Genomic DNA, 60,948 nt, shown 5'->3' with positions numbered 1-60,948 from the left:
GCAGGAAACTAGCGGAAGTCGCGGAGCCAATGTTGAAAAGTCGCCCAATTTTTTTCTTAACCATTGGTTTCTATGGGACCGGAAATTGTCAAAAGTCGCGGGGAAAATCTTCAAAAGTCTCCCAATTGGGCTACCAAATCGCGGGTTTGGCAACCCTGGCTGCACACTGGTAAATAGGTATGGGTCCTTAGGCGAAGCATCTAATCATAAGTCCAATGTGCTGAGGAAAATTGCAATAGAAATCCCCAATGGTTAAAGAAATGGGAAAGAAATATTGAGGATATTAGAAAACAATCACACTAAGTTATCATTTGAAATCCTCAAACATCAGGTCCTCAATTCTTGTGACTTGAGAGTCTCTTTCATATAAGGAAGGATTAACTAGTCTTCAAGTACCGCTTAAGTGACTACAAGGTCAAAGCCATGATGCATGAATAAAAACAATATACTGTCTAGAAGAACAAATCAATAGCCCATAAATGGGTTGTCTGGCTTCTCAAGTGGCTATTGTTTGCTTGCTCTCCACCGACCGACCCAAAATAGGCCAAAATCACGGTCAGTCATTCAAAAAAAATTATTTTTTTATAGTTTTTTGTTAATAATTTTAATGGTTTTTTCTTACTTTTTCTGTGTCTAAAATTCATTTCAAAGCTAAATTTGGTCAACAACATTTTTCTTAAGAAGAAAATCATTACTGTATACTCATTATAAATTTATAACTGTCCATTCATGCATCAATATTTCCAAAGCCATTCTAATTGAATCAATTACTTGGTGTTTCTTCCGTATTGAAGGACTGAAGTATTGATGTTTCTTTCCACATGCCAATGTTCATTGCCTAAAGGCATATGATATACAGTAGTGAGTCATTAAAAGAAATTATTAAAAAAAAATTCCGACGGACCAACCCACCCCAAAAATCCCACTGGAGGGCAAGCAAACAATTTTTTTTTTTTTTGCCTAATCGGGCTCTTCAACTTGTGCACCAGCATTGCTGAATTCTAACCTTGCCAATAATGCTATCCAAACCTGAATCACAATTTTGGGATTTCTCAAAAAAATATTGCAGATTTTACTTTACTTAATGATTGCGGTCTCCCTCAACATATTGAGGACATGATTGGACGCTTTACCTAACTGATTACCTTCAGTATTCTTTCTTCAGAGTTCAGCCTATATTACGCTTGGCGACAGAAGGAATAAACATAGAGACAAGTGTTTAGTACACCTGCCCTTTTACAAATTTACACTTTTCTAAAATTCCTGATATCTTTCCATCACCTGATGGTACTTCATAAAAAAACAAGGACCCATAAATGTCAGGTCTGGTTAAAAATATCTTCTTGATATCTTCTATGTGACCATCCACCACAAACCCAGTGTAAAGTCGCCAGTGCTTATTCAGAGATATGGACCAATAAGCATTACAGAAATGAATAGAAAACAAAGGAATTTGAAGAGCAAAATTGATTTTTGAGTACCTATTTCCCAAGCAGTTAACACACAGTGATATATCATTTTAAAACTTGTTTAATGGAGCTTTCAACAGGTTTATAACCTAAGATACTCAAAAGTGCAACTTTACACTGGATTGTCGCGGCTGGTCACATATTCCTAAATATATAAAACCCTGAAATGCAGTGAATTGAATTTAAACTCTTGTCATAGGTTTTCTTTCTCTATACAATCCATACCTACCTTATTTCAATTTACTACCTTTGTTTTTCAGGATACCTAGTAATTTTTTAAACACCCCAGTCGATTCCGACAGACTCTCATCTACATGAGGCGTAATTCCAGAAGCAAAATTTGTCAACCTTGGCACTCCGGATTTATTGGGTGTGGCATCCCCTGACATATCCTTATATAGCTCCGGCGGATTGTGAAGCTTGAATGTCTTTGGTCCATCATTGTCAGTTCTATTCTCTGTTGAATCATCACATGTATTATCATCACCACCTGGGGATTCTGGTGATTCTAAGATTTCTCCTGATTCAACACCAGGTGGTCTCAACTCGTCTGTCCTACTATCTTGTGATGAATCCTCAATATTTTGTGTTGCAACCTCTCCCTCCTCGATACTATCAGCATCAGCGATTATTTCGCTACCACCATCAGTGGCCATACTTGATTCACCCGCATCCATCAGTGCCTCCATGAGTTGCTTCTGTTGCAGCACAAGATCCTCTACAGTTGGTGAGGCTGATCGAGATGACTCCTGGCTTGCGTTGGCCGATATGCCCAATGGATCTGTGGATCCAGGACTAGGCATGGGTGTGATATCAGAGTCTCTGGATGGTGACTGACTAGGGTCAGGAGTGGCAGGTGGGGTGGATAATGGCAAGGGTGGTAGGGGGGATGCAGCACCTGGAGTAGGGGGTAAGGGGGGTTTAAAGGTACCTGGTGTGTCACCAGCAAACCAGCCACGACTTGATGATGATGTGTTGAGATCATCTGAGGAATGAAAGAAATAAGGTATGTAACGGCGTCTGAGTCAATGTGCATGTGAAAAAAAAAACATTAAAAGGTTCTATTTTGTTCTTGACCATTTTTTTCGCTTCTTTTTTATCACTAAATCATACAGAAACTAACTACTGAACAAATATGATACCAAAAACTGAATATCAAGTAAGTTGTATTGAAAAATATGTTATCCACGTACACAAAAAATTGTCTATATGGGATTAATTTTCCAATTTAGACAATTGTGCCTAAGGAGTACATACATTATTGATATGCGGCATAACGAACACAAATATTTTTCCCTTGATGTGTCATGATGGAGGGCAGATAATGTACCTCCATCATTTTTTAGCAAGATCCCTAAATCAAACAATAATTTGCATCTTTAAACTTGAGCATTGCAAAGGTTTGCGCATGCAGCGGTAATTGCGCATTTTTATCACAACAAAGTGTGCCATGTGCATAGCAAAATAATCCACAGGTATATTAATTAAGTCACCTCAGCTATGAGCGACACACAAACCGTCGGCAGAGTGCAACACTATCGTAAGTGCACTAGAATACAATAGCTGCCTTTTGTAAAACACCTATTGTTTGCAGCACAATCCCTCATCATGCTCATTATATAAAGTGTTGATGTTCTGGCCACTAATCTAACCCCAAGATATCACCTTTACATATAGTTGGTTGTTTTTCTAGTGTTATTGGTTAAAAGTAAGTACATTAATTGAAATGCTGCAAATGGCAGCTATTGCATTCTGCTGCACATATGATGTTGTTGCACTCTGCCGATGAGTCAGTACTCACTGATTCTACCTCACATATAGAAGCACTACTCATCTCATTCAAACAAAATCATTTCAACTTCCCATAATTTTTTTTCCTAGATAAAAGAGAGTATTTACACCAAATTGCACACTGTACTTGGGGCCGTCCATAATTTTCGCCATTTTCACTTACGTACAAAGCGTACGTAACTTTTTTACCCCCCTCCCTCCCCGAGTTACGTACAAATAAAATGGCGAAGGATTTCCATGAGTAGACCTACTGCTTATAGCAAAATTGAGATGTTGGGTTGAGGTAGGGGTTAGAGTTTTGGTTAAAGGTTCGATTAGGGTTAGGGTTAGTGTTCCAGGAGGACAGTTGGTTCTGGATTAATGCTTTTACAGATGCGTTGAGAAATGCTGAAAAACATCCCCTTTAAACCATATTTTCCTGAATACGAGATCAAACAATTAATTAAAATATAGTTTAAAATACAGCCCGAATCTAAACTAAATGACTAATGCACCCCAAAATCTGCTGAACATCCCAATAGGCCTACTCTCTTTTCAAGAACCCCCCGGGATCGCATCATACCAGGGGGACATCCCTTCGCATGTCTGGCGTATGTTCTTGCAATGGGTTTCATGTCTTTTGTCGCATCACTGGCAATCCACACTTGGGCCTTTGGTGCCATTGATCCCAGCGCAGATAGAAAATCATTGTTTGCATGTCATATAGAAATTGTTATTTAAACGAATTGAACAATTTTAGGTTAAGTTATGAATAAAATATAAAACACCATAATTTTTCACTTTCATTTTTTATTGCTCAAACAAATCGCCATTTTTCTTACGTACACATACCCAGGATTTCTACCCCCTCCCTCCCTCTTACGTACGCTTTGTACGTAAGTGAAAATGGCGAAAATTATGGACGGCCCCTTACCGGCACCACTAGTCTCCATTTCCATATCCACTTCCTCTCTCTCGGATTTATGTTTCTTCGTCTCTTTATCATTCATAAAGCTTCCTCGTCTTTTCTGTCCCCTCTCCTGTTTGTCCTTCCCGGGTGGCGTCATGTAAACTTCTAGAAGCTCTTTGCGGTGATGCTGCTGCATTGGAGGTGCCCCTAATTGTTGCCATTCCTTGTAGACAAATTAAAAGGACATACAGGGATTTTGAATAGACATTTCAGAAGGCAAGGTTGAGAAAAAGTGAGTTTGGCATGTCACATGGATCATATTGGTATTAAGTACCTTCCAAGAACCTCTGCTGGGATTCCAATTGTAATTCTACCTTTTTAGGTGATGCAAAAAAACCCCGTTCTACAGGTCCGACCGACCTAAATGCAATGACCCAAAATTTGCATTTTGGAGAATATTTTTTTAAATTGTGCCTAAAATCATGTAAAATCAGCCGTTTTGAAGACAACATTGATTCATTTTGGCTACACATTTTTAGAAAATGTTTGCAAAAAATCTTTTCAGTTAAATTTTGGGTAATTTTAGCCTCCAGACTGACCCAACTTGAAAGGTTCATCCACCGAAGAACAGGGTTTTTTATTTTAGTCGCCTGTTAGACTTACAGCTATAAAATTTTAGACTGTTCTTTTATTTAGCAAGTTCTATTCCTTAATGCTTAAAGGAGAATGGTCAAATGTCCTCACGAAATCCACACTGATCATCTTTCAGCTCTAATATTTATGTCAATGAGAAATATGGGCTTACCAAAATATGATACCAAAATCTCAATTTTGATGGAGAAAAAGTAGGGATGTGGTACAAATTAAGTTTGTTCGGACCATCCTACTTTATGATATAATGTGTATTGTCCATACTTTCTGAGGCATGTTATATGACTTACATCTTTGACATGTTCAGGCAGTGGTACATTAAAGCCAGGATATTCAACTAGTTTCTTGACATCATACTTTGGTCTACCGTCCTCCTGCTGACCTTCACCCTCTTCATCTATCTCACCTTCCTCTGGAAAAATAATAAACAATCACAGATTAATATGTATAATCAATATATTTAGTGTAAGAAATTCATCAACAACAGCAGATTTCTTTTTCTACAAATTTTTATGAGTGCACATCCTTTTCCTCTGTCCTAAAGGGAAAAAACTAGTGGAGAATTCTTTCAACTCTGGTGCCAAATTGCCAGAGTTAAAACACATATATACAAACATACCCCTCATATAATACAAGGTGCTTGCCCAGGGAGCTTTGAGTCTCATAAAAGACCCAACAAGCGGTGGTATATTTCAGGATATCTATTGTATGGTTATTTGTCAGAGCATTTAATTATACATTTTTCCAAGGATGCAGGGGTCTGATCATTGATAAAGTTGTGTATTTTGAACTTAAAGGAACTCTCCGGCAATCACAACATTATGTCTTATATGTTAGAAAAATAAAAAGTATGAATGACATGGTTTTCAGAACTGCATATGACTATAATTTACCTTGTCTTTTCATGTTATAAACCTTCATGCCTGATGATTCCACTTCAGCATCTCTCATCCAGCCTGGAGGATAGCCATGTACTCTCATCATATAGATGTATGGCGGTACCTGGTCATCTCCAATTCCAATGGCTTCACGCAGTTCATTACTACACATAGAAAATCATGAATTTAAACATCAATCGTCTGAATTTAAACACTTACTCTTGTATTACTGACATATTACACCTGGTTCTTCCTTTAAAGATAACAAATTGTTTTGTCTGGTACAAGAAAATCACTACTATTCCATTCAAAAGTGGAATGGTCTCTATCTTTATTTAGGTGGCATTCAGAAATTTCACACAATAGTTCATAATTATTACTGTATTACATACAGCTAGTCAGCATCATCGGTTGACTGCAGAGCAGGCGACCACAAGTTTGTTCCGACTGCAGTGATCTTGAGCCATCGTAACAACTACATGTAGACTAATTCCAATCACCGGTCTAAACTGTGCATGTACTATGTTATGCTTTGTAGTGACGAATGATTAACTTACAGTCCATATCGTGGCACGCACTTCTGAAAATATTCAATGCGAATTTGGTTGTGCGCTATAAGCGCGACTGACCAGAGTCGCCCGTATATCCGCGTCACTGTACCGCGCTGTTGTAACAAGATCGCGCTCTGAAGTTCTAAATACAAACAAACTCAGTCAAAAGGTCAATTTGGACACGACTGCGCATGCTCTATGCCACAGGAATCCTGTTGCAAAATCTGTCACTTTTTTTCCACATAACGTTCTGGATTGATGAATGAGGGCAGCAGTCTAGGTAACAATTAGTACCATAGGCTAATATACTTGGCTCGCTGAAAACACCTTGACAATTCAAGGAGCCCTGCTGTGGAACATACCAAGCCCATTTCTCAAACAATCCCCACCAAATAGTTATCTTCACACACCAACTCTATGGATCTTTTGTTTTCTGTATCATACCTTTGAATAGGAAAACATTAAAAGTCTTATACATACATACCTGATGGCACCAGGAACAAATTTACTAAAGTTCTTCTTATCCCCACCAGAGCTTTTGCCATCTTGGAGATAGCGCTTTTGTTGCGGGGTAGATGATGATTGAAACAGTTGTTTGTTGGCATTGATCCGTTGGAAGTCTCTTTGCTAAAGAAAAAAAATGAAAGAAGATTCAACTTTATTGAACATTGGAATGGACATTATAATGGCTGCAAAACAAACTATTCCACATAATAAAATATCCATTTTAAAGGTCCATTCAATGATTTGCTCATTCGGAAAATTGTTAATACTCATCAAAATTCAGTTTTGTGCACCTTTGTTAGTAGCACTGATGTAATTACATAGCCTGCTAGTGGTTAAGCTGAAGGCCATACATTAAAAACAAAATTATGTGGACCATTATCTTTAAACTCGTTTTTCTCAGAATGAACAAAATGGAGTTACGTCTTTGTGTCACTGACCCATCGATAATATTATGTTTTTCAAAATTTTTCCACATTCTTGCGGAATGACTGAAAATCCCATAACAAGACAGATGTGAGCAAATTTTTAATATTGTCACAACAGTAACGCCTAAAATTTGTTTGATTGGTGTAACATGAAACAAGACGGTTCTCGAACCACGAGTCTCGCCTGCTTTTGCGACCGCCTGCTTTTGCGATTACTTTTGGTAGAGGTAAATGAATTTGGCGGTTATCGGCTGGCTGATGGTGACTGTACCTACCAAGTGTCATGCCCATGCAACAGTTTTTACTAATTTGACCTCAGATGACCCCTGGTGGCCTTAAAATGACCTTCAGAAAATTTGGCTTTAAATGTTGACTGCATGCACCAAGTTTCATGCCCATACGACAGTTTTTACTGATTTGACCTCAGATGACCCCTAGTGACCCCGAAATGACCTTCCAAAAATGTGGCTTTAAATGTTGACTGTACCCACCAAGTTTCATGCCCATACAACAGTTTTTACTAATTTGACCTCAGATGACCCTGGTGACCTCGAAATGACCTTCCAAAAATTTGGCTTTAAATGTTGACTGCACCCACCAAGTTTCATGCCCATCCGACTCTTTTTACTAATTTGACCTCAGATGACCCCTGGTGACCTCGAAATGACCTTCCACAAATTTGGCTTTAAATGTTGACTGTCCCTACCAAGTTTCATGCCCATACGACTGTTTTTACTAATCTGACCTCAAATGACCCCTGGTGACCTCGAAATGACCTTCCAAAAATTTGGCTTTAAATGTTGACTGTACCCACCAAGTTTCATGCCCATCCGACAGTTTTTACTAATTTGACCTCAGATGACCTCTGGTGACCTCGAAATGACCTTCCAAAAATTTGGCTTTATGTTGACTGCACCTACCAAGTTTCATAGCCATACGACAGTTTTTACTAATTTGACCTCAGATGACCCCTAGATGACCTCAGTGACCTTGACTCACTAACCAATACAAACTGGTTCTGTCTCGGGTCAACATGCACCCACCCACCAAGTTTGAGGAACGTGTGACTCCTAGTCTCCGAGAAAATAGGCGGAAAGCAAACTTTAACCAAATTTGTCACATACACACGCCCCACACATACATACGGAAAAGTGATTATATAGTCTCCTGCCTTATCAGGTGAGACAAAAAAAAATAGGGTAGGTAGGGATTAAAAAAACAATTTTTTTAAAAGTATATTCATGGACATTCTTTGTGATAAAAATTGAGACACTTACCAGTGTGCATTCTCGTAGTGAATGGTCTTCACTATCACAGTTCCAACATTTGCTTTTGGGTCTGAAATAAAACAGTGCACCGATTAGGAATCGAGTGTGGTTTTGAGGAAAGTTAAAAAAAAAAAGCATGATGTTAATCAATATCAATTGGTGCATGAGGTCCGTGTTCAATCCCTGGCAGTTGCAACTTGCTTTTAATTTAATTTGTAACATCTTTAAATTCAATTCAACTGCTTAAATGAACCAGGGGAGTACTCCATCCTTCCCCAGGGACTGCCTTTTGAGGAGAGTGAGAGCAATTGCTCTCTACTAGTAGCAGTCAAGTTAGCTCAATCGATAAGGCGTTCGACTATGGTGCGAGAGATTGCGGGTTCGAACCCTGGCGGTGACTAGTACGCTCTCGTGGTAAAAATTGAGTTAGCTTGAAATTCCCCTGGACAAGGAACTTACTGCTAATTTGTCTCGTTGTAACCTGTACGAAACTCGGGGAGCTGATCCTGGTTGCGAAGGTTATTTGTGGAATGTCTAGGGTGTGCGCTCTTGAAGCAGCAAAGTCCCTGATTTGTTGTTTAACCCTAACCGCCTAAGGGCTTTTTGGCGACGGGAAGGGAAAGAAGAAAAGAATAAAGAGAGAAAAGAAAGAAGTTGTTTGCTCTGGGTGGGATTTGAACCCGAGACCCCTCGCATGCCAAGCACTCGGTCGGCGACACCTTGCCACAGGTCTTGGGCTTCGCTGGCCAGCGAAACCGAGCCTATATAACACTTAGGGCGATTGCGTCATCACACCACGTGGGATGCACACACGAACAGCGCATATATCAAGTAGTATTTTGTAGTATACAGGAGGGTTAGGGTTATAAGGAAGCTATACTGAGTTTTGATAGTGGTAACCTAACCCTAACCGCCTAAGGGCTTTTTGGCAACGGGAAGGGAAAGAAGGAAAGAATAAAGAGAGAAAAGAAAGAAAGAAGTTGTTTGCTCTGGATGGGATTCGAACCCGAGACCCCTCGCATGCCAAGCACTCGGTCGGCGACACCTTGCCACAGGTCTTGGGCTTCGCTGGCCAGCGAAACTGTGCCTATATATCACTTAGGGCGATTGCGTCATCACACCACGTGGGATGCACACACGAACAGCGCATATATCAAGTAGTATATTGTAGTATACAGGAGGGTTAGGGTTAATGGTTTATGGAATGATGTGGGGCCGTAGTGGTCAGCGACAACCTGTAAAGTGTGCTGAGGCTTGTGGATCAACGTCTAGGCGTTGTGCCTGTGCATAGCGCACTATAAATCACTGCGCTTTTTTTTTAACTGCTCTCCTTAAGGTTGGTCTGAACCCTGGAATTATGGAAACTTTCGGGCCTCATAACTTCTAAATTGTTGGTCTAAAGTATATAAAAGTATACATATTTAGAATGGTAAAGACTTGATAAGTTCATCTGTGAGGTCAAATTTGGGCCAAAGTGGCACTTTTGGCCCAAAATCTAAAAATAACGGTTTTGGCCACTTCTTTTTGTGCACCGTAACAAAAAAAAATTCTTGAGCCAAAATTTTTTTATTAATTTTTAAAAACTAGATCAAAATATCTAGGACACGTTTTTTCATTTTTTTTTATTTTTACTTACTTTGAGAAATTTGTGACAAAAATGGTAAAAAAATGCTGATTTTTCAAAAAATCATAAAAAGCCCAATTTTGGCACAAATTTCAAATATTGTTGGTGAAATTGGTCAAAATTCAAAAAAATGAAAAAACTGGTCCTAGATATTTTGATATAGTTTTTAAAAATTAATAAAAATAAAATTTTGGCCCAAAATTTTTTTTTGTTACGGTGCACAAAAAAGAAGTGGCCCAAAAACCGTTATTTTGGGGATTTTGGGCCAAAAGTGCCATTTTGGCACAAATGTGCTTTGCCTTCTAAATATGTATACTGTTATATACTTTAGACCAACAATTTAGAAGTTACGAGGCCCGAAAGTTTCCATAATTCCAGGGTTCAGACCAACCTTAAATCCTTGAAGGCTCCAGAAGAGCTATACAATGTTCTCCTGTAAATTCCAAAAGATAGTTTGTGCTTCCGACGGGACATTAAACTGTTGGTCACGAGTACAGAAAGCTATTCTTGTACATGTATCTCACTATCAGTTTTGAACTAGATGGACAGCGGTTCTCGGATGTCGCGGTTTTCGACGCAAAGCGTCGACCGTGATGCCTCCACCAAAGGGAGTGATGTTGCACGTACTCACAAGTTGATACAAAGCTGGGTGACCCGGATGACCCCAAAATGACCTTCTAAATATTTGGCTCTAAATGTTGACTGTACCCACTAAGTTTCATGTACGTATGACAGTTTTTACTAATTTGACCTCAGATGACCCCTGGGTGACCCCAAAATGACCTCCCAAAAATTTGGCTCTAAATGTGACTGTACTCACCAAGTTTCATGCCCATATGATAGTTTTTACTCATTTGACCTCAGATGACCCCTGGGTGACCCCAAAATGACCTCCAAAAAATTTGTCTCTAAATGTGACTGTACTCACCAAGTTTCATGCCTATATGATAGTTCAAACTAATTTGACCTCAGATGACCCCTGGTGACCCCAAAATGACCTTCCAAAAATTTGGCTTTAAATGTTGACTGTACCCAATACGTTGTATGCCCATTCAATAGTTTTTACTAATTTGACCTCAGATGACCCCTGGGTGACCCCAAAATGATGTCCCAAAATTTGGCTCTAAATGTTGACTGTACTCACTAAGTTTCATGCCCATATGACAGTTTTATTTAATTTGACCTCAAATGACCTCTGGTGACCCCAAAATGACCTCCCAAAAATTTGGCTCTAAATGTTGACTGTACCCACCAAGTTTCATGCCCATTAGATAGTTTTTACTAATTTGACCTCAGATGACCCCTGGTGACCCCAAAATGACCTTCCACCAATTAGGCTCTCAATGTTGACTGTACCCACCAAGTTTCATTCCCATACGACAGTTTTTACTAACTTGACCTCAGATGACCCCTGGGTGACCCCAAAATGACCTTCTGAAAATTCGGCTCTAAATGTGGACTATACCTACCAAGTTTCATGGCCATATGACAGTTTTTGCTCATTTGACCTCAAATGACCCCTGCATGACCTCAGGTGACCTTGACCCACTAACCAATACAAACTTGTTCTGCCTGGGGTCAAGATGCACCCACCCACCAAGTTTGAGGAACATGCAACCCCTAGTCTCTGAGAAAAGAGGTAAATAAGGAAAATGAGCCCCTTGACCTCAAATGACCTTTTACCTCAGTATATGACCTTGAACCTCACCAAAAAAAAAGTAGCCAGAGTTTTTGACCATGACCCACCTATCCTGAAAATCTGAAGTCAATCCGCCCATCCATGCCCGAGATATGGCATCCGGACGGAAGCATCCGGACGGAAGGACGGATGGACGGAAGGACGGACATTGCAAAAACAGTATGCCTCGCGGTGGAGGCATAAAAAGAGTAGGATGCTATAATTGAAGGCAGAATTAAAAAAAGACTAGTTTGCGTATGACATCCTGACAACCAGACCATAAATTCTGTACTGCGCAGGTCAGCAACAAGTCACACCGCGCCTTTGCCCTGACATCAGACGCAAACTAGTCTTTTTAATTCGGTCTTCAATTATAACCCCTGACTGATGTCCCATTCATTCTGGACTTCAAAATTCACAGTGTGTTGGTCTTCACAAAATCAAGTTTGCACTATATAATGAAAGGAAGGAGGAAAGAAGGAAAGCAAGTGCAAATACATGTCATACTCCAACCTTAGGTACGCTGAGCAAAGATGGACTTTTAACACCAGCTGACAGACAATGACAGGTTGTATTTCTGCAAGATTACACAGACTGGCTGGTAGAAATTTAGGCATGGCACTACATGTACCTGCTCAATAAACTCCGGTAAATGTATGCCAGGCATGCAGGTCCTGTTGGGTCGTAACTTTTATTGGTCACCAATCTCGATTGACTGGTCAGTGCAAGCATAAACCCCTGAATTGATGAGTACTTGGGCCAAAAAAAAAATTGTTGTGTTGCCCTCCCAAGCCTAAAATCTGGTAGTACAACCAGCCAGATTTTTTTTTTTTACCAACTCAACCATTTGATACCTACTATTTCACAGTCACATGAGTGAAGAGAGGCATATGCTTATTAATATTGGCTGTATTTTCTACCCAATGTTGATGAATATTTTATTGAAGTAAATATTAATATTAATTGCCCTTCACAATTAATTCTTAGTTTACTATTTAAAGATTTTAAAATAGGCATGAGGTAACTTAATTATTAGTTATTTATTACTTATTATTTTCTTCATTTTGAAACAAGTGGTCACAGCCCAATATCAACATCCTGCATGGTACATTTTGGCACTGCAGATCATATTGCAATTGTGGTTGATTTTATACATTGATAATTAATAAGGCCACATAAAATTAATTATTCGTTTCGCGTCCACCGCCCGCCTTGGTTTTGGGGCCCGCATGGATTTATTTTTATTTTTTATTTTTTTCCAAAAGTACAATAAAATGCTGAAAAATACGAAAACAAACATAAATCAAAGTGCCGTGCAGTCCGCATGCATAGAATTAAACATTTAGCACTAAGTGATGACTGGTTCAGGCTGAGAATTAAAAATATATTTAGATGTAGGCCCTATCAATGATTTGCAGTAGGCCTATTAATCATTTTGTAGTATACCGATAAATGTATCGAGCAAAAGAAGCGGAAAGTAAGGCCGCCGGCCGTATTCTTTTTGGGACAAAACTCGGCAGCTATGTGCATGATTATTGCTGTGTTGTGTTCGTAGTTCGTTCATAGAAAGACTTTTAAAAGGAGAAGGGGTGTGTAGTGATAGATAGCTTTTTTATAGTCTGTGCAATGCAATGTACAAAAAATGTTCGATCTACCTATTTCTTTTTTGCCTAAATGATTGATGTACTCATTTTTTTTCATGGGCTAGTAATTATTTGGGGGGTGCAGCTGGGTGTCTAAAATTGGCTATTATCCGAAAAAGACATGGTTCAACTTGAAGGTGAAAAAAAAAAAAAAAACTCCCTCCGCCTCACTTTTCAAAAAACCAGGTGGACGCTAAACTAATTTATTTTTTATGTGGCCTAATGTGTGTTATTTGTTTGTTCAGGATTCATGATCAAAGTAAGAAAGTAGCAAATTAATGTAACAAAAATGTCATTTAACAGAGAAAATGACAGAGAAAAATCAAATAATTAAATATTTTGCAATTTTCAATTTTTGATGCGGGCGGGAAATAGGAAACTCAAAATCAATTGTGAAGGGCCTAACATCCATGTTGTTGGGATTCAATGAGTCAGTCCTACTATCCAATTAAAGTGCTGGCTTGGGGCACAATCTTTTTAGTGAACGTTATGGATCCGGGAATAGGCTTGGGGGTACATGTATGATAAAAAAATTGAAAAAAAAACAAAAAATTAAATTTAAAAAAAAAAAAAAAAAAAAAAAAAAAACCCGGCCCAGATTTTCGCGATTTTGACCCGGCCGCGGAGGGCAACACAACATTTTTTTTTTTTGGCCTTATCTTCTTTATCTGCACATGCACAAGTAGAGTTGCTTGAGATGAAAAATGAGTAACCATTTCACTATCTCACGTCACAGAGCATCTGTTTCTCGATCCTAATGACAAAATTCTTTTTCATATTCTTCCTTGACAGAATGAGCCACTTACAACATATACCTTTTCCCTCCCGGTCCTTTTCTTTCCCATAATTTCCTGTACTCACTCTTTTCTTTTCCCCTTTTCTGGACCACCCGCCCTTTTCCCACAGACCATAGGGTCAGTGTCTTAGCTAGCCACCCGTCTGGCCATCATTTTAGATGGGGAGTTTGCTCCTGGGACGGGCAAAATTAATGCTTTTGACAGATGCTACATTATAATTGTAGGTGTTTAGAAAGTCTGTTGACCTTTTTAGTAGACCCGGTTTGCAAAACAAGGCTATATCAGCACATATTTGAACTCTTTGAACCCCCAGTGGGCTGTAGAAGTCTGGTAAATGTTTTAAAGGTCAAATTGGGACAGGCAAATTTATTCAAATGACGGGCAAAGCTGAATTTCTAGCTAAGACTCTGCATAGGGTATGTGCTTTTCCCACCTCACCCTATTCTGTCCTACATCACAGACTCTACAAATTCTTTTTCTATGGACTGTACCAAGGTCTTACCTGCTAGCCTTTTTTGGTGCCTGCGGGTTTTCGTCTATAGGTAAAACTTCTAGAAAGACAGCCGTATAACTGATCTACATTCAGGAAAAAATTGCTTGCGATTATATACATTGAATATCAACGTATCCTTGTGATATTTACAGAATGCTGAATAAGAGCTTACTACTGTGGAAACTTGTTTTACACAAAATCTGTTATCAGAAAATTCCTGATAACACAAAAATGTTTTTTTAGTCTGAAGCCTATACCTTGTGTACCGTACATGATAACACATTTTTAACACTATCTAAAATCCAAGGCCTTGACAATTTTGTGTTAACAAGATTATACCGTATTGTCTCTAATAAACGCCCAAGAGAGGCATTGCATTTTTTCAAAGGGAGGGGGAATCTATTAGAGGCGATAAATCATAGGCAAACTCCATACACAAGTTTATAAAATATACCTGGAAATGACAAAATATCGCCAGGTGGCCTCTGGTTGTACTTCCTGTACTTAAATTTCAGGGTTGCAATGCTATTTTGGCTATCTGATCCTGATCGGTATTACTTGATGAGGAAGCATGAACATTTCTGTATTTTTAAAGCATTTTGGTTGAAAAATATGACGGGGGTGGGGCGTTTATTAAAAGGGGGAGCATTTAATAGAGGCAATACGGTATACATTATTGTATACTCTGATGAGAGTCCTGCAAATGTGATCAATTAAAACACCTGGCACATAAATATTCAATAATATTTTGAAAGGATACATAGGTATAGACCATCCTGAGAGTTGTGCATCACCATTTATAAGTGGTCTACCTATTAGATCTACACAAAACACCTGATAATATTGCAAATTTCCCGTCGACAGGTAAGCTTCCTTCTGAATCTCATTGCCTTCATCAATGATCACTCGTGATGACCTCTGAAACAGTAATGAATGAAAAAGAAGATTAAATTGTAAATTCAAGGTTTTAAGTAGACAAGTAGGTTTTGTTCATATTCATGATGTGCAAAACGTGATGGTAACAGCAACTTTATACACATGTTACACTTTGAAGAAGTGTTGTAAGAAAAAATGCAAGTAGATCATATCAGGCACCACAACCAAATTTGTTTGATCTACATGTATGGATTGATCGTTCGTTGATGTTGCTGTCATTTTGACACTTGCTACCAATGAACTTATTAATCAGAATTGTAAATTTGTGTTGGTCAAAACATTACAAGCCCATGCACAGTAAATGTCATGACAATTACAGTAAAATTGTTGTTACCGTATTTGTTCCAATAAGTGCCCATGCCCCAATAAGCGCCCACCCAGGGTAATTTCAATTTGCTAAAGGGTACCATTAATGTTGAATTGTCGGACAGACGTTGATACAGTGAAATAGCTGGGGATTAGAAGTCCTGTGTAAACTTGCAATACATTTTCTGCATCAGAAAAGCTACTGGAACGTCTTAGGAAACTTTTGTACATAAATTTGTCTCTAATAAATGCCTGTTAAGAAAAAAATTAGCTAAACCATGTAAAAAATAAGTGTCCACCCAAAATGACTTTGGTAAGCGCCCTGGGCGCTTATTGGAATGAATACAGTACTTCTGTGGTCCTGGTGCATGCTGGTGATCGGCAACTTTATACATGTATTGTACACATTTTGAAAAAGCATTGTAAGAAAGAATGCAAGTACATAATATCCGACACCACAACCAATTTTTGTTAGAAGAAATTTTTATTTGATGGTTAATTGGAAGGTGTAATCTTGCACAAGAGAAGCTCAATACACATGTCTTTATGGAAGACATATCACCCGCACAGGGGGTGTAAATTTCAAATGGAGTCTGGTCAGTCACACATACAGGTAATCTGTGTGGAAGATTAAGGTCATGTCTTCCATAGGGGGTGTATGGGTTACAAATGAAATAGCCCATTCAGGACCTAGATTTCGACGAGAATCACAGAATCGATTCTCGTAAGATTCAGTTGTGAGAATCCACTTCTCTCATTGTATCATACAGTAAGTGCAGTGACTATGATGGATTTTGATTCTCGCAAACCAAGACGGAATCTAGGCCCAGCCATTATGGTCAATCATCTATATGGGGTTCATGCTACCGCTGGAGTTTGATGATTAAACGGTAGATTAAGGGTAGACTAGGTATTGTTGGTCGAAGCAGCCAAAAAAATTTGATTTTCATTATCTAAATCAATATATTATTGAAAAATAAGGAAATGTCAATATATGTCATCATCTTCATTATCATACTGATTGATCATTACTATCAACCACATTTCTATAGTGTTATTTTTTCTCTAATTTAAAGTTCTTACTGATACCGACCTGTGGTTTGGCTACTGAGCTATCCTCTTCGTCATCATCATCATCTATATCAATCATGCCACTAGTATGTATCTTAGCAGTGCTTTCTCCTCTTGCAACAAGCTTTTCAAAGAATTCCTCTGCCTCTTGCCTGTATTTCCTGAAAGAACATAAAGAAGACATGTACAGGATATTGCAGGGCTCAAAAATGCATGAGGACTTAAATGTCACAAAATACTGTGAAGCTTGATATATACAGAAACGGGAAAAATAGAGATCAGTCAGTAATCGAGCTTGGTTCTATGGTAATCACTATGATTTTAAAACACATTCATAACCTCATTAATATCTGTGAAGCCTGTGATCCAATCAAAAGAAATTGATTGCCTGACCGCGTACTAATTGCGAGGTCATTAATAACTCACAATGACTCCTGACGTGCTACAATGACTTCTGGGTCAGTCCATGTCGAAACAGATTGAGTGTACACCCACCCTCTTGGATTTTGCTCTCCTTTGGCTCAGGGGTACCTTTCATGGATCCCTAGGTGAGGTCACAAGAAAACAATTCAAATTCCATTTCGTTTGCGAATGGCGGGCAATCAAAGTTTGGCGACCTCGACCAAAATTGTGAATTTAAGGGGTCCAAATGACAAAGTGCTCTCTTTGAGGGGGACTTTCTTCTTAATTTAATCAGTTGTGATCCTCTTTTTGAATGTGGTCACTCACTGGCTGTGTCTGAAATACCTAATGCCAAAAAAGATAGATTTGAATTTCGTTGGGATTTCAGAGGGGGTCAAAATCAGCACTTCGCCGTACTGTTCAATCAAATTATCTTGATTTTGAAGGACCCATGATAATGTCACAGTGCACTTATAGGTCCTAATTATGTTCAGAATGGATTAACCATATGCCAATGTCTATGAGCAATTAAAAAAAAGAGAATTTCTAGACCCCTACAGAATTTTAGGCCACCCTAAAGTGGTTCAGCCACAAATGACACTTAAAGTCGGCAAATTTTGACCCCTAATAACTTTAGGTGTACACCAGATATGAATTTCTAGTCGTTTGCATCTGAAAGAATGTAGTTTAATGTTACTAGGAACATAAGATTTGTTTTGTATTTTTGTGTTTTAGTATTAAGTTGACGCTTTCAAAAATAGTCATTTTTGCCTAACATACCATGCATACAGGATACGGTACAAAATGCCAATTTTAGTATGATATTTTTTTATATTTTTGATCATTTTATAGCCATTTGTATTATTTATCCTGATATTTCAAGTTGCTCTTGAGTCAAGTAATAAGAAAAAACTACTTTCTAATCCTCTGTATGGATTTTTATAAGGGGTCAAAATGCACTTCCTGGCAACGATGCACATGCAAAGTACAGGTTATGGGGTCAAATTTTCAGAATGCTCCCAATTATGTCAAGTAATATATCAAATTACTCGTATGGTCATGAGGATTCCAAAATGTATAGTTTGTTATGTGTCAGACCTTTCAGGAGGCGCTATGACGAAAAATGTTCATAGGTCAACGACCTTTTGAAAGTATCAAAACACAAAAATACAAAACAAATCTTATGTTCCTAGTAACATAAGACTACATTCTTTCAGATGCAAACGACTAGAAATTCATATCTGGTGTCCACCTAAAGTTATTAGGTGTCAAAATTTGCCGATTTTAAGCGCCATTTGTGGCTGAACCACTTTAGGGGGCCTAAAATTCTGTAGGGGGTCTAGAAATTTCTCTTTTTTTGAATTGCTCATATACATTGGCACATGGTTAATCCATTCTGAACATAATTAGGACCTATAAGTGCACTGTGGCATTATCATGGGTCCTTCAAAATCAAAGATAATTTGATTGAACAGTATGAAGTGCTGATTTTGACCCCCTCTGAAATCCCAACGAAATTCCGAATCAATCTTTTTTGGCATTAGGCATTTCAGACACAGCCAGTGAGTGACCACATGCAAAAAGAGGGTCACAACTGATTTAATTAAGAAGAAAATGCCTCTCAAAGAGAGCGCTTTGTCATTTGGACACCTTAAATTCCCAATTTTGGTCATGGTCGCCAAACTTTGATGGCCCGCCATTCGCAAACGCAATTGAATTTGACTTTTTTTCTTGTGACCTCACCTAGGGGTCCATGAAAGGTACCCCTGAGCCAAAGGAGAGCATAATCCAAGAGGGTGGGTGTACACTCAGTCTGTTTTGACATGGACTGACCCTTCTGCGTGCATGCGTGTATAAGCTAAGCGTTATAGCAATGCACACGCCTACGCGATGCCGTCATGCTTCTGTGATTGGTAGCTCTTGTTGTCGGCGCAAATGTTACATTCGCCTGGTCGATTTTTTGCAGGGTAGGTTACAACAATAATTACAAGGCGGTTCTCGAACCACGAGTCTCGCCTGCTTTTGTGACCGCCTGCTTTTGCGATAACTGTTGGTAGAGAGGTAAATGAATTTGGCGGTTATCGGCTGGGCACGATTATCTGGCCGATGGTAACTGTACCCACCAAGTTTCATGCCCATGCAACAGTTTTTACTAATATGACCTCAGATGACCCCGGGTGGCCCTGAAAGGACCTACAAAAATTTTGGCTCTAAATGTTGACTGTACCCCTCGTGCTAAGTTTCATGCCCATACGACAGACTCGACAGTTTTTACTAATTTGACCTCAGATGACCCCTGGTGGCCTCGAAATGACCTTCCAAAAATGTGGCTTTAAATGTTGACTGTACCCATCATTTGTTTCATGCCCATACGAGTTTTTACTAATTTGTCCTCAGATGACCCCTGGTGACTCCGAAATTACCTTCCAAATATTTGGTTTTAAATGTTGACTGTATCCACCAAGTTGCATGACCATACGACAGTTCTTACTAATTTGACCTCAGATGACCCCTGGTGACCCCGAAATGACCTTCCAAAAATTTGGCTTTAAATGTTGACTGTACCCACCAAGTTTCATGCCCATCCGACAGTTTTTTCTAATTTGACCTCACATGACCCCTGGTAACCTCAAAATGACCTTCCAAAAATTTGGCTTTAAATGTTGACTGTACCCACCAAGTTTCATGTCCATCCAACAGTTTTTACTAATTTGACCTCAGATGACCCTGAAATGACCTTCCAAAAATTTGGCTTTAAATGTTGACTGTACCCACCAAGTTTCATGTCCATACGACAGTTTTTACTAATTTGACCTCAGATGACCCCTGGTGACCCCAAAATGACCTTCCAAAAATTTGGCTTTAAATGATGACTGTACCCACCAAGTTTCATGCCCATACGACAGTTTTACTAATTTGACCTCAGATGACCCTGGTGACCCCAAAATGAACTTCCAAAATTTGCCTTGAAATGTTGACTGTACCCATCAAGTTTCATGCCCATACGAGTTTTTAATATCTTGACCTCAGATGACCCCTGAGTGACCTCGGATGACCCCGTAATGACCTTCCAAAAATTTGGCAAAACCAAAGAACTATTTCATCAAAGTAATAAATCAAAACAGAAAGATGCTTCCTTTACGAAAGTTATCACTCATTGAAAGTGCTACTTTGCTATACTTTACAAAGAAAGCGACTATCTTACAGTTGTCATATTTCCTTAATTACATGACCGATCAAGCTGTTATTGGGATATGTGATGCACAGTTGAAAATTAATTATTAAAAGATTTGGTGACCTCAGTTGACCTTTGACCTTGTATGTGACCTTTGACCTCACGAAATTGGATAAAGTATGTTGCGCTGAAAAATCAAATTTGGCAATACCAAAGAACTATTTCATCAAATAAATCGAAACAGAAAGATGCTTCCTTTACGAGTTATCACTCATTGAAAGTGCTACTTTGCTATACTTTACAAAGAAAGCGACTATCTTAAAGTCGTCATATTTCCTTAATTACATGACCGATCAAGCTGTTATTGGGATATGTGATGCACAGTTGATAATTAATTATTAAAAGATTTGGTGACCTCAGTTGACCTTTGACCTTGTATGTGACCTTTGACCTCATGAAAATCTAATCAGGTCGAGAACCTCTGGCCACGCAACTCCCCACCAAGTTAGGTCACTGTACCCCATACGGATCTCCAGATAATCTGTTCACAAGGTATTTTGCTTATTACGCATATATTATGCAAATTAGGTACTTATTAACCATATTTTACGCTCAAAATCTAATCAGGTCGAGAACCTCTGGCCCCGCTACTCCTCACCAAGTTACGTCACTGTACCCCATACAGATCTCCAGATAAGCTGTTCACAAGGGTTTTTTGCTTGATACGCATCAAATACGCATAAATTATGCAAATTAGGTACTTAATTAGCATATTTTGCGCTGAAAATCTAATCAGGTCGAGAACATCTGGCCACGCTTACTCCCCACCAAGTTACGCCACTGTACCCCATACGGATCTCCAGATAAGCTGTTCACAAGGGTTTTTTGCTTGATACGCATCAAATACGCATAAATTATGCAAATTAGGTACTTATTTAGCATATTTTGCGCTGAAAATCTAATCAGGTCGAGAACATCTGGCCACGCTACTCCCCACCAAGTTACGTCCACTGTACCCCATACGGATCTCCAGATAATCTGTTCACAAGGTATTTTGCTTATTACGCATAAATTATGCAAATTAGGTACTTAATTACCATATTTTGCGCTCAAAATCTAATCAGGTCGACACCCTTTGGTCATGCTACCCCCTATAAAGTTTCATCATCATAGTACTTACGGTTCTCAAGATAACGCGTTCACAAGCTTTTTCCGAACACACACACGCACGCACGCACACACACACGCACGGACACACACACACCATAGTGATTACTAAGTCTCTCCCTGAACATTCAGGCGAGACAAAAACTGGTTATATTTAAGGTTAAACAAAGTGTTGAAGGGCTTTACCTCCAGAAAAAATATATTATTACCTTATACGTAAGAAAATATGTCTACTTATCATGTGAAATAAAAAAAATCCGGAAAAATTGTGTGAAAATGTGTTTTTAGCCTATTTTTTTAGCTGTTATCAAGCACTATTATTCGATTTGTTTACAAGCGCCAAGCAACTGTCGTCTGGGAGAGTGATTGACATCTTTATTATTAGAGAAGAATGGAATCTGTATAGTTCATGAATATTCATGTAGTATTTACACAACCTGTATCCCAGCCATTTTTGCCTAGTTATCGTAATCGTCATATAAGACGCCCATATGATCCATGGTGTTAAACTGATATTCAACAACTTTATATCTCTCGATCTTTGCGATCCGAAATATTGAATTTCAACTTTAGGCACATCTCTAGCAAGGTAATAAATACCTGTCACAAATAGAGGTCTTGAAATGTTACTTGCAACGTTAAAAATGTGAATAGAGAACAAATCGGGTTCAAACATGCTTCAAAAATATGAAGGTAATTGTCAACGCCTACTACCAGAATAGCCGGAAGAGGGCAGACTTCATAAGGGAGTGTTCATATATTTTAGTGGGGACAAAGAATTTGGAACTTATTTCGGAAATTTCCTGGGTTTTTGGTTTTGTTTTTTATTTTATCTTCCTGTTCGGGTGTTTCGGTTGGCACATTTTCGGGCATTTTCATGCACTTTACAGGAGTTTTTCGTGGTTTCTCTGTAGCTGCCGTGTGTACTTTTCCCCACGTACAGGGTATAAATCCCGGGTATAAATAAATAAATGAATAATAACATATAAAAAAAGAATCTGGAACTTCAACGTCAAAAAACAAGACAAATTGTACCCTGCTAAAAATATCAACCCATATCCTCTCTGAGAATAAAAATAATAAGACTCCAACCTCACCTGCAAAAAAATATTTTTTCGGGGATAATTTGGGATAAGTTCGGGCCTATTTTATTGCGACAATTTTCAAAATCTATAAGGTGAAATGTGTCGTGGGGATGTGCGGCAGATTTGGGGTGCATTTTCAGCCATTTAGTTTAGACTCTGTTGTATTTTTAGCCATGATTTTATTGACCCTCAGTGTCATGAAAATGAGGTTCAAGAAGGGTATTTTCAATAATTTTCTCGAAAAAGTAAATATTTGCGAAAACTTTCAGTCCAAAAGTTGATACAATTTTGGGTCTGTTTTCTTCAAATTTGGTTTAAAATCGCACCGTAGTTTTTTCGGAGTCACAGCCTCACATCCTTACCCAAACCAGCTTGAGAAGGTTCCCCGGTGTGTGCAAATTTGTAATTTATAGGCCTACACTCGTTATTTAAGCCTAAAATCAAAGTGTTAATACCATTAACACTGCCATGGCCCGCTTTTGTCGTGATGACTGGCTTCCAAAATGTAGGCCTATTTTAAATTATAAATCTGGTCCCGCTAGAGGTGTGTTTTTACCCGCTGGAGGTCTCTCCCTCGGGTTCGTGGATGTGCCACAGTTTTGGGGTAGGCCTACCTTTTCAACGACTATGATGGGTGGGTTTACAGCGAAGACCAACTTTTGGGCGCATTTTGGCAAAAGTGCCCTTAAAAAAGCGTCCAAATTAGGCCAAATTTGGATGACTTTGATCCTCAAGCGGTACAAATGTTTTGAAGAGACCACGCCCGAGGTGTTTTTATTTAAAAAATGGTCGGGCCTGCTAAAAAACCTCCCGAATCAAGCATGGGTAGGCCTACCAAAATGCCTTGAGACCCCCCCACCCAGCGCCGGGACCTACATGACATGATATTCTCCATGAGTCCACCAGAAAATATAAAAATACAACATTTTGATAGGCCTACTATATTTGTCTGTATAAAGAGCTTGGCGTACCTGGATTTGCCGACTCCAATGTTCATTTTGAACCATTAATATTTGAGCCACGGCGCCGGGAATGTGAAAAGCGGGGGGGGGCGGTAGGAGCAACAAATTATTCAGGACGATGCGTGAGATTTTACTAATTTTCCAGCTTTTTATGCGTGAGATTTATTACGTAGGCGTGAGATTATACTACCTTGGCGTGAGACCGTGAGAAAGTGACCCAATGCGTGAGACTCACGGCCAATGCGTGAGAGTTGACAGCCCTGCTTGTAGGCCTACCGCGTATGTCTACCGTGATGACAGTAGCGTAGGCTGCCGGGGGGCAATGCAAAATTGCCTATTTGGGCCCCGCCCCTAGTGCAAGGAAAAAAAGAGGGAAAGGGGGGGAGAAAGAGGAAAAAGAGAGGAGAGGGTGAGAGGAGGGGCAGAGAGATGGGGAATCCCAACGATATGCAATACAGCTCAATAGGCCTACCATATACGATTATGATAAGCCTGGCAAAATTGTCTATTTGGGCCCCGCCCCAGTGGGAAATTTGGTGGATATTTGGGCCCCTCCCCATAGGGCCTACAGTCTTGCCCCTCCTGGAAAAAATCCCAGCTACGCCTGCCATGCGTGATGATGTTGCAAAGTTGCGGAAGTTCATTCATAAATTTCCCATTTCCACTCGACAACAACAGACCAGCACGCAGCGCGCAGTAGCTAATCCCCGAGCTAATCAGAGACATGTGCGTTTCTCTTTCAACAGAAAATAATGTGACCATGTGACTGACACGATGTACGCTTCAAATAATTATGCTCTCGGCGCCAAAAGTATGATAATGGAAAATATTTATAATGAACACTCCCTTATTTAGCCACACCTTTCTCGTGTTGCCTGGTATATCAGCAAAATCCTACACTATCGCCTTCCCTTGGTAAAATCCCTGATAAAAACTCGTGATATTGAAATTGAATTTCAGCGCCAGAACTTCCGTCATTCTAGCATCATGGATGGATAGGCTATGCAGTGGCGCCGCTAGGGGGGGCAGTATTTCCCCAATATTTTTTCTTTCTCATCCAGTTTTTAGGCAAAATCCCCACAATTATGTAATTTTCCACTTTTTGCGGCAATTTCAAGTGCAATAAGTGCCCCGCCTCAAATTCACTTCCCCGGCCCCATGCCCGAAAAAAAATTCTGGTTCCGCCACTACGGGTATGGCCATAGCTAGGGGCGTCCCCCCGTTGCCCTTGGTTATGCTGGACGATGAGAAATTTAGAGCTTGTTCAATTCCGCCAATTTTAGAAATTTTAAAGGTAGGCCTATATACAGTGTAGGCATGTATATAGCCTATAGAAAACGGATCACAGTCAAATAAAATATAAAAATCGTAGGCCCAATAATTTTACTAATGGCATTTATTGAGCTGCTCACTTCTTGAAAATCCTATGGTTTAATATTGATATTATATAATTGAGCTCCTTGTCAAGCTCCTCAGTAGGCCTACACATAGGAGAGTGACTAACTGAGCTCCCGATATTTTCAGAAATGAAGGCCTGGCCTATTAAATGAATAATTAGGATTGAGGCAGCCTTTTGTTTCATTTTACAGAACTTTTTTAATCCCCCAAAATTAGTGGGTTTTTTTAATGGGGAGTAGGCTTTTAAAACGAAATTCAAATTTGGCAATATTTTCCATTGCTTAATGAATTGATCTGCGTGAAAATGCCTAAACATGTGGCCAGAGCGGGATGACTGGTATAAAAATCTTAACTTGTGAGAAAGGACGTAGGCCTATGGGGTTGTATGAGGCTGTGGATCACGAAATGCCCCTTTAATGTGTGCTAGGTAAAGTCATTCTTCCTTTCGACCTGCCAAAATTTAATTTTATTCCCTCCCCGCCCCGGCTTGCCAAAAAATTGCTTTCTCGAAAGGCTGTGCAATCAGTACCGGTATTAGCCTACTAATTATAAGCCAACATTTCCAAGCGACTCGCTAAAAATCGCTTGCCTCCCGTCTCGGCCAGCCGAAAATCGCTTGTCCGCACCCCCCTGGCCTGCCAAAAATGCCCCATCCCCTTTGCATATAGCCTATATATAGGCGTATGCCAATTTTTTGGGATCCCCAATTTCCATACCCATACCTTAAATGGATTTCTAAATATCTACCTGTTGCAAGCGCAGCATTGGCGCTGGATTTTAAGCTAGAAAATACCTAAATATTTTAAAATCCAAACTCGGCAACACCACTTGCCCTCGGCAACACCACTTGGCAAATACAGCCCGTCAGAACAATGTCGCATGCGTAAACATGTGTTTTAAAAAGAAATGAGAGTGTCACTTCTGTCCAAAAAATTTCGAATTTTGGCCTTGAGCAGCGACAATCAGAGGTAAGAAAAACACAGTATGACGCAGCTTGAAATATAGAATCACTATATCAATTTTGAAGTTTGTACTTCAAAGCACAGTCCGACACGAGGTGAAATGGTTCGAAAAAAAATTGATTTCGCTGTATCTTTTTATCGCGAAACTAGACAATTTGGCAGCAGCGAGTCGGAAAAATAGCAAATATCTCAATTTTCTGCTATCGAAATGAAAATTTAAATAGCACCTGCATGCAGAAGAGGGTTTATAGAAATAATGTAGGTCAGAATTTTGTCTATGAAATCTTGCACGGAATTATTATTACTGGTTACAAAACGACATACAAGTGGAGGCCATTTTACTTCAAATTCAGCCAACATTTTAAGCTTACATAAAAAATCGAGACAACCAATATCAAGAATGAATATGCACATTCTTTTATTGACTTGTTTGTAATGTGCGTCGAAGTTCCCAACAAAATCGCCACTTCCAATGAGAAATTATGGCCGTGTTCCCAAAAATCTTGATGCTCGGATATTGAAAAAAATTTGAAATGTTTGAAAAGTACATTTCATTTTGAGCCAAGTGGAAAATTCAAGCATAATAATGACCCTTACACTTTCAGCTTTTAGACGTAGTTTGTGTTTTCTCTCTCCGATATTTATTTCCAGAAATAGATAAGTTTAAAGGGGGCTACGTGCATCCCATTTTGCTTCTGAAAATGGCAAAATTGTGTATAACCTTAACAGCGTTTTATGACATAAAATGCCAGTTTGATTTGTTCAAAATATTAGATACAACGGTAATGAATGACAATAATAACTTTGCCCCATCTTTTTTTTTGTCATTGTGTGAAATTGACGGGTTTTGTTTTGGGCCTCGGTATTTTTGCTCGGGAGCTACTACTCCCTCGGAAAAATACCTCAGCCCAAAACAAAACCCTCCGATTTCACACAATGACCTCAAAATAGATGGTGCACAGTTATTATTGTCTACAGAAGTTTCATTGATAGCTCACTTGGAAAAAGAGGGCATGGGTTCAAATCACGGTTAAAGGATGACTTTTCTCCAAATTCTTTGACCTACTCAATGATATCTAATCTAACTCTTCCATTGTGGTGCTGTAGTCTGAAATTCCTTTCATTTGAACATCAAAGAATGACTAAGAACGACAGGAAGAAGATAGCTGCATTTGAGATGTGGTGCTATAGGAGGCTGTTGGGAGTATCTTGGAAAGACAAGAAGACAAACATATGGGTCCTGAATAAGATTGGCACAGACTTAAACATCAGAAAGTCCATCATTGAGAGGAAATTGCGCTACTTTGGCAATATTGTAAGAAAGGATGGTGGAGTTGAGAAGCAGATTCTTGAGGGAGCTGTGGAAGCCTATTGTGGAAGGAGACATCCAACAACATCTTGGACAAATGATGTGAAGAATGTTTCATCACACTGAACGTATGGTGCAACACGTTTGGCTTTTGATAGAAGTAGATGGTGTACTCTTGTGAAGACCACAGCAGCGCAATCCTACGCCATCTGACCCAGAGAGAGAGAGAGAGAGAGAGAGAGAGAGAGAGAGACCATCTTACCTTGATATATCATTGTTCATAAAAATGATGTGTGCTATAGGACCACTCTCTGTATTTTGCACATGTAATCCACTGTAATGTAAAAGAAAGAAAATGACATCAGAGATAATTATTGCTCTTTTTATTGCAACAGAATCACAAAATTCAAATTTAAATTTTATAATCCGATTCCATGGCCCAAAACAAAAACCCCAAAACATATCAAAAAGCTGGAAAACATGTGATTTTAAGGACTTTCTCAATTTGGATATCATGCCAGATTGGCGGCCATCGTGGATTTCACACATATTTTGTTTGTTTGGGCACCCTGGATTTTGCATTTCTCCCCTTAGAATTTGCTTCTCAAAATGGGATCAGTACACAATTTGTATCTAACTACAAAGTGGTACCCAGTCTGATGATACATGACCCTCTATAACCCCCAGTCTACTGTGCCTGTGTATTGATTAAAATATGTTGTAGAGCTACATGCATACAGAGTGTTCCACGGTGGCAACAATTTATATATATACGTAGAATTTTGTCATTGAGTCATCACAGTTAAACTTGAGTGATGTCAATTTAATTAATGCAATTTGAAAGCATTGATATAGGTGATCCAAATGATCCAAAATCTTCATGGGCCATTCAGGAAATCTATCAGTCACTTTAATTTTCATGGACCCAAATTCAAATTGGATAGGTGATCGGAATGACCTTAAATCTTCATGGGCCATTCAGGAAATCTATCGGTCCTCCTTAATTTTCATAAGCCAGAATTCAAATTGGATTGATGTTGAAGTCAGCATTGAGTTTATTTTGTTGCTGACTTTGGCGCCAAAATGCACATGCCACGTGCGCCCTTAGTAATTTTGGCCTGAGGGCTGGCCTTATTTCTTATATCTCTAGCTCAAACACTAATTGCATTTTGCATTCATATCTCAGTAAATAATTCAATAATAGCCTCTCAGATGTGGGATGCAGTAATGTAGTAATGTGAATGTGATAATAGTGCTATCATCTGTTATCCTTAGTTGATATTGATAAGAATTCTGCAATCTCATTGGTCAAACACTACTTGGATAAAAATCTGTATTACCTGCGTACTTCTCATTGATATACATGCAGGTAATATTTCCCATATTACCTGCATAGTCCTAACACGGGCGCATTTGCGTAACATGACTCGCGCGATATCCTAAGCCTCGTGCACATACTTCACATGCATGGCATGGCTGCACTGTAAAAAAAGCAAGGAAGAAACTAGCCTACTCAAACTAAATTCTTTCAACAAAGTTTACGAACAAGTCTGAAGATAATATAATTCATGTTCACTAAAGGATAAAAACCTTACCCCCTGTTTGTTCTCACGAAATATGGGAAAATATCTACGGTCTGGTGCCATATTCCATTCAGCCTTCGGCTTCATGACCATAGATATTTTCCCGTATTTCGTGAACAAATAGGGGGTAACTAATTATATTGGCACTTACGATTGAGTTTTTTACCCCATGGGTGTTATGTACTGCATTACTGGTTTAAATTAATGTATTTAAGTAACCAATCAAATAGAGCTTTTAAATCTCTGCGAAATTAAAAACTTAATCCCCTAAAGCCCTAATAACTATTTTAACTACCGTATTTCGTCAAATAAACGTCAAGGTCAATTTTAGAACAATAATTCCCGTTAAAATCATTAGGTAAACTAAAAACACACGCTAAAATGACGAACTATGAACTAGAAACACTGACTTCTGGCTCACTTCCGGTTTCTGATCCAGATTTTCGCCAATTATTGACGCTTATTATCGACCATATGCGCAACTTGGTAAGCTCACTACACAAGATAGCATGGAAATATCCGCATTTTTTAAACATCTTGGTTGAAAAAAAGTGGTAGGGGCGTTATTTGAGGGGGAGGGCGACTATTTGACGAAATACGGTATATCTCTAATTGGCTCGATACATGATATTGATATCCTCTTCCGGGGCCAATAATTTGACCGGTAGTGCCTGTGTCATCATCATCATCATCATTATTATATAAATAACCAATATTATTTTACCTTGGTGGGTAAAGATTCCGCAGAAGTTTCTTCAATCTGTCATGTAATAAACAGTTAAGGTTCACAACACTTTAGTTGCTTTAGAATAGCAACTTTGATTCATACAAATTTATAACGTATTGAGTGCTAAATTCGGAAGCTTTATAAAGACTATATTTTTCACTTGTTTGTCGACAAAGATTTGACGTCGGATTCAGAGTTTTGGCGACATGTCGCCAAAGAAAAATGAAACGATAACAAGCCTAATAAGCGCCCACCCAGGGTATTTTCAATTTGCTAAAGAGTAGGCCTACCATTGATGTTGAAGTGATGACTGATACACGTTGATACAGTGCAATACATTGTAGCTTGAGGATTTGAAGTCATGTGTAAACTTGCAATACATTTACTGCATCAGAAAAGCTAACTGGAATGTCTCAGGACCCTATATAACGTAGGTAAATTTATCTCTAATAAACGTCGCTTACAAAAAAATTAGGTAAACCAGGTAAAAAATAAGCGCCCACAAATGACTTTGTAAAGCGCCCTGGGCACTTATTAAAATGAATACGTTACATGTATTTCAATGGGATGTAATTTGAGCTGGTGATGTCATTGGGTTATAATGAGCTGTGGTTGATTCATTTGCATGTATACATGTAAGTTGAATTTGTACAGAAGTTTGCTTGTGTCACAGGGGGTACGCATATACGTCGAACAACTGAATACATGCACAACGTGTGGACCAATATATTTTTGTAAACATTTTAGGCCTATAACAAAATGTATATTTTGTACAATTGTACAACTATCGTTTCTACCGTATGACCTATAAAAGTTACCTGTTATCAAAGTGTCCGCAAATAATGTCATAAATAATTCATTATTTCATTGTGTAAATGTCAGTGATTGTGTCCATGTATTGTTATTGCACCTGCGGGAGCAGTTGCCATGCTGAATTTATACTCGATCGCTGGATCACCACGTGAATTCGCCTCTTGAAAACCTCTACGAGGTTGTTTAACATCGAGCACGCTGACTGGCTTAGCAATTATCAAAGTAGTTTAGTTTTACCAATCAGGTTAGACGTACTTTACTGGCGGGTCACATTAATTTATACCGTAAAAGGCCGTCACATTCATTGATTGGCTTACGATTGCAATGAATAGTTTTTCAACCAATCACAAAACGGGTTATAAATAAGGCGCCCATCGGAAATTTTGCACACGTCCATGATGATGTCATGCCTCAGTGCCACGAGGTAGCCAGAGGCTTCGCTTTTCTGCGAAAGCGAGCAAGTGGTATAAAGTCAGTTTCACACCTGTGATTTAATGAAGCATATCATAAAGTCTCTGAGCACATCCACAGCGCATTTGACAGATAAAAATGACATTTGCAATTCTGAGAGCAACAGGATTCCACGAATTTGTTATTCTTAAGGCTGGCATGGTACCCGTTTACCCGCCCGAGATTACATTACCCGGGCAGGAAATACCCTGCCGGGAACCCAAAATTAAGGGTACATTCTCTTGGGTCATGACCTTGACATAGGGAAAATTTTTTATTTTATTTTTGACAAGAAGACATACATACCCTTCATATAAAATAACATGAATCCTGAAAAAAAAGTGCCAATGTGTAATTTCCCCCTATTTTGTCTCCCGTTGCTAATGAAAACAAACTCAGATTGTATTGCGTGAGGTCCATTTATTAAAAGCTCCATGGTATGAGCAATTACTCTCTTAGTTTCGAGTCCAGACTGCATATTGTAAGGACGAACGACGTGTGTTTAGAACGACGTAAACCACAGCATAAACCGATTGTGGAGGAGACTAACTCTCAAGTTGAAGCGTTTCCGATTAGAACGTCCGGCAAACTCGTCAAATTGGGCATATAATATCAAAACGGGATGTACGAACGGGAATCGGGATATCGCTGTGCTTGCAGTAGTGTTTTGTTTTGCAATTTGCATACAGCCCGGGCATGCAAGAAGTGCTGTGAAAACATATTTATATGGAAGATATGGGCCTATATTAGATTTACTGAAACCCGGGCTCACAAAAATGATTATTATAAATGATCAACCAAATATTGTTGAAGGTATATTGATCATTATTCAATGACAATGGACATGCCTATTGCCTCCGGCAAGGGGAAGGGGTGGGGTAATCCCATACTGCCAAATGCATACGGGGATTGCGCTTTTGCAAATAATTCTTATAGACATGGGTCCCTATTTTTGCTGAAAATCCTTATGGGTCCGTTAAACCCCCGTACCGTAAATCTCGATCTTGGGGAAAATGGGTCTAGGCCTAGGAGGAATCTTTGAGAAAATCCTTAGAAATGGGTAGGCCCCTCCCTACCTGTCCACGGTCAAATGGCAATGGGTATGCCTACAGGTTTCAAGTCTGGAGCCTCCACCCCCGTCTAAAAATATCAACTTGTTCCCCCCGCATGCCTAGGGCCGGTTTTAGGTGTCACTTAACCTAAACCATAATTATACGCCCTAACGACCATACCCGTCATACTGCGTAGGCCTCACGGGGGGCTGGGGGAGGGGCTTTGGGGTGGCAAAAAGAAGGGCAGCAGAGGCGGCAAAGGGATAGCGCGCAGTGGTGTAGATTTCTTTTTGACATTTGGGGGGATGGGGGTTGGAAGTTTTTTTTGAAGTAGGCCTACAGACAGATACGGTGAATCCAGCACCTTTTGGCGACAGCATATTTATAAGCAAAAAAATACTAGAAAATAACTTGTGACACTAGATGCAAAAGTGGAATAAATTCGCGTTGAGCGTGCAAAAATTTGCACTTTGGGGGCTAGCTAAAATGGCCAATGAGGTTAATTTGGTCAGAAACCCTGGCAGAAACCCACATACAGGCATCAACATTGGGAGGGTGATTGTATAGAACATCTACCCTGGCAAAATATTAGTGGATTTATCCTCCATCCCACCAGGATCTACGCCTACAAAAGGGATCCGAAAATCTAAACTTCAAAAATAGTCCAATAGGCTTTCTGATTAAAATACAAAATAACAAAAACACAAAATAACTTCCCATGACAATATGTCGGTTCATAAAATACAAATTTTGTATTAGATCCAACACAAAGGTTTTTACTGCTTTTGGAAGGAGGGTGGTCCGAAATTTCAAAAAAGTCGGCGACAATGAAATTACGACCCCCTTTTTCGGCAACAAAAAATTATGACCCTCCGCTGATTGGCCTAAACAGCTCTACACCTTAGGGGCTGTGCAATAATTATGACCCCTGGGGAGGGTAAAATTAGGCGGGGGGGGAAAGAAATATTTGGCGAGCGAAAGGGGGCAAGCAATTCCCCAAGCGATTTTTGCACGCATTCATGGGGCGCCTTTTTAATAAAACACTCTAAAATGGCTTGGGAAAACTTAACCATAGACCCTGGAATGGGAAAACAGTACGGAAACGCTTTTAAAATTTTCCTGCTCGAGCGCTGATAGGCCTACATCTAGACCATTTAAGGTTTGCAATTTGGGATCCCAAAAATTTGGCATGTTCAAGGGGGAGGGGGCAAAGAATTTTTGGCGGGCCGACGATGGAGGGGGGGGAGCGATTTTTGGCGAGTCATTTGGAAGTTTTACCCCCGGGGGGTAAATTGCACAGCCCCTTAGGCCTACCCCATAAACAGGCTAAAATTGTATTGAAATCATTCAAATCAGTCTTTTTGAATGAAATAGGGCCTAACCACACTAGGCCTAGGCCTATCTGTCATGTGACTCCAAACATTTTGGTCATTGAAAATGTTATGACCCCCCCCCCCATATATGTATATTTGGGACCCCTTCCAAGAAAATGATAGCACCCTCCCCCGCCAGGCCTAATTATTATTTTGTTCTTGAGCAAAGATTGGTGAATCATATGATTTACAAATGCATCGTTAAACCATATTTTGTACTTTTGTTCTCAAAATTACAAAAAAAAGTAAGGCAATTATCGTAGTAGGCTGACGATATCCATTCTTGTTCTAAAATTGTTAATTTTGCCCTTGGTTTGTTCTGACTAGAAGTATGAAACACTGGCCCTGTTCTGACCACAGCTTCTAACATTCATAACATCGTTGGTCAATCATGTTCCAAACGGGATATACAACCGCGCGGCAGTTCTCTCCAGTGTGTACATCTCGATTTGCTGGATTGACCCATGACCTCATGAAACGTAAACACATGGCCGGGCGTGAAATATAAATTTCTCTGTGTCTTCTTGCCAGGAAAATCAGGAATTTAACCAGTTGCAGTCATTTGATTGTGAGTAGCAAAGTACACAAGCAACCGGGCCTTATCGTGGCTTATGAGGGCGAATTTCGCTTGACACTTTGTCAAATAAGTAACATAGAATTGAAAGAAATGTTACGCGATTGACCATATCTCTGAATCGTGTAAAAGCTTAAAAGTCTAAAAATTGATATTTCAAATTGGCTGATCGTAATCCCCAAATTCGAGTATGCACATGTAGCGAAGATATGCACCATATCTTGCAAAGTTAATTTTTTGAAAATAATTAAACAAGCTATGAAAGCTAGACTCATTAAGAAATTTTTTAAAAATACAAATTTCAGTCGTAAATTTAGGTTTTCTACAACTTGTAATTTTATTTCTGAAGTAGAGATATCAAAACTGAATAGCAAGAATGTTATTATGGGATGTTTTATAGATGACTGGTCCAAAAAAAAATAGCGAGTGCTATAATCAATGACCCAGTTCATTCACTCCCAGTCCCAATCAGAGTCTGAAAATTAAAATAGCAATGGAAAAATAATAATATATAAACCTTTACCTTTAAATGAGGTAAAACTTTTATTTTTCCGATGATTATTTTTGGGCCAAATTTGATACTTAATGTGGCAAAATCATCCCATTTTTTTGCTCCAAACATCAAAAGAGGCAGTAACCTTAAAAAAAAAAATTAAAAAAAAAAAAATTATTTTTTTATTTTTTTTCCCGGACCTACAACCTTGGCGAAAAAGGTTGCCACACCTGAGCGTTAATTGGCCAACATCCTTCCCCGCTCCCCTATTGCAATGTTGATTTGGACAAAATCGTCATCATTTCTACATTACAGTCTCCCAACATTGGAAAATGGGGGGTGGGGAAGGGGCAAGTGTAATCTGAATGTGCATTTGCAACTATTATACAAAATAATACGGAACTATCACATATTTAGCTTCGATTGCATGCTTTTAACACCAGAACGTGCTGGTGTGGCAACAAATTTCCGCCAGAGTTGTCTCTAATAACATATAAAAAAATCATCTGAAATTACGTTTTCGTTCATATCTTTAGAACGGAATGCCGGATTCACGTGCAATTTTCACAAAGTCTTAGCCTGTTTATGTACTCTGTACTAAATATAATTATTTTCATGTAATTTATACATGGCTTGGTATATGTGTCCTATTATTTATAAAGATGCCAAAATAATGCAAAATATGTGAAAAACATCAATCGCCATTACATGCTGTCTACTGAAGATAGTACACGCAAAATTTGAAACTATTTTAATGATGACGAAATAGCGTGAAGTTTAAGTATTAGACCTAATAATAATAATAGCAAGGATCAGAAGAGGAAAATTATAATCATAGAAAAGTCATCAGAGGATTCGAACCCCTGATCTCACTGATCTATAGATTTCAAAGCGGCGACTTAACCGCTGAGCCAAGAAGAAGTCGTTGAATTCGTGAGCATTTCTAATGTATTAATGTTAATTTAAAATTATGCAATGCGTATATGTACAGTAAAACAGGTGATTTAATTCTCATTCACCTACAATTTCAATTGTTATGCCGTTCTGGTTGGTTTAACCTAATACAGAGATGTTATAACCTCATAGTAGAATTAACATGTCATACAAATGCATTTAAGATCAGTAACCCATTGCACATATGGAGATGAGGTTGATGATTTAACGGTCGACGGTCGACACAAACAAATTAAAAGAAATTTAGATTATTTTCTTTTATTTAAGATTTGTCCATCGTGGAGAAAGGTGGTGAATCGAAATTCCAACTTTATTTTTATAACCCTAAATACATTGCCAACATATACAATCGTTGTAAATCGATGAAATTATGTGTATTGGAGACGTTTCAGGTCAATTTGATACCATATGCATTGCATAATTTTAAACTAACATTAATATATTAGATATGGCTTGGAATTCATTCACTTCTCCGTGGCTCGGCGGTAAAGGCGCCGACTTCTAAACTTCAGAGCCACGGGTTCGAACCCGCTGTTAGTTTTGTTAAAATTAATATTTTCTTCTCTTAATCCTTCGTATTATTGTTGGTCTAATAGTTAAACTTAGCTATTTCATCATCATTCAAAAATGATGAAATTTTCGATGTACTATATTCAGTAGACAGCATGTAATGGCAAATGAGAAGGTTTTTGACACATTTGCATTATTTTGGCATCTTAATAATTAATAATATACATAGGCCGGTCCGCGTGAAAATGATATGAAAAAAGTTATTTACGCTTAATTGTAACATGGATAAAACGGACAGTATCCACTAAAACCTGTGTGTAGCAGCAACTTGATACGATTTTCCGTTACTGATATTTAACAGAAAATCATGCAGTTTAGAGCCCTAATTACGAAATGTGTGTAATTTAGCATAAATGGTGATTTGAGGACCACTCCTAAATAAACCAAGTACTTTGTCAAAAAATTTATAATGATTCAAAAGAATATTATCTACTCCCAAATCGTGTGCAATATGAAGATCATACGACATTCCGTTTTTGAGTTATGAGACAAAAACGAAATTTAGATGAAATATTTTGCATTCGGCAGAGACAACCTTAGCGAAAAAGGTTGCCACACCTGAGCGTTAATTGGCCAACATCCTTCCCGCTCCCCTATTGCAATGTTGATTTGGACAAAATCGTCATCATTTCTACATTACAGTCTCCCAACATTGGAAAATGGGGGTTGGGGAAGGGGCAAGTGTAATCTGAATGTGCATTTGCAACTATTATACAAAATAATACGGAACTATCACATATTTAGCTTCGATTGCATGCTTTTAACACCAGAACGTGCTGGTGTGGCAGCAATTTCCGCCAGAGTTGTCTCTAATAACATATAAAAAATCATCTGAAATTACGTTTTAGTTCATATCTTTAGAACGTAATGCTGGATTCACGTGCAATTTTCACAAAGTCTTAGCCTGTTTATGTACTCTGTACTAAATATAATTATTTTCATGTAATTTATACATGGCTTGGTATGTGTCCTATTATTTATAAAGATGCCAAAATAATGCAAAATATGTGAAAAACATCAATCGCCATTACATGCTGTCTACTGAAGATAGTACACGCAAAATTTGAAACTATTTTAATGATGACGAAATAGCGTGAAGTTTAAGTATTAGACCTAATAATAATAATAGCAAGGATCAGAAGAGGAAAATTATAATCATAGAAAAGTCATCAGAGGATTCAACCCTGATCTCACTGATCTATAGATTTCAAAGGCGGCGACTTAACCGCTGAGCCAAGAAGAAGTCGTTGAATTAAGTGAGCATTTCTAATGTATTAATGTTAATTTAAAATTATGCAATGCGTATATGTACAGTAAAACAGGTGATTTAATTCTCATTCACCTACAATTTCAATTGTTATGCCGTTCTGGTTGGTTTAACCTAATACAGAGATGTTATAACCTCATAGTAGAATTAACATGTCATACAAATGCATTTAAGATCAGTAACCCATTGCACATATGGAGATGAGGTTGATGATTTAACGGTCGACGGTCGACACAAACAAATTAAAAGAAATTTAGATTATTTTCTTTTATTTAAGATTTGTCCATCGTGGAGAAAGGTGGTGAATCGAAATTCCAACTTTATTTTTATAACCCTAAATACATTGCCAACATATACAATCGTTGTAAATCGATGAAATTATGTGTATTGGAGACGTTTCAGGTCAATTTGATACCATATGCATTGCATAATTTTAAACTAACATTAATATATTAGATATGGCTTGGAATTCATTCACTTCTCCGTGGCTCGGCGGTAAAGGCGCCGACTTCTAAACTACAGGCCACGGGTTCGAACCCCGCTGTTAGGTTTGTTAAAATTAATATTTTTCTTCTCTTAATCCTTCGTATTATTGTTGGTCTAATAGTTAAACTTGGCTATTTCATCATCATTCAAAAATGATGAAATTTTCGATGTACTATATTCAGTAGACAGCATGTAATGGCAAATGAGAAGGTTTTTTTTTTTTTTTTGCATTATTTTGGCATCTTAATAATTAATAATATACATAGGCCGGTCCGCGTGAAAATGATATGAAAAAAGTTATTTACGCTTAATTGTAACATGGATAAAACGGACAGTATCCACTAAAAACCTGTGTGTAGCAGCAACTTGATACGATTTTCCGTTACTGATATTTAACAGAAAATCATGCAGTTTAGAGCCCTAATTACGAAATGTGTGTAATTTAGCATAAATGGTGATTTGAGGGACCACTCCCTAAATAAACCAAGTACTTTGTCAAAAAATTTATAATGATTCAAAAGAATATTATCTACTCCCAAATCGTGTGCAATATGAAGATCATACGACATTCCGTTTTTGAGTTATGAGACAAAAACGAAATTTAGATGAAATATTTTGCATTCGGCAGAGACAACCTTGGTGAAAAAGGTTGCCACACCTGAGCGTTAATTGGCCAACATCCTTCCCGCTCCCCTATTGCAATGTTGATTTGGACAAAATCGTCATCATTTCTACATTACAGTCTCCCAACATTGGAAAATGGGGGGTGGGGAAGGGGCAAGTGTAATCTGAATGTGCATTTGCAACTATTATACAAAATAATACGGAACTATCACATATTTAGCTTCGATTGCATGCTTTTAACACCAGAACGTGCTGGTGTGGCAACGAATTTCCGCCAGAGTTGTAGACTAGACCTAAATGCTAGGATCATTCATGGTTGACCTAAAAAAAAAAAAAAAAAAAAAAAATTTCAAGATGTTTTGTATTTTTAATATGAAAATTGATAATTTGTATTCATGTCATACTCTATTGATGATTTCAAAATGCATTCAAATTCAATGCATTTTGAAATCATTAATAGACTATGACATGAATACAAATTATCAATTTTCATATTAAAAATACAAAACATCTTGAAATTTTTTTTTAGGTCAACCATGAATGATCCTAGCATTTAGGTCTAGGTCCACCGACACTACAAAACCGAAAAAAAAAAAAAAAAATTAAAAAAAAAAAAAAAATTTTTTCTTTTTTTTTTGCAATTTAGTACCAGTTACCCGCCCAAAAATGCGCCGGTACCCGGGTACAAAATTACCCGAAAATGCCAGGCCTAGTTATTCTACAGGATCGGTAATAATTAACAGCTGGTCTGCTGTATTTGAAGTGCATATTGAAGTTTGTAAGTTTGTGACTTCGTATGTTAGGTAGGCCTATGGAGGGCGAGATGGCCGAGTGGTTAAGGCGTTGCGCTGCCGGCCGGGAGATACGATCGACGAGGGTTCGAGCCTTGGGCTTGCCTTAGGTGAAAATTCTCTTCCCTCCCAAAAAGTTCCTATATGGTCAGAAATCCTTCAATTCAGTTCAGTTATTAATTTCAGAATTTAATTGAAGAATTTCTTCTCGCCCCAGACACTGCTTATCACGTGCAGATATAGGTAGTGTATGTGCTTCGTCCGTGATTCGGAAGTCACGTAAAGCCGTTGGTCCCGTGTACAGGAAGAGACAAACCCTGTGCACGTTAAGTGTCAGAGCTATTCGAAAAGAGAAGGGGGACCATCCCGGTTCTGATATCTGCAATCAATCCTAGGTTCCAGGATCGTGCATTATAGATAAAAAACTATGCACGTTAAGCCTGTGCGACAATACTCAATTTGAGGTATGCACGTATTATATAGGAAGAGGAAGAAGAAGTTATGTGCAATAGATATTACAGGAAGCTTAAATTGGCACGCTTTCCTGCAATTTGTCTGTCGCTCCCGAAAATTATTTGGAGTTCTGGGCACGTCACACCGGAACTTGGCGGAAGTGTGACGTGACGTCGCTGGGCATAGGGTACGCATTGGGTCACTTTCTCACACCAAGGTAGTATAATCTCACGACTAAGTAGTAAATCTTATGCAAAAAGCTGGAAAATGAGTAAAATCTCACGCATTGATATGACATGAATAATTTGTTGTTCCTATCCCCCCCTTTTCACATTCTCGAGCGCCGTGGCTCAAATAATCATGGTTCAAAAATGAACATTGTAGTCGGCAAATCCCGGTACGCCGTCTCACGCCAAGCAATTCCAAAAAGTTGACAGCCCTGATGATGACACACATGCACGGGTTGGTACAATTTGTGACCCTACTTTTCATACCCGACTTTTCATACCCCACCTGACCCGACTTATTTTTAAAGTTTTGTTAGATATTCGCAGTTTATTCCGTTGGTAATCAAATATTAAGCAAATACCATACACATTTCCTAAATATTATTGATAAAGAACAGCGTTTTCAAGCATTTTCTCATCTCAAATTTCAAAGCCTCGTTCAGCCATATTTAGATACAAAATTGTGATTAGTATTGATGAGTTTTGAGCCCTGTGCAATTCTAATCGCCTGGACTAAGGGATTGTTCAGAAATACTTTGGGGGTGGCAAAATGGAGGGGTCAAAAAAGTTTTATGTCTTCAAAAAGGGGAGTCAAAAAAGTTTTTGCTCCTGATAGCGGGCGGGGGTCACAAAAAAGTTTTAACAAGAAAATACCAAAAGAACAAGAAGATACAACATTTCTTTTTGGAAGCTCAAGACTTTACATTTATCCAGTCTCTATAAGAAAAGAGTATAATGTATATATTCCACTGATAATACCGGGTCAAAATGATGCAACCGACATTTTTTTCGTCTTTGCCCCGAAATTTATATTTTTCCACTGACCAAGAAAAATTACGCCCCTGATAAACAAGTCTAAAGCACTAAATATCTTGAGTATGTGCCCAGATGTTTCTCTCAATTTGTTATTTTTTATTTAATTAGTGGTTCTAATAATGAAACATGAAAAAATTAGAATGCATACAATGAATTTAAACTTCATACAAGTCACCCTATAAAACTTGCATGTTTCAGTGTAGGAAAGGCCTATAGGCCCCTAAATTAAAAAAAATGAAGGAAGGGGGGGTCAAAACTTTTGACTCCAATTTCCAAGTGCCCAGCCCCCCAATGTTCTGAACACTCCCTAAACCTGGTTATAAAGTTTGCTCAAGCCAATCAATAAATGTTTGCTTAATCACAATGCATTGACCAATTAAGCCTTGATATGCTAACTTGATTGAACTTGCTTGGAGCAACTGAGCGGTACACTGAAGTCAATACTCAATTAATCTCAAATGTTGGTAGCAGTGAAAGGGCTGAATAACTATACGTGGGAATTACAACCAATACAATATACAACCGAACAGGCTTTTCCATACAGTGAACAATAAACAAGAAATGGAATCCAATGTTAACATATATCTGCACAAGCGACTGATAGCCTATCTTTAGTATTGATGCTTTCAGGCTTTAAATGATAGCGAGAAATGGAAATCGCCCCAAAGGAAAGATTTTAATCGTGAAATTGATCGCCACATCTTATGGATTCACAATATCCTCGGCGGAACTGTCAAACTGTCAATTACAACGTCTACTAGTGGACTGGTTTTAAATCCACTCTCATCAAACTAATCAAAACTGTAAACTACAATTTTATCGAAAAAATCAAAAGAAGAAATACTAAATATTGCTTAGTTTCAATGATGCTTACCGATCGAGTCGCCTTGATGGTGTATTTCCGATCATTTTGCAACGTGGTTGAAAAATATTTCCAAGACCCGAGTATCGCCATTAAGCATGGCCCGGTAACCTGGATAAAATTTAACACAATCGATCGTCCAATCCTAGTTCACCTGAGTGATCACATGGTTTGCGAATGAAGCCGAATGAACGGTATCGGTGCGGAACAAGGATTGTTACTTGTAAACAAATCGTTTACCCGCACGCTTTCAAGAAATTAAATTCACGATCTTTTGATAATTAGTTAGGGATCGTTTTATTTTAACCTCTGGCATGAGAGATTGAGACTGTGGGTTAAAGATTAGCCACTCTGTGTTCTCATTTTGCAACTAAAATAGGCTTCTCATAAAGCTTAAATTTGCAGGCCATTATGCTGGCCTTCCATGGATTTGAAACATGGCGGATATACCAAGCACCCTCACTACGTTCGGGTCTGTGAGGGTGCTTGACCAGGCATACTGAATAACATGCAATCATTGCAATGACAATATTGACGTTTATAATGTCACCATGCGTAGATCTTAATGTGACAGACAGATATACTTCCTCATGAAAAGGTAACTTATGAGCGACTGGTTTGGAGATTATGGCTGCGCGAGGAAGGCGATGTTTATAAATAATAATTTCTAAATCATAATTTTTCACCAATTACACTGATTTAGCCTTTTCAATTCGGTAGACTTCATTTACACTTTATTTAGTATTCATTGAAATATCTAAAATGATTTATCATAACGATAAAAAGTTGGGTCAAGTGGGGTATGAAAAGTCGGGTATGAGAAGTAGGGTCACAAATTGTACCAACCCCACATGCACGGCTGTTGAATTTTGCTCCAGAAATTTACATTTATTTACATGCGTGTTTATAATATTATTAAAGGATATTTTCTTCCTCCAAAATTGCAAGTTTTGCCTTTAACATATCATCCGGTGCCTCTTCTTCCTTTTCATGCTTATTTTGAGGTGGTTCGTTAAGTGGAACACTTTCAAACTCATCAAACAAAGAGCTATCACCGAAAATACCTCCGCTCGTGTATTCCGCCATGGTTAATGATTCCTTTTCATAATGGTGCACCGCAACTATACCGCAGATCAGTCCAGACGGGCTTTGTATGAAAATTGCACTCAATCTATCTGCTTTGTTACTGCCCATATAAATCCCCCACAGTCGCGGATTCAGGGGGGGGCAGCAGGCCCCCCTCCCCCAAAAAAAAAAAAAGAGGAAAGGAGAGAAGAGAAGAGAAAGAGGAAAAAAGGAGATAAAAAAAAAGAAGAGCAAGGCACAGTGTCATCGCCCCGATATCTTCATGGTAGAAATCGCCATGGTAGGTTGAATCCACCGCCACGCATAGCCATTTTATATCGACCTGTTTAATAGTTTTGTGTCGCATAAGAGCCGAAGGACATCTGACTAAGGCTACTGACAATAGCCCCGATTAGCCCGGTTACTGTCCTCGCTGTGTGTTAGTCAAGCATGGTACACCATAGGTCATATGGTTTTAGACTAAAGTCTTAGTCAGATTCCCTTTTACAAATTAAGCGTACTGCTAGCCGTCCAGCGCGTATTATTTGCACAAGGTCCAATGCACACGCTTGACGTCGCGCGCGTATACGCGATGGTTAAGCTGTCAAATGAAATCTGAATAAGACTTTACCTTCGCGATTGGCCTATAGGCCTACACTGCGCTAGTTTTTGACTCAAGACGCAAGCTAGTATCTCAAAGCCCGGGCTCAAAGCGCAAGCCTAAAAAACGACTATCATACTATGATATTCAAGTGCAAGGAACCACATCTGGTTTCTTTATACGAAATCATTTACGGGAGATAGGCCTATTCATCATTTTTAAACCCGGTATCCAAAGAAAAGATTTATCGTCTGAATATCAATCGTGCATAGCACATTCAGTGTCTCTTGCTGTATAGTGTAATTATTAACCGGGCGATGTCGGTGTGCAAGGGGGAGAACGGGAAAGGTTAAATTGCACGTATAGTAGGCCCATGCCTAAATCGCAGTCGGGTCAAATCTAGGCCTATAGATCATGTTTAAGAGTAAATCGTAATTACGTCCTTATTTTACGCAAAGGCATCTTGACGTGGAAATAGATGAACAATTTGTCAATAACCTTGGATATACTTAATATTATACCAAAATCATGATGCAGTCATGTCTACAGTAGAATTCATCTCGACCTTTGCAGGACTTAACCCCATTAAAAGCTATTAAACCAAGATAATACTCATTGAAACAGCTCAACTGATTAAATCGGATCTTCTCTGGTTGTGCACATGTGTCTGTTTTCATGTCCGATATCGCAATAAAGCTGGTATTATAGCTTCAGTTGGGTAACCGATTATAAAGGAAACGAAAGGAAACAATGGTATGTGTACCTTTGTTCACGAAATGAGACAATGGCGTGCATTTTGTAAACCAGCATTCTTGAAAATGAGCAACATAACACTGAAAACAAAAGCTTGTTTTTTCGTTGTGTTCTACTAATTTAAATTAGTAAAATAAACTGCTTGAGCGCATTCTACCAATTTTTACGATGTCTTACGATATATGTAACTAAGCGGACGTATGCAAGACTCGTAAATGAAGGAATAATAGTTGTTGAGTGGGTCCTACCAATTGGCTAAATAATTTGAGACCATTTTGGTTCAAATCGGACAATGTTTAGTTTTTTGACCTCTGTTGAACCCAATTTTACATTTGACCTTTGACCTTTTCGGTTATAACTCAAGAACCGTACATCACAGATATGGCAAACTACATTTTTTCTGAACCCCTATGACTGGGGGAATAATTTGGTATAGTTTTTAAAATGATTGGAGCAATTTTGAAATTTGACCCCTGTATGACCTTTTCCCGCCAAAAACTACCTTTCCACCAAGTATATTTCAGTATACTTTTTGTATGCTGTTCAGGGGACATCTCTGAAATTCATAGCAGTGAAAAAAATTCTGTTGCAATTAGTGGTGAGTCAAAACCCACTTTGACTGGTAGTCTGTGACTCTGTGACTCTGTGCCTATGTCTGTGCCTCTGTCTGTCTGTCTGTCCGCCTATTTTCTCGGAGACTAGGGGTCGCACGTTCCTCAAACTTGGTGGGTGGGTACAGCTTGACCCCAGACAGAACAAGTTTGTATTAATTAGTGGGTCAAGGTCACCCGAGGTCATCCAGGGGTCAAATTAGTAAAAACTGTCATATTGGCATGCAACTTGGTGGGTAGGTGCATCTTGACCTAAGACGGAACAAGTTTGTATTGGTTAGTGGGTCAAGGTCACCCAGGGGTCATCTGAGGTCAATTTAGTAAAAACTGTTTTCCGCCTATTTTCTCAGAGACTAGGGGTCGCACGTTCCTCAAACTTGACGGGTGGGTGCGTCTTGACCCGGGACAAAACAAGTGTGTATTGGTTAGTGGGTCAAGGTCACCAGAGGTAATCTAGGGGTCAAATTAGTAAAACTGTCATATTGGCATGCAACTTGGTGGGTAGGTGCATCTTGATCTAAGACGGAACAAGTTTGTATTGGTTAGTGGGTCAAGGTCACCCAGGGGTCATCTGAGGTCAAATTAGTAAAAACTGTTTTCCACCTATTTTCTCAGAGACTAGGGGTCGCACGTTCCTCAAACTTGGTGGGTGGGTGCATCTGGACCTCGGGCAGAACAAGTTTGTTTCGGTAAGTTGGCCAAGATCACCTGAGGTCATCCAGGGGTCATATAAGGTCAAATTAGTAAAAACTGTCGTATGGGCATGAAACTTCGTGGGTACAGTCAACTTTTAGAGTCAAATTTTTGGACGGTCATTTTGGGGTCATCCAAGGTCAAATTACTGAAAAATGTTGTATGGGCATGAAACGTGGTGGGTACAGTCAACATTTAGAGCCAAATTTTGGAAGGTCATTTCGAGGTCACAAGGGGTCATCTGAGGTCAAATTAGTAAAAACTGTCCTATGGGCATAAAACTTGGTGGGTACAGTCACCATCAGCCAGGTAATCGCGACAGCCGAGAACCGCCAAATACGGGTAACCGCCTAGTAAGTTATAATCAGCAACATTTATAGTAGGCCCTCTATACCCAGGGAGCAAACCCCCATATTTTGATGCAAACTGACTTGGCAAGATATAAAAACGTGTCCTATATAGATGGATTCTATGGACTATAGGCCACATCTCTAGGGTGGACACGTTTTGAAATCAGCTGCACAGGGGTGTTATGGGGGGGTCAAAGTTTGCCCCCCGAAAACCCATTTTTGCAGCGTAATACTTAATGTAATACACTAAATGTGACAAAATCACCTTTATTTTACACAAAGATTATTAAAATTATGCCATACATTTGAATGGACTGGGCCACCATGTTGGTATGTGTATGTGGGTGTGTGGGTGTGGGGGGGGGGGGTGCTGGATAATGGGGGGTATCAGATTAAGTAGAGCTGCGCATATATGACATGTGTGGTATCATATTTCGTTAAATTTTGCAGTCAATACACTACTCTGATGTGCTGTTTCACATTCTTTCCATGTTTCTGGATAGATATAACAAGTAGCTAGATCCTCTTAATCTTCACGATTTAGGTTCCTGTAGACCCACTCCTACTTATAGAATTGACCACCTTTCTATCCTGAATACCCTCTGCCTAGTAACAGAGACCCGACTTATCAAAACCAGTCCTTGACCCAGCTATAGCCATTATAGAGCCTAATGTAGCAATGCAGCATCATATCTGCGTCTCTCAGTATTGCTCACCTCTCTCTCTCTGACCACAAGTAAGCGCATGGACCCTGAGTTTGAGCCCTTACTCAGTCCTCAGTATGGTACCCCTAATGCCCCCCCTGGGACTCCCCGACTCCTAATCATATCATACCTCTAACAGAAAGACCTGTAACTGCATTCCTGGAACCTCTAACTCCATTCCCAAGACCCATGACCGTCCCTGCGGTCATCTTCAGTACCTGTAAACCCATATCCGGTTCCCCCTACCCAATGCCCACGGTACCCCTTACCCTGTTCCTGGTACCCAATCCTGGGTCCCGTAACTCCATCCCCAACTCCTTACCTATTCCCTGGGACCTCTAACACCAACTATTGGAACTTTAACTCCATTTCAGGAATCCCTAATTCCGTCCCTGATACCCACGACCCATTCCTGGGACCCTATTAAACCCCATCTTCATTACCTGTAACCCCATACCCGGTTCCTCTTATCCAATGTCGGTACCCCTTACACCATTCCTAGTACCCCTCTAAACCTTTACACTATATATCTGGCACCTGTAACACCAACTATGGGACCTTTAACTCCATTCCTGAAATCCTACTTCCACGAGACCCATGACATGTCCCTGGGACCCGAAGCCCATCTTTGGTAGCTGGGTAACCGTCCCTGGTATCATAACCCCATCTTCAGTACATGTAAGCACATATCCGTTTCCACTTTCCGAATGCCCGATACCCCTTACCCCATTCCTGGTACCTATTACACCAACCCTGGGACCCCTAACTCCATCCCCTGTACCCCTTACCCTATATATTCCTGGGACCTATAACACCAACTATGGGACCTTTACCTCCATTCCTGGAACCCCCAACTACGTCCCCGAGACCCATGGCACGTCCCTGGGACCCTAAGCCCATCTTCGGTACCTGTAACCCTTACCCATGTTACCAAATGCCCGGTACCCCTTACCCCAACCATGGGAGCAATACGTTCCCAGGACCCCTTACCATATCCACGGGACTTTTAACATGATTGCGACCTCTAACCTTATTCCTGGAACCCATAACTGCCGGGTCCCCTAACCATGTCCCTGTTGTACCTTTTGCACTAGTGTCCCCTAAGCCCCATCTCCGGTACCCCTAAACATGCCTTTCGTATTCCCAACTCCATCCATAGTCCACCTAACTCTGTCCCGGTACCCATTACCCAACCATGGGACGTCTAACTCCATCCTTAGTACCCCTAACCTTATCCCTGGGTCCCCTAACCCCCTAACATCAACTATGGGACTATCCCCATTCCTGGAACCCCTAACTCCGTCCACTGAACCCCTAACCTTGGTACCCCAAACCCCATTGCTGATCCCATAATCCCATACCTGGATCCCTTAACCCTTCACCTGGACCCATAAACTATTGTCCCCGTGACCCTTGTTACCCTTTACCCTGTCTTTGGTACACCTGACCCCTTTCCTGGTACTCCTAAAACATCCTTGGACTTTATCAGTGGACGAGACATTACCAGCTACCCTTTCTTCATCGGAAAACCTACATGGTTAGAGAATAGCAAGACTGTTCCACTGGATCATCTTGCTAGTTTTGCAGAGGCTGACCACAACCTGACATATGACGACATAGATCAGGCAGTTGTTCATTTCAGTCTTATTCTAGCAATGGCATCGCCCAGTGTAATAGTCTTACAGAACTCAGGGCTCACGAATTTCGGAAGAGTGATACTACTAACTTAAAGAGATTACCGCCAACCAAGGATGCATTTCGCCTTCACCTGAAGAGAGCAGCATATGCATGCATCACAGACAAAACAGCACACATCGCTAAGCCCTTCCTCCCAGATCCCAAGGAATGCGGATGGACTTTAGAGGGGGACATCGTAGTTCCACAAGTAATGAGAAATCCACCATGGCCACCAAATGTATCAAAAGGAACCAACTGCTCCTGCAGGAAAGGGTACCAAAGAAACTGCAAGTGTTCAAAAGCACCCAGACGCTGCAATATCGGCTGTATCTGCAGAGGACATCCTGATACCTGTAGTCGAGCAAAACTGCAAGAAGACTCGGAAAGGGAACTGGCAGGTGAAATGGAGTCAAGTGATGAAAAAGAAAGTGGATCTGAAGAAGACATCCAATGGGGTATTAGAGGTACCATTGCAGAAAATAGTTGCTATAAGAATGAAACATTCCACTGAAATAGCTAGAAGTCTTAAGGCACCTTTAGCATTTTCTAGTATTCTAGATAGGGACAGTAATAATATACGGTACACAATATACCGGTAGCCTCATTAACGTTTCAATCATTCGTCAATATATGTGACCGTACAGCACGAATGAGCCGTAAATGTCCTCAATTGTATTCCGAGTTACAGTGTAAAATGGGCATGAAGGTCGTATTCATTGGTACCTCAATTTGGTGCTACGTGTACCTCATTTAATGAGATACACGTAGCACCAAATTGAAATACCTATAAATAAGAACGTCATGCCCATTTTACACTGTAACTTGGAATACAATTGAGGACATTTACGGCTCATTCGTGCTGTACGGTCACATATAGTATAGGCCTACATGTACACCTTAAATTTAGTGTAACTCTTTGCAGGATGATAAATTGACAAAACCAACACCACCTTCAGTGTTTGAAATTAAATTTCCTTTCATTTGACCCCAAACACAATATACGTTGTGCAAAATTTACTAAAATGGACCCCCACACACGTGACCCCCCTGTTGTAGGCCCCGTGCAGAAGATTTTTTTACGTGTCCACCCTAGGGGTGTTTATTTGACCCCACTAAACTGTTTGACACCCATGAGGTTTTTATATCTTCCCAATGCAGGTGGACCATCTCTGCTCCCTGGGGTACTATGGTATTTATTCTGTGACGGTCCTTGCCTGCCATTGACACTGTATTACAAAGCGTGTCTAACGATTTATTAAAAAGCAAAAGTTTTTTATCGATTGTATGTGATTGTATGGATCACCCCCCCCCCCCTTTGTCAAAATATTGGGGGGGGGGGTGGATTTATCCGTACCTGGGATTGCTTATATTTGAGGCTTAAATATTACCGTTTAGGGCGTAATAGTGTACGGGGATGTGCCACGACGATGTTTGTATATCGATGGGTGGGTTTTCAGTTATGATCAATGCGAAATTGGGCATATTTTGAGCAAAATTGCTCTTAAAAGCTCTTAAAAGCACCCAATTTGGGAAAATCTGGTTGCTTTTTGTGAAAAATAAGATATAATGATGGGTGGCAAAACAGCAAAGTAGGTCAGAAAGTCATCACCCGAAAGCCTGCGCGGCACATCCACGTACAAAATTCTTCGAAGAACCCTCCGTTCATCCGTATCATGTAGGCCTAAGTTTTACTCAAGTTTATAATTATTTGTTGCTCAATTTTATGCCATTGAACTTTTTCATACAAAGCCATGGTACGCTTCTCATCCCATGAACGGAAATATTTGTTGGTGATATCCTTTTGTAACGGAAATGTTTTGACATGTTTGACTATAGAAAACAAGCTTAATGACCTTCTCACGGCTTGTTTAACACGTAGGCCAAACTATGATAGGCCTATTCTCTAAATAATTCTGTTGTAGTAATAATAGCTGTAACCATTTTTGTGATCAAAATAATAATTGTGTGATGTTTCAAGTGTTCATGTGGAAAAAGGCCTTTTAAGAAAAAAAACCGAGCACCCTCTATTCTGAAATCTCTCAACCCTCTTTAACTGATGGTTAGTCCTACAAGACTGACAACAAAACCTTTTATATAAAAATAAAAAATGCCTTACATTTATTCCGCCGTCATTAAAATGGCGCAAGGTTCATCTGTACAACGACGGTGACTATCCCTAACAGCTTCCCATTGCACCTGGGTGGGGTGAGGCAAGCGACTTAGCGAGGCAAAGCGCCTTGCCCGAACTCGAACCCACGAATGTCGAGCAAGCTCTCAGATTATGAGTCCAAGGCCGTAACCACTGAGCCACCGTGTCCTCAGTCCTCTATATAGACATGAACCACGCGTGAGTCCAGTTGAAATTTTGAGAGGCTACTCAGTACGCCGGCAACATAGCGCACTTCCGGTATTTTTTACCGGTGTGACCTCTGCTGTTACGTAACAAAATGGTGAAAATAAGCCGGCAAACACTCAAAAAATGGAATACGCGAGTCATTTCTCGCTTAATTTCCGTATTGAGCCTATAGATAAGATATGAAAAATGAGCATAAAGCAAACAATAACAATTTTGTATAAAAGTTGAATTACTTGGGCAACAAAATATTAATGTTTATGATGCGCTAAGTAGCTTTAAAAATGAGGAAAATGCATGTCACGTTCACTAAAACCATTCGTTTTGGTGATTTACTATTATATTTTGTGACTGTAATTTGGCCTTTTCAATGCGTTTTAAGCTTACCATGAAATTAAGGCTGATATCGGGTTATGCTCCTTTTACAATATCTGTATGAACGTCGGCTTTTGCAGGCAACATAATGCAGATTGGCTCACGATAGATGTCGTATTCCTCTATGTGGGTCTCTTGATGATATAATTACTTTGTATTCATTGTAACAACATCCAAATTTTCGTCTGGAAACATGGTTCCAGACTGATTTTCGGAACAGCTGTAGTCAAATCTCATGAAAAGGGCACGACTGGCGAGTATGTTTTTATGTTCCCGCACGAAAGTTTGCGTCTACGTCTATACTATACTGCTTTGGAAACGCTGACCTTTGACCATTATTTTGATTTATAGGCTAGTGTTATCAAAACCTATGTTGTGATTGGCACCAAAATGAGGTATCTCTTTGTATATTCAGTAAGCCGGCCAATGACTGACCTTGATATGTACGCTTGATTGGGTAGGCCAATTGTTATAGACAATTTGTCGTAATAATATCGTTGCAACTCTCGCTATTGATCAAATGTGATTACACTAGAGAAAATGTCAAAAATAAACCTAAAACGGCGCGGGAGCGCGTATGCTTCTCGCCCAAAAATAGGCTTATTCTTAGGTAGGCAGCATACGACAGCCAGTAGGTCTAGTTTATTTAATTTTCATTTTGAAATCATTTTGTTTTGCATCAGATTGCTTTCGCGGCTGCTGCATTAGCACATTAATGCTCAAATATATCTGATTATATACCTCACATACAGATTCCTGTCATCTGGTTAAAAGTGGGGGGGCATTGCAATACTATGCCATGTATTTGAGAGAATTTCATCAAAATGAACTATTGACCGGTCATGGAAATGAACTATTGACCGGTCACGTGCGTCCTGATCAAACTGCGCAATCGTAACATCGTACATCCATTCGGTATATACGAGGGACAGTCAATATATTTCCGCAATTATTATTTATCTCGCTTAAGCATGACTTTGATGACTGTTACTTACGATAAATATAAGTTTGTACTTTTGTGTTTCAAAACACACAACCGTTATTATTAGAGTACTTTGCATTACGTAATCTCATTTGGATAAAGTCATTGCTATATGTATACTGACAATTGACAACTTTGGCGGGAAATTTGATTTGCGGTTATGGAACGTGTACCAAAGCACCAAAGCAGTTTGCAAGCCCTGTTTTGGTCTGAGGTAATCTGAGTATATTCACTTGATAATTGTGATAGAAGAAATATGTATCCATTAACAGATGAGGAAAGGGCCGCATTTGAAATTCGTTAAAAATAGGCCTTAACGACAAACAAAAATGGTGTGAAAATCGTGAGAGACGAGCACAAACAAGAATCAAAATTATCTCCAAATTGAAACAAAAACATATATTATTATTGGTATGGTATGAAAGGTCATAGTCAGGACAATAGAAATTGTTGCAGTAGAAATATAAATATGCGCATGGGTGGATGATATGCATGATCAAAAGTACCAAAAATGTATGAAAAAGGAGAATTTAGGCAAAAAAGCGCTATAAATATTACTAAATACAATGTTGCGGAACAGTAACCGCGTGAGTGAGTTGCTATTTTCATTAGTCTCATTTTAATATTAAAGGAAATTTTTGAAAGTCAAATTTCTTTTCAATTCAAAGCCTCTCTTTGGAGTGCTACATAAACATGACCTTTTGAAAACAAATGGTTCAAAAAGGTAGAAAGGTTTGCGAATTCACCACCGGGGCCTGACTTTTTAATAATCAGTATAGTTACCTAATCGAACCAGGTACCATTTTGTTAAATTATATAGTTGACTAATCTTGCTATCTCTTATTATGTAAAGAACAATTGGTGATAATACTACTCAAAATTGGAGATATTCAACATGATCCCTTAAGGGGGTACTACACCCCTCGATAAATTTGTGTCTATTTTTGCATTTTTCTCAAAAACTAATAACACAGTGGTAACAAAAATTATGTATATTATTGGGGCAAGGAATCCAATTACTACACTGGAATTTCAGTGACCCAAGACAAGCGGTCCGTTATTTATGATAAGAAATAAGGTACCGCTAGGATGTACCTCATTTCCTATCATATTTGCTGAACCACTTGTCTTGAGTCACTGAAATTTCAGTGTAGTAATTAGATATCTTGCCCCAATAATATGCATAACTTTTGTTACCAGTGTGTTATTATTTTTTTTTGAAAAATGCAAAAATAGTCACAAATTGACCACAGGGGTGTAGTACCCTCTTAATATCTCTGATACAACTAGTATAGGTCTAAAAAGAGTACACCATCAACCCTGTGTTATCGGTCTACCAAATTGCAAAACCACGCCAGATTCCATACTTTTATTCTCGAGATATTTGGAATTATGTAACGATACCTCAATTTGGCTCGTCATTTTATTTTTCACCATAAATCCAGCAGTGTCCATATGCTATTGTGTTTATGCTAATGCCATTACGTAATCAAGGATTCAACTTCTCTAATACACATTTGTTTTGTAGACAAAGGTAAAAACTTGTTTTTATCATAAGTAACGGTTATCAAAGTCATGCTTGAGTGGAGATAAGCTGAGATAATAATAGTTGCGGGAATATATTGACCGTCCGTCGTAAAACAAATTATGACTGCTTTATATTCGGGACATGGTTAAAATTATAGGCCCGCGGTGACGGAGATGGGCCTATAATTTTAACCATGCCCCTCATAGCAGTCAATATTTGTATACTATTGATAAATTCAGTTCTGGTTTGGCAAATCGCTGATGAGCTCTTTAAAGTAAAAATTAGTTTCAATTTAGATAGTGTACTACTAGGGTTCAGCACACTTTACAATATTCCTATTCGCTATTAAATCATAGTGGCCAAATAAACACAGCCAAATTAAAAAGTCGCCAAAGTTTAATCATCATGAGCATAGGAACCGTTGTTTGGAAACAACGGTTCCTATGCTCACGATGATTAAACTTTTGATATCAAATTTGGTATCAACCTTCGAAGGAAAGTGTATAGAAAATTATTATATAAATTATTTTGCCATAAACTCATAAGACTCTGATTGGGGATGGAACTAGTGGCGACTTTTTAATTTGGCTGTGTTTATATACAAACCATAATGGGCTTAAACATTTAGCATTGCTGGGTCGAGAAAGCTAGGCAATAACCTCGCATATATTTCCATATTCCACGAATAGTGTTCTTGATTTATTATATGCGCAGTTCCGTAGTTGCGGACGTACCTTCAGAAGAATTTGAGGACCGAACACTCGCAAATTACTGAGGCGTTTGGATTTTTAACTCGTGTATTTGAAGTATCTCTGATAGAAGTGTAAAACATGAAAATTTAATTCCAATTCCATTTTCAGTTGAGTGGCACGACAGGTCACAAAAACACCTCCGTTGCGGACGCATTCACAGAAAGTGAACTGTTTGAGTTACTTGTGTTTCAGTTACAATAATTGCTCTGTAGTGTTCAGATCTTTGATGGAAACTGATACAGTTTTGTAAACAGTAAAGAGGGACAAAGCTAAAGAAATCCACCAAAGAGTCTTTTTCTTTTGGTCAAAATTTCTCAACGTTCTGCGTTGCGGACGTACATTTTTGTTGTTGCAGGCGCACAGTGACATCGCCCCGATATCTTCATGGTAGAAATCGCCATGGTAGGTTGAATCCACAGCCACCCATGGCCATTTTATTCGGACCTTATGACATGCATAATTAGCGAAGTGACCCGACTCAGGCTACTGTCAATAGACGGGGTAATTGATTTATCGCTGTGTGAGTATGCTTGTATACGACATTGCGGTCAATGGTTATACTGTCTCCACTTGAGTGAGTGCCGCTATAGCCTGCTGCACGCTGTAGTCCATACAGGACCAACGCAATATAAAATTAGAGTTTTGGTCAAATTTTGAGTTCAAAACGCACGGCCAATTTTCAAAGCGCACGCTAACGACTATCATATCTGTTCAACACGTATTTTCAAGTGTATGAGACCAAATCTGGTTTCTTGAGAAAAAATCATGACGGGAGATATTCATCATTTTCTAACCCAGTATCCGAAGATTTTCGTCTGATATCAAAATCGTGCATAGCAATTCACGTGTATCGATCCCGTGTATTCATTTTAATGTCTCTGCTCCACCAAATAATTATTAGCCAGGCGATGTCGGTGTGAGGCGTACAAATGGAAATATTTGGGCGAAATAACACCCCTTATATGAAGCCTTTGGGATTTCCTATATAGTCTAAACTCCGTAACGTTCCTATTGTGGTGTGTGAAGCAGTGTCAGCTTTAATTGTCACAATAAAGTGAGCCCAAACTGTTAGGCTTTTAATATTACCCCATCAGCTGACATGTTAAATAATTGATAATTATTTGCCCTTCTCCAATATTTCTGACATGCCCAAATTTCAATTCCAAAATGTCTTACCGTCCCCTATAATGATTAATAATGAATTGCCGTAAATTATAATATTAGGCCTAATTATTAATAATACCTAAACATGTTAACTCGGTGAACATGACTTTAACCGCACATAGCAATAGAAACCGTTCGATACACGCAAACAGGAAGCTAAAAAGTGAACCAAAGCGTACAGCTCCGGAAATAATACCAACTCCATCAGTTCAAATCTGATTCGACCCAGCTAGCTGAGGCGTCGCCTTCATTTTACATCCGGGGGACAACTACAGCATTACAACTTGCATACATCACACACCGACATCGCCTGGCTAATAATTACTTTGTCAGCAGAGATACTAAAATCAATACCCGGGATCGATACACGTGATTGTGCTATGCACGAGTTTGATATGAGAAGAAAATCTTTGGATACCGGGATAGAAAATGATGAATATCTCCCGCAAATAATTTCGTATAAAGAAACCAGATGTGGTTCCTTGCACTTGAATATATATTTTGAACAGATATGATAGTCGTTAGCTTGCGTCTTGAGAAAGAAGCTTGCGTCGTGACTCAAAAACTGACAATAATTCTGATTTATATGTGCCGAATTATATAGCGCAGTGTATAGGCCAATCGTGGACGTAGTCTAAAAGCATATGACCTATGGCGTACCATGCTCGACTCACACACAGCGATTTCTGCCATGACGATATCGGGCGATGACACTGTGCATCATTCATGTACATGTAGGCCTACGTAGCCTAATATCCGTGTGCAGGCTTTTAAAGCAAGAAATACATCAGTTTGATTCAAATGTTTCATTTAATTTTCGTTTGGGTTTTGTAATTCCATTGAATATGCCTTGTAGCTTATGTAAGACCTGGTCAACCTCTTTGTGTGTCCTCTTCAGAAAATATTTAGACAAAACGTTCGTAAATCTGTCATTCTTCTTGATGTCAATTTACTAATCTGGTCAACAATTTGTATAAGATCAACTCAAAACAATATTCTTTTTATTCGCGAATCTCCAAAACCTTGTAATATTAATTGAACCAAATCCCGCGATTATTTTTTTATATAAATGTGTAGAAAATATGCACCCATTGATCTTTTACTGGTCTGAAGAAATGTATCCACTGGTCACTTACACATTCTATTATCGATAGGTCCTGATAGGCTAGGCGTACTTCCAAAATAGTTACGAGAGATAGTGAAAGAATGATTGACAGCTGTTTAAGTTGTGGTCAACAGCGTGATATAAAAAAATACAAAAAGGGCCGATTTTTTCTTTGTCTGCGAGTTACGAGTTTTAAATCGAAGACTTGAATCAAACTATTGTATATCTTGTGTAAAATCACTGATATTTAGTAAATCACAACCTATGGAAGACTTCCATATGGCCAACTGTAAACGATTAACTTTTATTTATCAATAATTGTACTAGCCTATTAAACTACATAATTATATTTTGTTCTGATGCCACAGGCCTCAATAATAGAATGTTAGTCAGAGTCACTATGTTTTCTTTTAACCGTATGGATGTGTATGCAAGTTGAAATTCAAATAATGACACCCCCGGGATTTTGTACTTGATGTTGGTGATCGTAGCTTAGCGTGCGTGGACAATGATTTTGGAAACTGTTGATACCACACATGTAGGCCTACGCCTAGGCCTACGTGTAAATACATGGATGGATACATACAATGGAATATTCCCAGAATATTATATCTTGTGCGTCTTTAGGCCTACAACGAATTTGAAGTAACCGTTTCAAACGTCTGAATTCACTAAGGCCTTCTACACAGGTAAGTTGAACGTTTTATTGTAATACAAAAACAACTTTGTAGGCCCTATCGATATTTTCAGGAGGATTTTTACGAAAAACACCGATGCGCGACATATTCACCAAATCTTTTTCTGGCGATTTGAAGTGACATCGCTTCTATACGCTGCGTCAAGTAAGATCAACGCCATACATGGTTGGTGTGAGCGGGGGGGGGTTATGGGGTCTTCCTGGTTGAAGTGCCACTGATTCCGGTGTAGTCGTTTGCTGGGTTTTCAGTGGAGACCAAAAGTGCTTCAAAAAGCCCCCAATTAGGGCAAATTTTTGGTGCATTTTGGTGTGAAAAAATGGTATACATACTGATGGGTAGCAAAACTGCAAAAAGTAGGTAGGCCTATACAGAAAGTCAGCACCCGAAAGTTTGCCCATCCCCGTGTAAAGCTGAATTTATATTCGATCGCTTTTGCAGAAAAGCGATTCTCACGCATGCTCAGTGTTTCCTTACATTTCCAGAGCGTCGAGCCGATCAATCGATTCAAATCGCTGAGACAAAAACGACGTCGCTTTTGCAAGTGGAAGAAATCTCAACTTCCCAGCGATATCGCTTGACACGTGAATGCGTCAACCAATCATATACAACCAACTGCATCTATTATTTTGCTAATCTCATGTAGCAATCTTTTTTCATTGTTTTATCCGTTTCTGATGCACTTAGACTTGTTTCATTTTCACTTTTGCTTCATGACGCTATTAAATATGATATTCAGAAAAACATAGCAAAGACTGCTGTTGACAAACTGGTGAATATATGAAAACTGGAAAGAAAAAAAGCAAGGTACACCAACTTGTCGTGGGGGAACAAGTAAAATAACTAGACAGTACGTAAGGGGGGAACAAAATAGGCATTAGAAGAAAAAGTGTACTAGAACAAGTGATGAAAATCACTGAGCACACAAGTAGACAAAAACCAAACAACCAATGTAGGCCTAAAACAGACAAATAAATGTCTGTCAGGTTTTGTTTGTCTACTATGTGCACAGTGATTTTCATCACTCCAGTGTACTTTTGTACTGTTTTCCTGACACCTCCGTGGGTTCTGGAATTGGCAATTTTTTGCCATGAACTTTGGCACTCGGCACCTAACTTTGCCTGTTTTAGGCCTACATTGGTTGTTTGGTTTTTGTCTACTTGTGTGCTCAGTGATTTTCATCACTTGTTCTAGTACACTTTTTCTTCTAATGCCTATTTTGTTCCCCCCTTACGTACTGTCTAGTCTGTATTTTACTTGTTCCCCCACGTTAAGTTGGTGTACCTTGCTTTTTTTCTTTCCAGTTTCCCATTTTGCTTTTTTCAAACATTTTGATTTTGCCGCCTTTAAACGTAAATTTGTCGCCCTATAGGCATAATAAGAAAGCGTCAAGTTGCGTAATTCTTTTACAATGTCGAGTATTATTTCGTTAGTAATAAGCTGAAACTATCGCCGACTGATAGTTTGTATTCCATAAAAACATCACAGCAAGTTTCTGTCCCTTGATCATGTTGATGTGAAACATTCATAACAAATCAACTAATTGATAGATAAATAAAAGCCATAATTATGACGAGCATTATAATGAAAAACAATTATGAATACATGATTATTTATAGGTGAATATTAAAGGAATGGCAAAATATGATTAAATACTGTCACCATCTTGTAAGAGTCATTAAGTGGACAATACTTTTATATTCGCAGGAGATGTCAGGAGATATTGACGAGGGTTTGTGGGTTGCAGCTGGATCGGGCAAGGAGGATGACGTCCGCAGGTACTTAGAACAAGGAGCCAATGTCAACGCAAGATATGGATCTGATGTAAGTAATACGATACATATTTTCCTTCCGGTCTGCCCGGTGCACTAAAACGCTCCAATAAGCTACCACGTGACTTGTCATAATCTTGGGTCAATCCTTGGTGCTTATTTTGGCGAATACAATTGAACTCCCCGCCTTAATTGGGATGGGGATCAAACTTCGAGAGTAATGACGAGGTGGTTGGTGAAGCCCACTGATGTTATTTGTTGCAAATCATTGTCAAAGATATACTGTAACTGAATCCATGCGAGAGTGAGATGTCGAACAAACATTTCCTTTCATCATGACGTTCATACATGTATTTAGTCAAAAATCCGATGAAAAATCCATATTAGCCAAAAATCCATATTTGGCCTATGTTTGTGCATAAATTCAGGATTTCCAAATTCGCGAGGAGCACTTCCATGATGTAAAGAGTGAATGTAAAATGCTCCAACAAAAAATAATTCAAATTCCGGTCATAATGAAGTGGCTGGAATAGTCAGTTAAAGTGACAGACAAATGAACACATCATATTTAACACATAATCCGTTGGGGTCAGAGATAAACACTCAGCCCAACTTTGCTGTTTCCTTGTCAATTACCCCCTCGTCTTACCAAGGGGGATGTACCAAACCTGCCCCCACCCAAAAACAACAAAACCAGATCAATTAAACACTCAAATAATCGTACGTCCATTGCGCTTATTTGTCAGATTACCTTACCCGTGGTAGTAGAGTGGTAAGTATCGCTTGACTGTTCCCAAAGCACTGCCTTTGGTGAACAGCGATTTCACATCTGGAATGAACTTCCCATTGCAATCAGATCTGCTTCATTTATTGATACTTTCTAGAGACTGTTAAAATCACACTTATTCCGATGTATTATGCATTATGCATTATGTATTATTATGTTTGTTTTTATTATATTTGTTCACGCTATGGTACTTCGTGTATAGCGTTTCTACATGCAGTGTATTATTATCATATTTCACATATTTTAACAATGCATCAACCAAGGTTTCGTTATCCAAAAACCTACACTTGTACACTTTCTTGGTATTGACGTCTATTTACTTTGTTACACGTGCGTTCAACAACAATTTAAAATTCCTGCTATTCTGGTCGATTTGGCAGTGTACATGTATTATAGGTATTATAGTTTTTAGATTCTGTCTGATAATCAAAGCTCAGTTTCCAACAGCTCACTTTTCAACGTTATAATCTCAGAAATTGATTATTCTGCCATTTAAATAAAAGTACATACTTCAAAATTCATCACTTACATACATTAATTTCACCCAAACGTGGGAAAAACACCTGTTACGCGAACTTTATGACAGCACTTCCTCCCTGCCCTTCATATACGAGGGGCGGTCAAAAAGTTCGTAGAACTCGGTATGCTACTTTGTCGCACGATATTGAGTTTGGTCTCATTTGAAAGCTTGTTCCTTCAAAACATTACTGCAAAGATATTAGATTTTTGCATCACTGTATATGGGCAGGACACGCTTCAGAGGAAGCCTGCCTCCTTGAATTCACAGGTACTACCAGAAGTGAATACATGGTCATCATGGAAATTCCACCGGACGGTGGTGAAAACTCAAATGAAATTTAACAATGTACAGTTGCTGTAAATGCTAATGAAGTCCTTGATATTCAACAGCAACGAAATGGTTCTTAGAGTTCAAGAATGGAATGAGCGTCCTTGAAGATCATCCAAAGTCAATAAAACTTGCTGACGTCACCATCAATGATATACGGGCTGGTACAGTGACATTGGTAATAAATAAATAACCAAACAAGAAAGACGAGATAGCCACAAAGTATAACAACTCGGATGAAAGTGTTTAAAATAGATGGAGGTCCGTGAATCTTCATTCAAAAAAATGATGCCAGTTGACTTAATTGGGTCCACACCTGCTATACACCTAGAATGAAGACCGACACAAGTTTCATATGTATTTAGCTAAAGGTGATAAGACATATATTAATCACTTGAATTATGAGTCCATTCAGTGGAAGCACCTGGATCTCCCACCCCTAAGAAGATCATCACTCGGTCACATAGGTCAAGGTCTTCATCGCTGCTTTCTGAAATTCAGGGAGAGTCTTGATGACTGATCATTTGTCAAATGAAAGTATAATAATAGGCACATATCATACAATTTTGATAGCAAAATTGA

At 39.0% G+C, this 60,948-nt stretch overlaps 1 protein-coding gene across 1 annotated transcript; it reads right to left on the bottom strand.

Annotated features, from left to right (window-relative positions):
* Positions 1 to 574: 574 nt before the first annotated feature.
* Positions 575 to 42,668, bottom strand: LOC140164398 (zinc finger CCHC domain-containing protein 8-like). The gene is made up of 12 exons (XM_072187677.1): positions 42,474 to 42,668; positions 29,745 to 29,782; positions 27,700 to 27,771; positions 17,000 to 17,138; positions 15,425 to 15,582; positions 14,674 to 14,742; positions 8,439 to 8,499; positions 6,714 to 6,856; positions 5,694 to 5,842; positions 5,091 to 5,212; positions 4,174 to 4,372; positions 575 to 2,454 (listed from the first exon to the last, which is right to left on the bottom strand). Exons 1-12 carry the CDS (start codon positions 42,636 to 42,638, stop codon positions 1,700 to 1,702), a joined length of 2,070 nt encoding a protein of 689 aa, XP_072043778.1. The 5' UTR covers positions 42,639 to 42,668; the 3' UTR covers positions 575 to 1,699.
* Positions 42,669 to 60,948: the final 18,280 nt, after the last annotated feature.

This window comes from Amphiura filiformis, chromosome 11 (assembly GCF_039555335.1).
Source record: "Amphiura filiformis chromosome 11, Afil_fr2py, whole genome shotgun sequence".
NCBI classification, from domain to species: Eukaryota; Metazoa; Echinodermata; class Ophiuroidea; order Amphilepidida; family Amphiuridae; genus Amphiura; species Amphiura filiformis.
This window is presented reverse-complemented; position numbering and strand designations above follow the sequence as displayed.

Bases quoted from the DNA above. Each gene is read 5' to 3' on its own strand.
- LOC140164398 (XM_072187677.1), bottom strand. From the start codon at position 42,638: ATGGCGGAATACACGAGCGGAGGTATTTTCGGTGATAGCTCTTTGTTT. The intron at 6,857-8,438 runs GTAAGTGTCTCA...TTTTTTCTTTAG, and splicing joins CACTACGAGAATGCACACTG to CAAAGAGACTTCCAACGGAT. The intron at 5,843-6,713 runs GTATGTATGTAT...TTCTATGTGTAG, and splicing joins TTTGTTCCTGGTGCCATCAG to TAATGAACTGCGTGAAGCCA.